The following is a 70,829-nucleotide window of genomic DNA, read 5'->3' as shown; positions in this document are numbered from 1 at the left end:
GCCGGTACCCAATCGGAAGATCAGGGTGAGAGACGCACCCAAGACGTCGAGAACCTTGTCCGGCCTCACGCCGAAGCGCTTCGGCTCGGGAGGCTTGAAATTGGGAGGAGGGGCGAAAGTCGCCGACGAACTCGGCGGCTTGGTGGCCGTGGAAGCTTCAGGGGAGTCGGTGCTCGACGCCCTGACGCTAACAGAAGTCGGGGGCTTGACCGCTCTGCGGTGGCGGGAGAGCGGCCTCAAGAGTGGTGGCTGAGGCATGTGCAGGACACCGGCCATCGTTGGGGGCGATGGCTCTTTCTGTGGAGTGCGTTGTTGTGGTGGTGGTGGTGGTGGAGGTGGGAATGGTTCAGAGGTGAAGAGACCCTGCACGGTGCACACTGCTCTTTTGAGGTGGGCAAATTATGTCGGGAATTGTTAGGTAATACAGTCATTCTTTTTACCCAATAAATAAACAAAAGGAAAACATTTATTTGAATTCTTTTTTTGTTTTTGTAGTCTTAATCTCATAATGAGGTGGAGATAGAGTCGGGGAGGAGCCGCCGGAGGCAAGGACGGGGACGAGACAGGCGAGGAGGCTCATAGATGCTAATAAGATGGGCGTACAACCGACCGGCGAGATATGCTCATGTTGTCTAATGAGGGACATTATTCGATGGTTTGTGGCGAGTGGCTGAGTTTTCTCTTCAGATTTGAGACGAAGTCTTTGTACGACAGAATGGTACATGTAAAAATTCATATCTTAGCTTAGGCACGTTAAAGTGACAAGCCCTATACTTTCATACATCTCTTCCTAATCTCCAACGCCTTTTTTTGCGTCTTTAATGACTTTCCTCGCTATACTTTGTATATCTATATGGCTAAGCTCTTGTTAAGCCTTAGAAAATGAAACCCACCAGTCCACCACCTCTCTATAAAGTGTGTAGTAAGGTGAAAGATCGTCTCGACGCAACCATTCATTGGCCATTTTCTGGCCCATCTTGAATGGAAGAGCTTTTCAGCACGTGCTAAGTTCGACCGGCCTCTTCAATGTTGGAGATTACTCAGCCCACACACTCTGTTTACTTTACCTTACCCACGTTGCGAAATGAACTTCTTCTGACAAAAAGTACTAAATTCAAAGGAATGGAGTTCACCAATCTTACTCCCCATTGTGTACACCCGAGATCCTGTGACACCGAAAAATTCTGAGATGTTCCGAGTGCATGTGAGCTCAATAAATTCAAACTTTTGATTTTGGTGAGTCCCACATTAGACCAACATAATTTAAGAATTGGGATGCTCTAGGCTCACATACATCGAGTAGATCCAGTCATAGTTTTCCACCTAGTTCTCTCTGGATTGGAAAAACCCTTCATTGTTGGGCCTTCAGCTCAAGTTTTTACTTGATAGCATTGAACTAGAAGAAGATTTCCCAGAACATATAATTTTTCATTTCCCTTGAAAATGGAGAAGACTTGACAAAAAGAAAGAACTGATGACCTTAAAAAAATGAAGAGTGATCTCTATAAATATGAACAGAAGGATTTATACAATATTATTTTTCTCCCAGAAAATAGAAAAAGAAGATATAGGAAAACTAAAGGAGGCTACAAGGTGCTAGTTAAGAAAGAAAGGTTCTCTCACCAAAAAGAAAAAGAAGAAGAAGAAGAGCTATCGGAGTTGGGTATTGAACAAAATGAAGAAGAGACTCTTTAGAGACAAATTCGAAAAACATGCATGATAATAAGAGCTGCATACAAAGCCAGTTTCCCTACAATGTGGCTGTTACATGGGTTTTTTCAAGGTTGTGGTCGCCAGAAGCTCCATAGTTTCAATTATTAAAGTATAATTGAGGATGATTGGTGGTCGGTTAAATTATCTTATTCAATTTCGAATCAAAAGTAAACGGATTCTAATATGCCTCGAAAGTTCAAGAACTCTGTAAAATTCAAATTACTAAAATTAGGCGCGGACAAATAAATTAACATGTACGACTTTGCTTTCTATCCCATGAATAAAATTAGGATTTTTGTACATTGGACTCTAAAGTCTGACGATCTGAACATGGAGACTCTACCTTGCTCGACCTTATTCTAACCTCTAACCTCTATTTGTTTTTTGTTAAGGACGGATCCATGGGGGCTAGCACGGGCCTTAGCCTCCCAACACATTGTGCAAAGCCTACTTAATAAGGAGTATGGGCTTAAAAAGTTTGACATCATATTTGTTAGCTCATTGGCAATTCCACATTTCTTTTCGGACGAGGCTTATCTTTGAAATCATTAAAGTTGGATACAAAGAGAGAATACCCTTCTGGGATCGCCAGGGGAGTTTCTACAAAAAGTTAATACCATAAAGAATTCTAAACTAATATACTTGTGTCACATTTATTTCAAATTAATTTTTATGTCATAAAGAATCTCACACCGGTGCACCCAAGATAGTATTACCAAAATTTGAGGGAAAAATATACCGACGTAACATATGTCATATTTTTTACATCTTCCAGACTGGTCGAGTTTGGAACGTCTTCTTCTTAAGAATCTCCATTTACGTTTTCTTCCTAAGCCAAGGGAGAATCGTTTAAAGTGCTTCTTCTTTTTACATCGATCTTCGCAAAAAGGGTCATCACAGGATTCTTTCTTCGGACGCTTGATTCTTAGCTCGAGCCTTCAATAAGCTCTATTAAGCTCTTTATTGCTCTTAAGATAACTTCCGAATGCTTTTAGGCGAATACAGAGGTCATCAAGAGCCAAATGTATCTCTTGCTGCAGCTCTCCAATCGGGACATCAGCAATCCTTCGTTGCTTATTCTGGAGAGATCTTTATACAACTTGACCAATTTCCTTTGGAATAGAGGACATAAATACTTGCTTCAGGTTTGGATTAGCTCAAGGGCATAAAATGATTTAAGCATCTCATGGAAATGCTTATTCAGATGTTTCGACGTAAGGAGTAGCATATTCTATAAAAAAAAACTCTCTCCTTTTTAGTTCAAGAAGGTTTTCTGGTTTGTCAATGAAGAACTGGTGAATAACGTAGATCACATAATGAAAATATGTTTGAAGTTCATCTGATCTTAATCAAAAACAGTTTTCCACCAATCTTTGAGGTTGCGAGTAAATTTGTTGACGAACTCAGTCAATATATCATACTGGTTTTTAACAGTAAGGGCTTTGGTGCTGAGCGAAGCATGGAATTCTTGCAATCTTTCTGGCCAATTAGTGTATGGAATAACATCATGTGTGAAATAGTATTTGGAGGTCGAAGATCCAGAACGGGAGTTTTGATCATGGATGTTTACTATTTCTGGTTAAGATGAATTTAATTCCTTATCCGCCTCAAGAGAATCGACCGTAAGAATAGTAAGTTTGGTGAAATTTGGTGTCTAAGGATTAGAAGGTAAGATTTCTTTTGAAGAGAAAGAGACTCAGTCTGAGGCTGTTTTAGAGCTGGAAGAATCATTTTGCTTGATAGAGTGAATTGCAGCAATTATTGGCAACCTTTGTTGATATTGGTCTCGTAGAAAAGCTTCCAATGAATTTAAGACCATGTGGGAAGAAAGAGATTCCTGGAAAGGATCGGGAATATCTGGTTTCTTTTCTTGTTTCACTTTTTTTTGTTTTGTTATCCCACAGATACAATTTCGAAGCGTAACGATATCACTTCGTTCTGCTTTTGGGGTTTCTGCAATGATTGAAGCAACCGAAGTGACTTTGGAGGAGAGATCTCCATCCGAGTTGGATGCTAAGATTGAAAAAATGGATCTGGCGTAGGAACAAATTTTCCTTCTTGAAGGAGTTTATTTGCCTACGTAACTTTTCTATCTTAGCAGTCTGGTCTTCTAAATAATTATGAAAAATATATTTACCTAATTCCATCTGCTGCATCTTATTTTGGAACATCTCGAGCAATTTATTTGTAACCAAAGCCGTTTGATCAACTTTTTGATCGACATGATCAAGAAATGCTTGGACAGTTGAAAGTTTTGTATCAATTATCTTGAGAACATTATTTTGTGCCAGACCATTTTTTGATTGCCAATTTAGAACAGCTTCGGCAGTAGTAACTTTCTTTTTGTCTCCCATGATCATCGACATCCGTGGGATTTGGGATTTTAGGCATGTGTCAGAACCAATGATGAGCGTCTGTAAATTCTTTTAATGCTGGAAAAAGAGCACTAAAGTTGGGGTTTTCCAAAGGTGAAAAGTCTGAGGGATGAAACAAACAGACAGATAGGAGTACTGGTGGTGGTTTCAGCTTTAAAACACATGAGAGCTGAGGTATTTTGGGTAATTACAAATGATATGAATTTTTCTTAACCCATTTATTGATGGGTTTATAAAATGGTGAAACAACTGACTTACGTGGTAGAGTTTTTCTGGATGATGACTGTGGTGGTGAAGGAGGTTCACAAGGTTCAAGAACTAGAGGAGGAGTTTGTGGCCGAAGTGGTCCATATGAAACCATAAATTGGTATCTTCCTCCATCCTCTCCAAGTGATCCTATGGTAGGATCTCCATCAAGATATCCCTCATAGAGGCTATCTTTGGACCGCTTCTTTTTCCTTTTGGATGGTCTATCGTCTTCATCATCGTCTGGAAGGCTAGTACACACGGAACATTGACAATCAAGATCCCAGAAGCAGTGTCCTGTTCGAGGATCCTTGTAAAAATAAATAGATCATCCATCTTGATCAAAAGACTCGATCATAGTTTTCAGACCCGAGTCGCCTTTTTCAATAGGAACATCAGCATGACAGAGTTTTATCATAAAAATAGTAGGGAAAATAAAAGAAGATGTTTCTTCCTTTTCCTTACTAAATTTAATAACAAATGTACCATCTTTCTTTTTTGTAAACTGGGATTCTATGGACCGGATAAGCTTGAAATTCTAATGAAACTTTTCATAATTAGTTACCCAAGTATCTGGGAGTAACTTAATTACTTGATCCCGAGGAATTTGTCTAGGTACATGGATACATAAAGTTTGATCATTATCCATTGAGATAAAGAGAGCATCCTCAGTGTCAAGGAAATTAAGATCAATAGCAAGATTCTAGACTCGATATACCATTTGGTAGTGTAAAGTAGAAGTTATAGAATCAGGAGTTTGAGGAGCTCTTGTGAGCTGTAGCTGAACTTTAAGAGCTAAAAGGAGTCTTGGGTCCCTAAGGGCCATGTTGAAATTTGGAAACAACGTAACAAACACTTTTTCGACATTAAGAGTGGTTTGGATTGTACCAATACAAGTATGTTGGTAATTCAAAAAACGAGCATCCAGAAGGGCCATGCGAGCAACAACAGGTAATCCTTTTCTACCATGGAAGGATAGAGCAAGACGGATGCACCGAAGTGAAGATGCGTATACCCTTGCTGTACCCATTGACGAGGAAAATCAAAAGGTATCTGGAGGGTAACAAAATGGTTTTGCTGAGTAGTAGGAATAGGATACTAGTCGAATCGGGATAATTGGACATATTCCTTAACTACTAAGGGTATATGTTTGATGAGTTGTTTGATGGAACGGAAAGGAGAGAAAAAGCGGGGTTTGGTGAAATCAGAATATGGATTAATTGGGGGAAGATGAGTTTCTAAAATTTTGCTATCTTCGTTAAGGTATGAAACCTCATAAAGATAGTCAATATTAAAAACATTTGAAGTACGAAGATCCAAAGGAGCATTAACTATAATTGGTGGATTGGAATCAATAGAATCGCTCATGATGGAATAAGTCTACCTTTTCTACATGGTATCAAAGTCGGCGCTCTATTAAGCATACTTGTTTGTTTTTATTTTTGAAGCTTGGGAGACCTCTTAGGGTAACGGTAGCAGATTTTTCAATCTCAGTTTATTTTTCTTAAATTCGGCTTCCCTAAACGATATTGTTTAGGATACCCATTTATATTGAATTTTCCTGTTGGATCCACGTCATTTGATGATGATCTGAATTGCTTACCACTTGTGTTTCCATGTCAACAAGTGAATATTAGTTCGAGGTAAATGAAGTAAGGGCGTACTAGTTGAAAATTTTAATGATATAATCTATTTATAAGTGGGGCATATATGAACAACGATATGGTAGATGGCCCATTGATTATTCCTTGTTGCTCTAATACCAGTAAAGGGGTACTAGATGCAGATCAGGGAAAACGAAGATAAGGCTTGTGGCAGGTATGCTATCCCACACACAAACGGCACAAACGGCTCTCTAGGCTTCTATAAAAGAGATTGCCTTTTAGCCACCAAGCTCTCCTTCGGATTTTGATTCGTACCTCATAATTGCTTTATAATAGCAGAATTCTAATGCACAAGTTCCATATCATGACAAATGCAATGCATACTACCGAGACTAATCATCACACATACATTTGTTTAAAGAATTATACCAGGCATAAAGGCAGAAGTGAAACTTTAGAGACTCATAATGCACACAAGTTTTATTTCCCAAGACTTTTCTGGGGAGCATATCTTGCCTTCAAATATTTTAAGCATGGCCTTATATAGGCACCAACGACTAATTATTGGTGAAGTTCTAGAAGTCATCAATAATTTTCCATGGAGTCCTTATACATAGACTTTGCGGACTCATTGTCGCTTGACAAACCACTGACAAACGAATGACATACTTATTGCGACCCTAACCGACAATTTTTTCAACTTGCTACAGTATTGCTACAGTGATGAACAGTACCTTGTTACAATGCTTTACAGTATATTGCTACAAGACTTTTGCTACAGTAATTTTCGACAACGAACCATTTTTTTCAAATACGCTTTCTATGACTTTAGATGTTGTACTTGTGAATGGGCTCTTTGGTATTGTCATCATCGGAGCTGTCCGAACTGTCTTCGTCCTTTTGTCTTCTATATTATCTAAGGAGTCGTTCAACTTCTGCAATTTCTATGGCCACCTCTTCTCGAAGTTCTAAGGATTTTTATCTTTTCTATGGAGACTTATAAATAGATGGAACATCTGCAAAACTCAAGGTAGCATCAGCGGAGCATGATGGAATATCTGGCTGGGGTAGATTCCCTAATTGCAGTGACTGATTGTTTTTGTCAAGACCTAGACTGAGTGCAAGGGGGTAGATTCCCTAATTGCAGTGATAGATTATTTTTGTCAAGACCTAGACTGAGTGCAAGTTGTAGCTCACTGTAATCATATGAATCTTGCGATAATAGTCCTCCTCATGGATCCTGTGGTTGAGGACCTTGGGATGAGAACGAGGCCACTTGAGATAAGGACGAGACCTCTTGATACTTGTGATCAGCGAGATGATACTTGTGATCCCCATGGATTCATGTCAGCTTGCATATCTATGCCATAATATTGCCCAAGTGCTGCATCAATCAATGTCTGATACTTGTGATTAGCGAGATGATCCCAAGACGCGCTGCTAGAACCTGTTGGCCATACCTTTGGTGGCATCACTCTGGAGCTCTCTATATTTCTGAGGGAGTGCCGAGATTTTGCAATGGAGAGTTTTGAAGAACTTTTCTGGAACTGGTTAAGGCTTGTATATTGTTACCTCTACCTCAGCTGGAGTTTTGCTAACATCTCCATTAGGCCCCAGAACGTCGAGTTTGAATCTTGATTGTGGCACCTCTTAGCTTTAGAAGTCTGTGAGCGACTGGTTCTAGGCTTCAAAATGGTTTAAGAATCGCTTTAGGCCGAGTTGGCATCTAAGTAGTCCTACCAGAAGATTCAACTGATTGTTTTTCTTTGGTCGAAATTAATTTGTTATTCACTTGCCAAATCTTGATGGCATATTCGAAAGCTTTTTCCATATTGGTAGAGGCTATTCGTTCAATCAAAATTATCGGACTATTCTCGAACACAGAGTTTGAATCTTGATCATGGCACCTCTTAGCTTTAGAAGTTTGTGAGCGGTTAGTTCTAGGCTCCAAAATGGTTTAAGAATTGCTTTAGATCGAGTTGGCATCTTAGGCTGCGTTTGGAAACACTTTTGGGGAAAGTCTTTAGGGAAATGTAAAGGACTTTAAGTTGAAGGAGTTTTTCAAAATGCAAATTGTGTTTGGTAAGTTGTAACTTAAAAGTCCCTTGCAAAGCAACTTTGGGTAAAATAGCGTTTGGAAAAATTATACTTGCAAAGCTCTTTTTTTATTTTTTATTAAAGAAAAGTTAAAACCCTTCGCCGGAGCCGGCGAAGGGCAGGCGGCCGCCGGCGACCCAGATCCGGTGTCGGGCGGCTGTCGTCTAAGGCCGAACGAGCTCGGGCAGCCCCGGTCCGGCGCCGGATCTGGGTCACCGACGGCCCTCAAAGGTCGTTTAGGTCGCGCGACCTCAAGCGGCCATCGCCTGGGTCGCACGGATCTGGGTCGTGCAGCCCCTTGCGGCGGTCGTGCGGCCCCTCGCGGCGGTCGTGCGAGCCCAGGCGACGGTCGTTGGGTTGCACGACCACACCGGCCCTCCTCCGGCGGTCGCTGTCCCCTCACAGCCACGCCGGCCAAGGTGCAATCGAAGAAGATGATGAACAGTAGCAGACGAGGCTAAATCCGGAAAATCAAAAATTAGACGAGGGTAGTTTTGGAAGAAAATTTTTGTCACTTACCGGCACTGTAGCATGCCGAAAATGCTGAAATGCCCAAGGCACCTCCTAGGGTGCCTTGGGCTTTTGGCCTTTTGAATGAAGGCCGACTTTGGCTCAATGGGTCTTCAAAAAACAATTACCAAACACCAAAATTTAGCCCCTTGGCAAAGTGGTTCCCAAACGAAGCCTTAGTAGTCCTCCCTCTCGCCACCAGAAGATTCAATTGATGGTTCACTTGCCAAATCTTGATGGAATATTCGAAAAGCTTATCCAGATTGTTAGGACATATCCGTTCAATCGAATTGATAAGGCAATTCTCGATCATTCCTCTCCTAATTCGAACATTCTTATGTCTAGGGTTTAAAGCAGTTTTGCCTCTTGATTCACGAGAAGTTGAGCTTTGTCTCTCCTTTTCTTTTTGCTTTTTAAGAGCGCGCGACGCCGTATTGCGCAAAACCGGTACGAGCTAGATTTGTTCTTATCGAATTTCCTCGCCACCAATTTTCTAGTCGACATGATTCGTTCCCGTCTTGTCTTTGTTTGGCAATCGATTTCAAATTTTTGGGAGAAACGGTTTGGCTGGCAGGTCAAAAGACATTGGACTTTAATCAGATCAACGGAATTTCTAAGACAAGTCAGTCGATCGAGAGCAACATGCTCCAAAAGAAGAGCAAATTCCACCCCGGCGGTGCCGCCCGACCACATAGATGGAAGTGTCGTCGTCTCCCTTTCCACGTCAGCGGACAAGGGTCCCGCCCTTTCTTAGAAGTGGTCCCCACTATCTAGAAGCAACGAAGCAACAGAAAACAACAATTTTTTTTTTTATGTGAACTCATTTGGAGCCTATAAATTTATGGTTAATACCACATAAAACTTCTAGTACACACGTGACAAATTTATCTCGAATTAATTTTTTAACCACCAAAAATCCCAATCTTTACACTTGTGAGAAATTTACCCTCCGTTAAATAAGATTAATACCATGAAAAATCATAAATTGGTAAATCTATGAAACCCAAACCGGTACACCCGTCCACTACCACGTGTCATTCAACTTAGTAATTTGACAATAAAATTTAACGGAAACTAACATAGAGTAAATTTGCCACGTGTGTAACAGTTTGGGGTCTTATGGTCAAAGTCTACCAGTTTGGGATTTTTTATGGAAAAAATTAGTTTAGGGTAAATTTGTTACATGTGTATCAGTTTGGGGTTTTTTCGTAATATTAACCATAAATTTAATCGCGATTTTTTTAAAATTATTGAAATTCAGAGTAGATTTTTTTTTGGTCCGAAAATTCAGAGTAGATTGAAATTACTATAAAAAAAAAAATCATCGCCAGTATACTTATCCTTACACTTTAAATTTTCTAATTTCAAGGGGCTGCGCTCGCATCTGGAAGTTTATACTTCATATTGCAGTCTCCGCCATTACGAAAAGAATTATGAAGTATAGAAATGGGATGGGAATGCTATAGTGTAGGTATCTCTTGTACCCAAGAGTACAAAATCTAAATTCTTAAATCACACGGCCCAAAGATATGAATAAAATGAAATTTAAGCTGAAGATGGTTCTTAGATTTTCTGTATTTAATTCCTTCTAGCTAAAGTTCAAAGTACTACAACTCTATATCTAGTTTCAGAAGTCCTAGCGATTATACTTTCATTTCGCTGGTAGAATAAAAGTTCAGAGTATGTACCATTAAAATTCCTAAACTAGTACCTTATGACGTATATACTTCACACTAATGTTGGTCTCATAAAAAAATCTCAAATAGGTTTCCAAGACATATTTATTCCAATTTTTTTTTCGTCTCACAAAAAATCTCATACCGGTACCCATTACCTGAATTTTTTCTACATTGAAATGCATACGTGTTAACACATGTACATTTTCCACGTCAGATCTGTCATCCTCTACGTCAAATCTGTCTACCAGTCGTCTTCCACATACAATGATAGCATGCATTTTAACGGGGACATTGGATAAAAAATGAAAGGAAGCTTCCAGCACTACAAAAAAACAAGGATTTAGCCACGGAAAATTAGCGACGAAAAATTATTCGTCGCTAATTTGGGACGGAATTTGCGACGAAAAAAAAAAATTTGTCTCTAATTTGCGACGGAATTTGCAACGAAAACTAAATTCGTCGCTAATTTGCGACGAAAAAAAAATTCGTAGCAAATTAGTGATGGAATTTGCAACGAAAAAAAAATTCGTCGCAAGTTAGCAACGGAATTTGCGACGAAAACTGAATTCGTCACTAATTTACGACGAAAAAAAAATTCGTCACTAATTTGAGACGAAAAAAAAATTCGTCGCAAATTAGCGACGGAATTTGCGATGAAAACTGAATTTGTCGCTAATTTGCGACGAAAAAAAAATTACTCAAATTCCCACGAAATCAAGAGCCGGGGAAAGGCCACACGCATCGTTCCGCAGAACCCAGAAAAGAAAAAACACCCCCCATTGCCTCAACACATAAAAAACAACACAATGCCCAAAACCATCACAAACGAAAACCCGAGCACGAGGGAACAACAAACGGCGATTCAAACCCAACGCCCCCGCGAGACCCGGAACGAAAACCCGAGCTCGCCGCGAAGAACACGACAGCGCCCAACGCCAAAAGGGGGAGGAACTGAGCAAGATTCTAGGGTTGGAGTCAAGCTACCAGTGCTGCGTACCTCGATGGATGATGGATCAGTGGGAGATTGCGAGGGCGAGCCACAGCACTTTCTCTCTCTTCTGCACCTCTGCTCTTCGCCACAGATTTGGGCGACGGCGAGGTCGAGTGGCGGCCATGGCGAGGCCGCTTGGCCTCCCCCAAATCTGGGCGAGGTCGAGCGGCCTCACTAGTGCCGGTGAGGTTGAGCGGCCTCGCCAGTGCCGGCGAGGTCGAACTCGCCGGCCTCAGCCGGTCGCCGGTCCGGCGACCGGCAAAGAATATAGGGAAAAAAGAAAAAGAAAAAGAAAAATATAAAATTAAAATTTAAAAAAATAAAAATTTGTTAAAAAATTAGCGACGAATTTTGTCGCGAATAATTAGCGATGAATTTTGCCACGAATATAGTTCGTGGCTAATTAGCGACGAATTTTGCCACGATTAATTAGCGACGAATTTTGCCACGAATACAGCTTATGGCAAATTAGCGACGAACTTTGCCACGAATATATTTCGTCGCAATTTAGCGACGAAAATTGAAATTTTTCGTCACTAAATTTTGCGACGCCGAATTGTGACGAATTTTGCCAAATTTTTCGTGACAAAATTCGTCGCTAAAACCTACCTTTTTTTGTAGTGCAGTCTGATGTACCAGTTTAGATTTTTTTTTATTTTAAATGTGTTAGAGCGTATCCATTGGGATTTTCGATGGTATTAAATCATAGGGTCGTCGGTCAAATATATACATAATTTTTTTTCTTACAAGTGAAAATGGAGGAGACTGTGATGGAATTATGGAGAGAATGAGAAAGGAGATGTCTCGTTGAAAAGAGCCCAACTTTTCCAAGAAAAACCGGACATCAACCCTGAAGTGAACAGCAGAACAAGAGGTCGAATCTGGCTTCGCCAACTCAACTCACATCTGACTCGCAAACCCCCAACCTTTTTGACTCAAACCCCATGTATTTAATTCAGGCAAAACCTTCCCGCACGTATCAAGAAAATGCTACTGCAGCTTCTTTACCAAGCAAAGGTTGCAAGCGAGATCTTGAAAGGAAACGCTGTAATGATGCATCGAATCTTGAAAAGGGATTGCTACTGAGATCCTGATCCGCTCATCTCTCTTTTCTCTGCCCTCAATACAACTATTTTTTATGACAGCAAACTGGGACATTGCGTTTCAAAGACGGCATGGTTGCTTTGCTTGCTTTTGAGCGAACGACAGAGACACGGGAGAGATTAAAATAGCACAGAGCAAGAAGCAAGAACGATTAGCCTTTGAATGGATTATTGCGCACTAAGCAAGAGTTTGGGTTGCATTCATCAGGCTGACGCGATGAGAGACCATTTCTGTCTCATCTACACTGAACTAATAAACCCTAGGACAGGATAAACTACGGACAAGGTCAGATTATCCCTTGTTATTCATGAGGAGATATATTGCAATCTATGAGTTTGCAGTTAACCAATCAAATGTTTAGCGATTCTTTTGCGATAGATTTATGTCTTTCTTTCGTCACGGTATTTCTGAACAAGTTTTTGAACAAGCTTTGAATGGAGCGATTAGGAAGGAACAGAATGGATTTAGATAACTAAGAGAGAAAAAAAGAGAAAAATTTGAAAGAATTGAGTTTTTATATTTGGATTCTGGTGAAGGAACAGGAAGGGAAAAAATGGATTGTGGCTTAGATATTCTTTTATGTATTTACAATTAGATGTAAAATAATTTTACAGTGAGAGAGAAGAATATTTTAGTTAAGTAATACACAAATCCTTCCAAATCCGTCCATATTCAAAGTGATTCGGAGGGTTTTATCGTGTACATAAAATTGACGTGAGCAATTCTTTCTCATCTCTCCTAATCCTATCGAATCCTATCTCTCAATCTCTTTCCTTTTGTCTAAATACGATTATGTAGTTTGAATAGTTTAAAGTTTTCTTATCAGTATATCCAATATTGATATTGAGGTCATTCAACGACGTATATAACACAGACATGGAGGTCACCCAGACACGAGCATTTCGATAAAATAAAAAATAATGCAGATGGTTTATGTTTATGCTAATAGTGATGGTGAAGAATGGCACGATCCTTACCAAAAAGAAAACAAGTATTACATGAAGTATACAAGTAATAATATAAGGTTTATTCATACTGGGGAGAACCTATGTGCTCATCAGTGACTTCACAACTCAAGTTGAAACTTCAAGACAGTGACTTGACAGCCCAAGTTGAATCTTCAAGACAATCACATCTCGTAAAAAAAGGGGCATTAGGGAAAGACAAATACGTTTAGTCAAGTTGCGACGGCGACGGAGACTCGGCGCCGGCGGCACGGCTGGATGGGTCAGCTGGGAGTGGGAGAGAGAGAGGAAGGAGGAGGGGAATATTAGGGATTTTTGTGTGCGTGGTTTGTCGCGTAAAGAAAAAGGATGATTTGGTCCGATATATATAACTTTATGAAGTAAATTTACCCCTTAAATTTAGAGTGCCCCGATATAATTCATACCACTTCCAGCTGGCTTAATCTATTAGGTGAGTTTATTTCGCGAAAAATTTACAAATTTTGAGAAATATTTTCCAGAGGGAAATGATTTTATTTCCGGTGTTTGGTTAAAACCAAAAAAAGACATGGAAAGTAGTTATAATCATTTGGAAAGGAAAATCCGATGGAGAAAATCATCAGAAAATTCGTATTTTTTAATTATATATACTTTTTCTTTTATTTTTCTTTTTGCTTCTTTCGGCGACTGGCCACAGACGAGCTCACACCTCGCCACCAAAGGCCGTGAGCTTGCCGGCCTCGGGCGAGCTCGAGCCTTGCCGTCGGAGGCCCGAGTTCACCGATCGTTGCCATGGTTGGCGACCAGCCGAGGAAGAAGCAAAAATTAAAAGGAAGAAAAGGAAAAGAAAAGGAACGAAATAAAATAAAATAATGAAAATATTAAATTCGACTTTTATAAATAAAAATAATTAAAAAATTTGAATTTTTATAAAAAAGTATTTTTATAATAACAAACGTTTCATTAACCAAGAACCTGGGCCTGAGTGCAGAGGACTCTCACACGGCTTTTGTGGACCCGAGCCTAAGGGTCAAGACCAGAACTCGAACGCTAGGAACCTGAACACGGCCTTTATGTACCCAAGTTCAGGTGCCAGAGTATCGGGTACGAGCACCAGGGGTTCGGGCTCGACTGCTAGAGACTTGGTCCTGAACACCGGGACTCGGGAACCAACGTTGGGTTTCCGTACTCCAGCGTAGAATTTCGGATCCAAGCGCCGATACCTAATCATATTTTGGAAAACGTTTTTCAGTTCTTTCAAAAATGATATCATTTTCCTGAATTTAAACTTTGGTAGGAAAAAGTTTTTCATTAACTCATTTTCCTAAGCAAACCAAATATTTTTCCGCGAACCCTTAAAACAAGTTTTGCCCCCTCCCCCGAAAAAAGGAGGAGGAGAGAGAGAGAGAGATAAGAACAACCGATCACTCTCACTTCTTCGCAAAGTGATGAGTGGGTCGGCCAAAGAAATTGATAGTCACTATCCAGGGCTTATACACTGTTTCTTCATTCTCCATTGAAGGGATTGAATTTTCCTTGCTCCACTAAAGCTTTTCTAGAGGAAAAAACCCCATATGAATTGCATGCGTGTTGACCATCGACCAGCACTATCGTGTAATCTTCCCCATTCATGACCCTTTCGGGAAAGTGTCTCCATGTATCCTTTTCTTGATCATGACCCCTTACAAACTATTTTCACAAAAAAAGTTCAACTAAAGTGAACAGACGGAAATCATTATACTTCAACCCCTTCGGCTATACTAGCTGCCAACAATAGAACAACATAGAGATAATTACCAAAAAAAGTCATAAATACTATTGTACGAATGCCAATTCAGTCCCAAATATTTCAATTTGACCAATTGAGTCATAAACCTTTTGACGGTTTGTCAATATAGTCATTCCCGATAACTTTTGGCCGATGATTGTTGATGTGAATGTTGGTCGTTTTAATTAGCACAGTTGGCGCTGATGTAAACGATTATTTGAATTTTTTTATAAATATTTTGAATTTCTTTCTTTTTTTTCTTTTTCTTTCCTTTTCTTTCTTTTTTTTCCTTCTTCCATGGGCTCGCCCGCACTAGATTCGGTGAGGTTGAGCCTCGCCTGAAGCTGGCAAGGCTCGATCTCACCTCAAAGCGGCTGGCCATGGAAGAAGGGAAAAAAGAAAAAAAAGAAAGAAAAGAGAAAGGAAAAAAAACAGACATTCAAAAAAATTCAGAAAAGTTTAAAAAATTCAAAAAATTATCCACGTAATTGTCGGACATGTCACGTAGGACGGCTAGTATCCATGTCAACAATCGCCAAATAAAATTAATTGGGAATGACTACAATGGTAAATCGTCAAAAGGTTTACGATTTAAATGGTCAAATGAAAAGGTTTAAGACTGAATTGACATCCGTACAATAGAATTATGACTTTTTTGAAAATTTTATCAGACAAAATATCTGCATCATCTAAGATTAGATACGGTAAAGACAAGGATTTTTTAAAGTTGTTAGACGGAGTACCTTTTGAAGTACTCTCAACTACTCAAGAGTGGGCTTCCACTTTCCTTTAATGTTTTCTTGCATTTTAATTTTCTCTATATCCTTTTTTTTTGTTGCATATTTTAATTTCTTTGAAATTTTAATGAAGATCAACTTCTTAGTCCTCTACTTAAATTATGTCCAATGAATCATTATGCTCATTAAGAATCAATTTGTTGATTTAGGTGCGTATTGATTTGTACCGTCTATTAATATTTTGTGGTCTATATATACAACAAAAGTCTGAATCGATTGTCGAAAAATGAAACTTCATCTAATCCAATCGCAAAGTCATACTTGAACGGGAAAAAAAGACCATCATATGGTCATACATTATCTACACAATCATACAAGAGAATACACATAAAATCAATGAGTTTGATAAAAAAGTTACAATACACTATAGTTTTAGTAACTTCGATTTTCAGTAGCATGATTTTTCTACATTTATGTATTCAACTATATATTATGATGTATTCGAATAACATATGGACCCCTCATCCGAGACTTACATGGAAAACTTGCTAATATGCGCAACAACAATTCTTGAAGCTACTACATTCTTATTTAGGCAGCTTACATTAGATAGTGCACCATGACTAGATGACTATTCAAAAGCTCAGTTTTCAGTCCACTTTGGGAATATTTTCTTATTATTATACATGGATAAATCGAACATAAACCAAATCGAAATTATCAGTTCTACATTCGAAACCGAATCAAATAAGTCTTTCGTCTATGCATGTATGGTCTCCCTCCATTTAACGATTTAAATTTACGTCGACTTTCCAACCCTTTCAATGCTACACGAGTGTGCTTTATCTTAAACAATAAGAGGTTTGGCAAGGAAGCACCACGAGAACAACAAGAGGACAAAAAAAGGCAATGGCGTGCCTCGCTGACCCACCTCTTTCCCCCCTTCGAGAGGGAATTGGGCGCACGGTGTCTGAGAATTCTGCCCGAAAGTAGAGGAGATAATGTCAATTTTGTGGGAAAGGAAATCGTGCATTTTCTCTTACGTTGTGGTACGAGATCGGTAACGACACCGGAAATTGCTCGCCGAATCTATTACTTATATTAAACCGAATCTCCACGGTCGGCTAGGTCAGGACTTTGTGAAACACACATGGGAACCCACCATTGCATTCGTATAGAAACTTCTCGTAAAAAAAAAATTATGCACTCACAGAGAGTTTTCGATAATATCGGGAAAATTGTCCAAAAAGTATTAGACCTATTGCACTTTTGCTAATTTAGTCATAAACCTTTCAATTTTACTAATTGAGTCATAAACCTTTTCACATTTTGCCAATTGAATCCATCCGACTAATTTGGCTGGGACTGCTGACGTGGACGCCGGTAGTGCCACGTAGAACGGTCAATGCTGACGTGGATATTTTAAAATAAATTTTTAATAATTATTTTTGAAAATTTTTATAATTTTTCTGATTTTTTTTTCCTTTTCTTTTTGCTGGTGGCTGAGGAACTGCCACCAGCCATGAGCGGTGGCCGATGAGGGCTAGCCTTGCTAGATCTGGCGAGGCCGACCCTCGCCCAGGCCACGGTGGCCTCGCCAGACGTCGCCTTGGCCTAGGCAACACTGGGCGAGGCTGGCAAGGGTCGCTCTCGCCTCAATTGCCTGGGGGAGGGCGAGGGCGAGGGCTAGCCTCGTCGAATCTAGCTGGCGAGGCCGTCATGGCCTAGGCAAGGGTCGACTTTGCCAGCCATATCTAGCGAGGCTAGCCCTCGCCGGCCACCACCAATGACCAGTGTCGGTGGCCATTCCTCAGCCACTGAAAAAAAGAATAGGGAAAAAAAGAAAAGAAAAAAAAATTATTTAAAAATGTCCATGTCAGTATCGGCCGTCCTACGTAGTACTATCGGCGTGCATGTCAGCGATTTCCAATCAAAATTGATTGAATGAATTTAATTGGCAAAATGTGAAAATGTTTAGGACTCCATTGACAAAAGTGCAATAGATTTATAACTTTTTAGACAACTTTCCCCGTTAATATCCGGCTCATACTGGGTGAATGATAAGATGATTGACTATGGCGAAGGACACATGAGGCAGATCCTAATATCGTAAAGCCAAAGGAAAGTGCCAAATCCTTATATAGTGGGTGTGGTCGGTAATTGTTAATTTGAAAAGAAGCCAACCATCGGCCTTCCTCGTCTGGTGCACAACGACGTGAACCCACCATATTAGTCAAAGGTCAACCTCTAAAGTTTGGAGCTAGTTGAGCGGGTCCCCCCCACCGGATCTTAGCCAGTTCTCGCTGTTCGCAAGTGGGGTCTGCTCGGATTCCGTTTGCTTTGGGTGCGATCCTGGGACGTATGTGCATCGAGCTTGGCTTATTACATCAATAAGGAATGCGCATATCGCATACGCAATTGTTGCGCTAAAACTCGCCTGCCATTACTTCGCTCCCGAGCATAGCTATAGCATAGACAAGTGATGTAGGATAGCTTTAACACCGTGGGTGAATAACGGGTCATGCATATCGAACTTTATGCTGATACATATGTGACAAGAATCCTAATCGAGATTCTGACGGGAACGGGAGGATTCAATTCCTACATGGAGAGTGAAGAATAAAGCTCAAAGTTTGCATCTCGTATTATGTTAAAGATTGTCAACTTGGGTTGAGAAGATTCGTGTAGATAAGTTCAAGATGAAATTTTTAACAAATAAAACGATGTAACTCCAATATCTTCTTCTTTCTTAATAAGGTTGGGACCTTTAAATTTAGAGATGCATAGATTTACTTCTTCCCTCTCAATGGTTTGATTCTCATATCATGTTAAAGATTTTTAAATTGTGTTGAGAAAAATTATATAGACAAGTTCAAGATGAAACTTTTAATGGTCAGGAAGATCTATCTCCAGCATCTTTTTCTTTCATAATAAGATTCAGACCTTTACATTTAGAGATACATAAATTTAGTTTTCCCTTCTCAATAGTCGACAACGTCAAATATTAAATATATAGTAAAGGGTCCAAATTTAATCATCCTATCGCCAAAATATCATAACTTTAGTAAAATGCCTTCAAACTTTGCAAATCACACCCCAACACGAAATTAGTTTCTCTCTCTTCTCTCAGCTCCCCATCCGGCCTACCCAACACGACACCATCGCCGCCTTCGACGAACTCGACACTGGCCTCGATAACGTCCATCACTGGCCTCCTCTCTCTCTCTCTCTCTCTCTTTCTCTCTCCCTCTTTCTCTCTGCGTGCGTGTGTACATTAATTATCCTATTGACTCATGTAAATTGTCTTGATATCAAAGCTACTATTACGGTTCAAGGTTTGAACTTATAAGCTTTCATGATATTTCATGAGTCTCTAGATAGCCGGATTTCTAGATCTGTGATTATCAAAATTGGCCATCTACATGTGCATCTGTTTTTTGTTTACATCCAAGCAAGAGTTCACCCTTACTCACTTGCGAGGAATCAACAGTCCAGCTTACGCACCACCAAGAATCACAAAGGTGGGGTCCAAGATTAAACATTTTGAGCATTGCCCTTTTCAGTAATATTGTGATCCCTACAAGGGCAATCTTGCACTCATCCCCCTTTATAAAGCAACACTAACCCTTTAAAGTTCAACCCTTCACTTACAAAACTGTACCTTCGCGACTCCACAGTTTTGTGTTTCTTAAACCAACCAAGAACAAAAAAAAACCATGGGGAACTGCTTAGTTCTTGAAGAAAAGGTGATCAAGATCGTCAAAACCGACGGCAAAATCCTCGAGTACAAGTCGCCGTTGAGGGCTCGCCAAGTCCTCTCAGAGTTCGCCGCAGGCCACGCGATCTCGCAGACGTTTCCGGCCACGGCAGTCCTCGAGCCGGACTCAAGGCTGCTCCGTGGCCACGTGTACTACATCTTTCCTCTTGATCCGTCCACGACGTCAAAATTCGCCAAAACCAAGAACAAGAAGGTCAGGTTTGCTGATGATGATCACAAGGCGGTGGAAGAAGGCGGAGAGATAATTAAGGGTGGTGGATCATCGTCAGTTGTGAGGATAAAGGTGGTGATCAGCAAGAGAGAGCTGGCGGAGATGATTGCGAGGGGCGGAGTTTCGGTCGAGGATGAGATGATCAGTTCTCGGTTGATGCAGAGGGAAGAAAGAAGCACCAGCTTGGGAGGTGACGATGAAGATGACGATCTTTCAAGAAGTTGGAAGCCTGCATTAGAGAGTATACGTGAAGTCAACTAGCAAAACATAGCATGCTCTCTCTCTCTCTCTCTCTCTCTCTCTCTCTCTCTCTCACAAAGACACAAACACATGACACATGCCAGTGATTTTTGTTAGATGGAGAAATTATTGCATAGACTTGTTATGATTCTGAATCATCTCTCAAGTAGCTTGTTGAGGCCCCAAAAAAGAAGAGAAAAAAGAAGATTCAGCTGCTTAAAAGTGAGAAACAAGTCTATGTAATAAATTTTCTTCTGTGATTCAGAAAGAAACGAGAAACACTATCAATGAAAGACAAACAGCAAATACATGTACATTTATGAAACCCTCTTTCATGTGATTTACTTTAATTACCGTCGACAGATCATGATACATCATCGTGAATTCGAGTCAATTTGACTAATACTTTCGACTCCTAGATTTGAAAATATCCACGTTCGAAACATTCAACGCGAGTATCGCCGGCTCAAATTGGGTTTGGCGCTTGTCTTAAGAATCGATTTCTATAGGAACTCTCCCTTTGTAGATGTTATTTTCCTCATGTGATCCCTTTTTGCTGTTAAAAGGAAGAATTGGGAAGTCTATTCTTGTAACTGCATATGTCAGATCTTAGCAAAAATGTGGGGACGTGCAAGAAAAGGCTACGCTTGACAGTTTTGAGATGAAGTTATAGGAGAGCGCTTGAATCATGCACAACTCCAAGATCTTGAGTCATGACAACATAATAAAATAGTTAGGTTCCCTTTCCATGACGAATTTCATGAGGAGGATATGATCTCACGAAGCCACCAGGAAATTAACTCGGTGACAACAGGGTTCTCGTATCTAACAAAAAAATAAAAATAATAACAACAGGATTCTCGTACTTTTAGCTCAGGAAATCGATGGTTATGAATTTGATTCACAAGTGCTTTCCTCTTTCTTTATAGGATACATTCCCTCAAGTTCTTAGACTCATCTCGATCAGGCCCGTTCTGGCCATTCTCGCCCATATGGATCTAGAACTCTACCAAATGTTCAAACTTCATTTCTTAATGAGGATCTTGATGAAGAGATCTATATGGACCAACACCCATTGGCTTTGTGGCTTCGATGGACAAATCGAAAAGTATGCAAGCTAAAAGGAGAAATCTATGGCTTTGGGTAACTCAAATGTAAATGAGGAGCCATGACGGGTGATTTGCTGCGATAATCCCTCTTCATGTAGCTGGCCAATTACGGTCGTGACCTGAATCATAACATATAATGATCTAAAAAATAGAAAAGATAGAACAAACGTTCCTCCAATTTTGAATTTTCTACTGAATATATGAGTCACTTTCCACGGGCACTTGCGACGCAGGACCATTATCATTGCCTTCACCATACACACTAGCCTTATCACCAATGCAATGTAGTCATGCGACCATTATCATTGCCTTAATGGTGCGGCTAATCATGATCACTAGAAATCTCAACTAGTAATGCTGGCCTATCGAAGTGGATCGTATTAGGGGTGTGCAAAAAAATCGGGAACCGCCCGGAACCGGACCAGACCGGCCCGGAACCGGTGGTTCCTAAGGGAACTGGTCCGGTTCCCGGTTCCAATTTATTGGAACTGATGGGTACCGGTCCGGTTCCCGGTTCCAGGTGCAGACCCACCCACCCGCCCACCCGAATCGGACCGGACCGGTAATATTATAATATATTATCTATTTATTTAAATTTTAATTACAAAAAAATAGAAACCCTAAATCACTAAATGCTCAATACCCTCCCCTCACTCTCGCACAGTCGCACTTCTGGAATCTTCGTCAACAGAGAAACACTCTCTCACTCTCATTGTCTCCACTCCGACGCTCTATCTCGGCCTCGACTCACGGCCTCACTCTCTCACTCTTCTCGATCAATACTCTCTTGTCTCAAGCTCTCACCATCTCGTTCGCATCGTCTCCGTCTCCGACGCTCCGTTCACAACGCTCTGTCTCGGACGCTCCGTCTCCGACGCTCTGTTCACGGCGCTCCATCTCGGCCTCAACTCACGGCCTCGACTGTGGACTCCCACACGGCCGCGCCCTCTCAGTCGCCTCAATTGGCTAATTGCTGTAAGTTTGAATCCCTAATTTTTAATCTACTCGCTAAATCCCTTTGTCTCTTAAGTTGTTTGCATGATGCTGTGACGACAACATGAGATGCCTTTTTAATATTGACCGTTCTTACTCTTCTCCTTTGGCATTGACGGAGCATGTTTTTTAGCTACTATAACTTAACATGTTGTCATTCTGTTTCTGTTAATCTCAACATTTTACCTGATTAGACACATTCATCCGACACAACTTTGCTAGCTCAATGCCTACATTAATAGCAGAGCAGATGCTGATTTTTCTGTTGAACGGAGCCTTTCTTTTACTGCCGGAGTTTTATGTGCGGAGGCTGTGTCGCTTAATGCATATCTAATAGGAGATCGACATCCTCCAAATGCTTTTTTGGGGACTGCCGAGGAGCTCCGATTCTTAGAGGTTCAACCTAAGCATATTTAAGTATATGCGCTGACTGTGTTTCTTTGTAGCTGCACATCCTTTGCCGTAGGCCTCAGCTCGAAGTGTCAATCTATTATTACCTTATTTGAATCTTGGAGGTTTCTGTTGATTCTTCATGTGTCTTGGGTTCCAACTGCTGTTCCTAATGTAATCTCTATTAGCATGGTTGATTGACTGTGAAGAGCGCTTATTATGCTTCGGCAGAATGTTGCATTCTGCCATGAGAGATGGGATGAATATGATCCCTTACAAGTACATAGTCTGTAGACTCTGTAGGCATGGGTCTCAAATAATTTGATCTCTATTTGTTATTCTTTGTCTAAAACTTTTATCTGTTGATGACGCGTTACTTGATTCGAGCAGATGATCTACTAATATGTCGATGGAACTGGAGAACTCTTATGATGCGATAACGCCGATAATGGAATCAAAATCACCAGAACATGGAGACGGTGAAGATGATTTGGAAGAGGCATCTAACACAAATAAGGTATCTGGTTCTTTTCCTCCTCCTAGTAAGCGAAAATCAGCGGCCTGGCTTCATTTTCGTACAGGCACGACTGACGCGAATGGGAAACTTCAAGTTTTTTGCAATTATTGTGGGGCAAAGTATTCATACAGTGTTGAGAATGGTACTTCAAATATGTTGAAGCACTTGAGAAAGTGCGGTAAATATCCTCGCAATATTGATAAGAAGCAAAAATTGTTTGCTTCACATAGAGTAGATGGGACTCAAATGACAGGGGGAAATACTAGTACTGGGAGTGCTAGTGTTTTAACGACATGGAAGTTTGATCAAGAGAAATGTAGGCAAATGCTTGTTCGAATGATTGTAATTGATGAACAACCATTTTCATTGATTGAGCGTGTCGGATTTCGTGATTATATCAATCAATTACAACCTCTCTTCAAGCATATGTCGCGATTTACGGTGGCTAGGGATTGCATGAAGTTGTATTTTTGTGAAAAAAAAGTTTGAAGGCTTTCTTTCGTAAGCTTAATTCTAGGATCGTACTCACGACTGATACATGGAGTTCCATTCAGAATTTGAACTACTTGTGTCTCACTGCACACTTTATTGATGAAAACTGGAAATTGCACAAGAATTATCAATTTTGTAGTGATGCCTAGTCATAAGGGCAGAGATATTGGGAAAATGATTGAGAAATGCCTCTATGAGTGGGGAATAGAGAAAAAAGTGTCCACAATCACTGTGGATAATGCTAGTTCGTATGATGTTGCTATTAGTTATTTGAAAGAAAAATTTTCAAGAGATAGGCTATTGATCTTACATGGCGAAGTTCTACACATGAGGTGCATGGCTCATGTACTAAACTTGATTGTGAGGGATGGCTTGGCTGAGGTACATGACTCTATTGCACGTATCCGAAACGTGGTTAGGTATGTGAGAAGTTCCCCCATGAGAGCTAAAACATTTAAAGATTGCATTGAGAGTTCAAGGATTACTTATAAGGGTTCAGTTTGTCTTGATGTCTACACTAGGTGGAACTCCACTTATCTAATGCTAGACACTGCTATAAAGCTTAGAAAAGCTTTTGAAAGGATGGATGAAGAGGATATTTCTTTCTCAACTGAGCTTAACTCCGACACTCCAAATAGTGTTGATTGGGAAAATGCCATTATTCTTTCCCAATTTTTGAAGAGGTTTTATGATGCCACCAACAAGATGTCCGGGACTTTGTATGTCACTTCAAGTGACTATTTTGAGGGGATAGCTTCTTTGTATAATTATCTGAAAGAAGCGGCGAAGGCGATTCTAGGGTGAGAGTTATGGGTGCGAAAATGAAAGACAAGTTTGATAAATATTATGGGAGTTTTGAAAGAGTAAATTTGATGGTGTTGATTGCGGTGACATTGGATCCTAGAAAAAAGATGAATTATGTGAGATATTGTTGTAGACTCATTTATGATAATAGTGCGAAAGTTGATGAGATGTTTGATACAGTGAAGTTTTCCCTAGAACGTTTGTTTGAATTTTACAAGAAAGCTTCTCTTGGTTCTTGTGACAAAAATTGGGGAAATGAACTTGTGAGTTCTACTAGTACCGGTAGTAGTTGTGATCCTCATTACGACGAGGGAAATCAAGGGGTAGATTGCGGTTTGCATTTCTATGTGCAAGAGCCGTCCTATGAAGCCTTTCTTATCGAGGAGAAAAAAAAGTCCGAGGGCTCTTTATCTGAGCTCGATCGGTATCTTAAAGCTGAACTTGAAGAGGCTCGTGATCTTGACATTTTGATGTGGTGGAGCAATGTCGGCCGAAAGTTTAAAATCCTATCTTTGATGGCTCGAGATATTTTATCTATTCCTGTAACTACCGTTGCTTCAGAGTCGACTTTCAGTACTTCTGGTTGTGTTCTTGATGGCTTTCGAAGTTCTTTAACACCTAAAGTCGTAGAAGCTTTGATTTGCACTCAAGATTGGTTGAGAGCGGTTCTTGAGCCGATTAATATTGAAGAGTGCATCGAGAATGCAGAAAAGTTTGAGTTGGGTAAGTCCATATCTTTTCATCTTGTAATTCTTTCGTATATATAATGAGTGAATGATTTATTTACTATCTTTCTTTTTTGTTAGATATGGATCATGTTAATGCGGAGATTAACTCTACATAGAGTGTAAATTTGAAAGCATAATCCAAGGAAAATGGTAAAAACATGGGCTGAAAAGGAAATGAGAAATATGATGAGGTGAGTGCTGTTCTTTTACAGTTGAACAATTTCAACTTCTGTTATTTTTTTAGCAAAAATTGATGAACAATGTGGTGCCATCATTTGAATAATGCAGTACTTGTAATTCTTTTGCCTTGCATAATCTCCTTGTTTTACAAATATGGTTCTTCCAAGAGGTATTTCCATAACTGATGATTTTATTGTTGATGCATCCATAACTGATGATTCAGTGGATAGTTATTTGGGAGAGGTTTTTCCTTTATGACATTAATTTCACAATCTTATGCCAGCATTATCTTTAAAACTCTAGTCTGATCTTTCATTTAACACTTTGATTCCATTGCAGATTCAGCAAAGAATTTCGGCGAGAGGAAATGTTTTATCACCGGAAGATGAAATTGCGGACTCCGTTTTTATAGAAGTTATTAGACATCGGCATTTTCTCAACTATTGCATTATGCTTAACTCCTAAATTGTCAATTACATAACGGGATAGTTGTCAATATACACATGTGGGCTCGTCAATTCGATCTTTGGTGTGCTTGTCGAAAGCATGTAAAGTTCATGTTCTGGGCTATTTATCTGTGATTTTACTTTTGGATATGGTCATTTAAGGGATGAAAAAAGAAGGAAATTCCTACATTTACATACCTGGTGCAAAGTAGAAAAAGGGTGGTTTGTCACCGATGTGCACGTGCAGTGCTACTAGCACATGGTAGTTTAACTGGTAGTTCAACTTGAGACCGGTTCCATGGACCCGCCCAAGAACCGGACCGGACCGGCGGTCCGGTTCTCAGGCGGGTCCATGGAACCGACGGGCGGTTCTCGGTTCCAATTTTTGGAACCGGTCCTGTAGCGGGCGGTCCATGGTTCCGGGGTGGGAACCGCCCACCCGGACCATGCACACCCCTAGATCGCATGCATTTACTGAGGGCATGCTTGTTTTTTACTTATAATAAAAATGTACAAATGAGAAAGAATTATTTTCGAATAAAAACGTTCTGTCAATAGGAGAAAGAATTATTTTCGAATTTCCGATATTTCAAATATTATGATTCTGCATAACTTCGAATGTTAGTATTTACACCTTGCAAATCCTCGAGCCCTTCTATGGGTGACCATTCTTCAATCGGATCGGGAAGGTGGAGTTAGTCTAGTGTGAAAAGGACTCATTTAGGATAGGGCTAACCATTATAACAAAAAAAAAATCAGAACATCGATATGATATTAGATATTTCAGCTTTTAAGTGTTAAAAGCGATCTCTTCGTTCGTCTAATGCAAGAGAGGAGACGAATGAGGGAAGAAAGTGCAAAAAGGAATACTATCTACTGCTCTCTGTGCTTTTCGACACGTAAAGGAGGACAAAAAGGATGCTACTAAACCACCCGCCTTGGTGGCGCTGCTGGAGCGCGCACTCTTCCTCTCGCAAAAGGTTGAGTGTTCAAATCCCGGGTGCCGCAGGGTGACTTAACCGGTGCACGTGTGTGGTGGCTAGCACGTGCCGCCCCCAGGGTTTACCTCCTGGTTGTCGGCCGTGCGGGGATTCCCTGGGTCACCAAAAAAAAAAAAAGGATGCTACTAACGTTCACGCAATACAAGTTGGAAAGCAAAGGGTGTTATTTTTATTCTTTTTATAAATTCTACTTTTCAAGTCCTTTTGCATTCTCAAAATTTCTAATCAAGTCGTTTTAATACCAAATCCGATCAAATCTAGCTGACATGGCGTTTGAAGTGTGAAATGGGTAAAAATTTTCCAACATTGATGTTTACGTGGGCGTCCAGATCGGCTAAATTTTATCCAACATCATACTCCGATGTTGTCCACATTGGCTAAATTTTTCCATGGTAGCATACATGTAAGAGTCCAAATTGGCTAGATTTTATCCATATCATAGTCTGGCGTGGATAATTGACTGGTTTGGTGAGGGGAGTGACTTGATTAGAAAATCTGTGAAAATAGATGTACTTGATCAAGCAAATTAAAAGTACAGAAACTTGATTAGAAAATGGCATGAAAGTGAATATAAAAAGTAGAATTTGTTCTTTTATTTATTTTGGGAACAATCAGGAAAGAATATTTTGCCCTTGTCCAGGCAAGAGTTAGGTATGAGAACCTGTGATTGATGATAAAAAGAGATTATTTGTGTAAATTTTAAGAGAAATGACACTGCAAATATCTGAAGTTTTACTCGTTTTACAATTGAGCACCTAAGTTCTTTTAATTCAACTAAGTAGCTCAACTTTTCAAATTTGGCTCAACGGGTGGTCTCCGTTAAAATTGGGGACAGAAAACATCTAGCCGTTACCTATCCATATTGGCGTCCGATGTAACCTTTAAGATAATGAACGCCGACAAAAACATATTGGACGGCTAAGATCGTCCAAGTTAACATTTTATCTCCTTCCTGATCACTCACTTAAATGGAGATGGTATAGTTTTTTTTTAGGGTTAATACCACAAAAAATCTTAATTTGGTACACATGTGACAAATTTACTCTAAACTAATTTTTTACCATAAAAAACTCTAAATTTGTATATTTGTGATAAATTTACCCTCCGTTAAATTGAATTAATACCACGAAAAATCTCAAACTGATACACATTTGACAAACAGAGGGTAAAACCTTCAAACATGTGTCATCCAACTAAAAAATTTGACGGTAAAATTTAACGGAAACTAATGGAGGGCAAATTTGTCACAAGTGTACCGGTTTGGGGTTTTTGGCAGTTAAAAAATTAATTTATGGTAAATTTGTCACAGGTGTACCAGTTTGGAATTTTTCGTAGTATTAACCCCTTTTTTTTTTTTAAGTAAGCGAGCCATGTCAGCAATTATATTTAATCTTTGCCGAGCATGCGAGCTGCATCAACAAAATCACATGACATGCCAATTTATTTGAGGGAGGTCTCACATCGAGCCAAATTTAAATAGGTGAGGTACTTGATTAAAAAAGAAATTGCCCAGCAAAATCGCATGGCATACCAATTTATTTAAGGGAGGTCTCACATCAAGATAAATTTGAATAGCTGAGGTACCTGACTAAAAAAGAAAAAATGTCCAGTAATTAAGAGCTAGCTCGTTCTTGCCCGGTTCGTAGAGGACGAATTTGCTTTTCATGAACTGACGATCTGTTTTAGATTTGTGATTATTTTCCATCTTTAGACAAGATTACTAGATAGGATTATGAAGTATAGGTGCATCCTTCAGATCAACATGGACTTGTGATCTCTCTCTTCCTCTCTCTTCTCTGGTTTTTCTTCTGCTGAATCTTTCGCTTATTCCTCGTTCTTCATAAGTTCTTCAACCTCCATTCGCCATCAAATGATCACGCCATGTGCCATAAACCATGTCTACTAGATTCGATTGGGCACCATCCATGCATTCTGAGAGTTGAAACCTTATGAGATGCCTTTCTATTCCGCATGATGTATGTTGATGGTTGACTGTTATGATTGATGACTAGCTTTGTATACTTGTAGCATCAGTAATATACTCTAAATTAGAGAAATTGTAAACTAATCCATCTCGCTCTCCCTCGCTCTCCCTCGGTCATGTACCGTATAATTAAACTGGTCTTATTCAATAATTTACCAAACAATGTATAGGATATAAGAAAAATTATGTTATATTGCAATTCTTTCAGTGAGCAACTTCAACACTAAGCTGGCCAAGTATTCTTTCCGATTGGTCATGCTGTACTCATCGTTTCGCTCCCTAATCTCATTTTCTCAACTGAGTGCATGTAGAACAATCCTATCGGGCAACACTTTGTGATATTGACCGAATCAACTATTTCTCCGCTATGAATTGAGCGAAAGGAATTGCACTCGGTCAATTAGGAATAGATGGAGATACGGTTCACGATGGCTTAGGTCGCGAGACCGCGAAACTGTAAATTGAACTGTTGGCTTTAAACGGAATGAATCCTTGCGTGCCGCTGTCTACATAAGCTTCCTATCCAATTCCTTTCCATGCATGAGCTCGACACAACTTAGAAGCAGGGGCACAGATGCTTATCCTCGCTGTATGTAAGAGAAAGGGAGAGAGCTAGAGCTTCTCCATGTTATACAGGAAAGAAGTGGAAGAAGTACCATTTGTTAAAAAGGGTCAGAATCATCCTATGTAAGAGAGAGATTTTGGGTAATTGCATCTGATTGTAACAGCAGAACTCATGAAATTAGTCAGAATAACTCCCTTATATTCTCTCCTCCCTCCTCCTTTTACGTCCCTTCTTCTTCCACCTCTCGAATCAGTCCTATGCCCTTTGAATTTGATTCCTTCTATTGTGATTCTCTCTGTTTACACAAGGAACAACACACAACTCCCTCGATAGGAGGGCAAGTACAGGAAAGGTAGCAGGATATGCTGCTCAGAAATTCTCAGGGCTGTCATCCAACTGCTTCTCATCTTCTATGTCTACCTCCAAGATTTCCTAGCAACAGAACAACAACTGAACATCACCGAATGTTTACGCAAACAATTCTCTATCTTCGAGCGATTGTTTCTGGAGATAAATCTGACCATTGCATATGTCAGTCAGTTTTGAGAAGTAAAACCTTAGCGAAGTGACTTACTGGGATCCTCTGCTTCAGATAGTTCCCTACTCTGGCGAGGACCATGGACCGTTCATGCCAAAACCGGCCTTTGAGACTTATCTTCACAAAGGGTCCATCCAGGTCGGCGAGCTCGACTTGTCCTGCAGCACGATTGCTTCTAAAACTTCATGAAGAGGTGAAAGAGAAAAGAGACTCTTAACTGCAGGGTCGAAATTACCTGTCATGCCTACCGAAGTGTCGAAAATTTGAGCCAACTGCAAACAAACAGAGAGAGGGGGAGAAACCCCACGATCATCAGATTTCATTTTCTAGTCAATTCTGTTCAAACAATCTAATCAAGACTCCAAAATCAGCAATGCCAAGGATGCAAAGGAATACGGAATTTGATTGACTTCGCAGTCCGAACGAACTGGACTTTCTTTTCCATCCATCGAAATGCACGTCGCGTACCCGCATTGCTGATGCAAAAGACAATGAGCAGCAATGCCAGAGATACTAAACTAAGGTCGAACCAGCAAGATCACATCGAGGGTTTTAACAAGCTACACCATAGAAAGCATGGGCTTCGCTCATTAGTTCAGTATAGTATCATAGCACTACTTGGCGGAGCCCCGAAACTAAGTTTCAGAGCACACTGTCAAGCTAAAGGGTATTAATTTAAACTGATCCTAATTCCACCAAGAACGACGACCTGGATTACTTGCCTCGACCCGAGCGTCGGCCAAAACCAGCCGGATGTTTTCTTCGGTCAGATCAAGCGGCGGCGACGGAACTCCCGCTGCCGCCGCCGCCTGAACTGGCCGGGGACGGGGCGGCAACGACCTCGCGCTGCTTCGTAGTCTCAGTTTCGGAGGCCATATCGACGAACGGCAGTAGTTCCGAACAGTTCGCGGAGCGAGCGAGTCGCCGGAGGAGGATGCACGCCGACGAGCAGGGGAAAAAGAAAGTGGCGTCGATAAGCTACACCGACGAGGGTGAGCGACTTCCACCATCATCATCATCTTCTTCTTCTTCAGCGGTCACGCTCTAAAGTCTCTGCTTTCGCTTTGCCCGACCGAACCAACGAGGAAGGCGATAAGGCTAGACTCCTGTCCGACCAGTGTGTGTCGTGCTCGTGACCAATCATGAACCAAATTCTCCCTTTTATTTATATATAAAATACGGTGGCAATACTATCAAACGATATAAATATTTATTTTAAAATAAATAATTTTCAAACCATTTATTTTTCACGTAATAAATATAATTTTAATCGTTTTGAGCAAATTTGGAAGAGTTTCTTGTAAAGACAATTTGTATCCAACAATTTGACCTAACAATTAGGTAATTAGAGATCGGCGCCAATGTCGATGCAATCTTTCCATCTCTTCCTTTCTTATCTTCGTAAATGAAACATCCTCGAAGTCCGTTCGGTGACTCGCCCACGACTTCATCATTTGAGATTTCGAAGTATGAATCCTCCAGCATTGCTTTGGGTCGAGTTTGTGAAGCGCTCCATTCAAAAGGAATTCCTGATAAAAGGATCTTTAAATGAAATCCACGGTCGATACTTGAGAATGCTCGATACCTTACTAATGATGAGCATAATCCCTTTCATTCCGATCATTTTTAAGGGAGGAAAAGCAAGAAGAGTAGGTTCGGGACTCATGAGGCTTGGGTTGAAATAGGAGATAATTTTGGGGTGCGTTTGTTTCACAGACAACCCATTGGTCAAGGAAAAAAAACATTTTTCAGAAATATGATTAGTTTTTTTTTATTTTGTGATATATGATCGAAAAAGTTTTTTGATGCTTGGATTTCATCGGAAATAATTTCAATCTCATGACTTCATCTCAGGTAAAAAAAATCGAATTTTTAATTAAAAAAATTAAAAATTTTTTAATTTAAAAAAAATTAAATTTTTAATTATTTTAAATTTCTCAAACTTGAATTTATAATTATTTTTTTCTTTTTTCTCTTTTCTTTTTCTTTTTTTTTTCTTTTCTTTCCTTTTCTTTTTCCTTCTTCCTCCACCACGACCGCCTAACGACTGCCATAGGCGAGCTCGAGGCTCGCCTAGTGACGGCCACAAGTGAGCTCGAGCTCGCTCGGATCTGGTGAGCCTCGAGCAAGCTTCAACCTTGTTGGTCTAGGGTGAGGTCGAGGCGCGAGCTTAGCTTTGCCTGAGGTTGGCCGTTGCAGGTCCGCGCTTGTGGCTAGTTGCCGACCGTCGCAAAGACTAGCAACTAGTGGAGGGAATAAGAAGAAAAAATAAAAAGAAAAAGAAAGAAGAGAAAAGAAAAGAAAAGAAAATATAAAATATTAACAAATTCAAAATGAGCAATTCCGAAAAGTGTTTTCACCTTTTTAGATGAGGAATTTACTTTCCTACTTTTCTTAAAAGCAAATATTGAATGAACATTTGGCTATTCTTCAATAATGAAAAATAATTTTTTTTTCAAAATTTAGAAAAAGAAAATGTTGTTGTCAGGGGCGAGCAGTTTCAAGTTCCATACAGGTTTTACCTGAAATCTGGAACCTACCAATTGAAATAGATTTTTCATGTTTTGAAACGTGAAACCTACCATGCATACCTTGGAATCTGAAACCTACCATGTCACACGTTCTAGGGTCAGTTCCAGGGTCTACCCATGTTCTACTTGTATTATTAATTGAACACATTTAATGATCACCACTTACTACAACAATCCACTGACTACAACTTATATTTAGACACACGAAAAATATGAATCATTAACAAAGTAAAAGTCTCAGTTATATAATGAAAACTCAGATTAGTGATTCCAGATTATACACTCATCATCAAACGCCATGGAGCACCGCATGATTACACGAAGACATGAATTAAGAAAAACACAAAAACTTATTTTATGTTCCTAGTTCCACCTACCTAGAATATGGAACCTACTCTTCGAAACAAGTTTCCTAATTTTTGGAACTTTAAACCTATCCTGCATACCTTGGAACCTGGAACCAACAGGTTCCCACCAGTTCGGTTCTCAAGTTCCAAATTCTATCATAGTTCCTGAAGCCATACTCACCCCTAGTTGTTGCACTAGATGAATTTTCCCCGAGTGTATTTTCCGGTGATAAGTGGGTAGTTAATTTTTTCTTTTACCATTTTATCCTTTTCTTTGACCAATTTTATTTCTTCTTTTAAAGCGAAACTGCATTGCAGAAGAAGGTAATATCTAGATCTGGGCTAAATGGGAATTCAAAAGTGAGACACACTTTTGATGAATTATAAATATAGTTAGATAGATATTGCACTTCATATAGTCTCAACACATTTTTACGCAATTCACTATATATTTTAGTGTAAAGCACCATTTATCTTTATTACCTTATAGTTTTGTGAAATAATTTTATGTCATTTTTTTAGAAGAAATTCATGTTCTATGTATGGTGAGTTCCAGCTAGTTACACACGATTTGCTTTACATCATGGAAACAATATGTATAGTACATGGTGATTGGTGACCACTGAAGCCAATCCACGGAACAAATAATATTTCTCAAATGAGAGAATTATTTCATTTGAGTAAATTTAGAATATGTTTATGGTAGTTCTATTGTATACTATTTCATATGAATTTTTTTCTTTTGAACAAAATAAAGGTCGAATACTAATTAGTTTATGCTATCTATCAATTAAAATGTAGGGACTCGACATAAGTTAGAAAGTTCATAATGGTCGTTGTTATGTGACAGGGGGATATTTTACATGTAATTAACAACTCAATAGCAATATTGAGAAAAATATAATACAAATCTTTAAGGAAATACTTTTTTTTTTTAACCCAGGGAACCCCCGCACGGCCGACAGCCGGGGAGTAAACCCTGGGGGCGACACGTGCTAGCCACCACACACGTACCACCGGTTAAGTCACCCTGCGGCGCCCAGGATTCGAACACTCAACCTTTTGCGAGAGGAAGAGTGCGCGCTCCAGCAGCGCCACCCAGGCGTGTGGTTAATAAGAAGAATCACAAAAAAAGATGTTAGACGTCACAAAAATTATTACTTTGTAACTTCAGACGTCACGAAAATTATTTGCCTGTTTTGGTCGAACTCAAATCATGGTACTTAAAGAGGTAAGCACAAATTCTAGATGGAAGCAAAAAGCGGTGACCGCAAGAAAGGTACTCAATGCAAGGAGAATGATCAATCCCTTACAAATTATGCCAACAATATTTGAATAAACAAAACATATCATATTTCGAAATATTCGACTTGACTTACTACATATTTTCATTCGAGATGCGATGATTTAAGTCTGTTATTCGTACATCCACCCATAAAAGTTAATAGCGTTCACGACGTTCTCATTGGTTACGGTAAACAACGTGATAATATCATAAATAAATGAAAATAGTTAAATAGTTACTGTATGTATTTGGTAGTGATATGATTTGTGGAAGGGAGTCTTTTTACATGATTTGATACTTAAGAAAAAAATGGATGGTAATTGCTATAGAGTTGACGGGTTCTTAAATGGTAACTTCTAAAACTCATTTAATTTGATATGATTTCAAATGGATTGAGAATTGAGGGAAATAACGGATAACAATTGTTAATGATAAAATGAATTCTAATTTCCGTGATTTATTTTATAAGTAAATTACGAAAAATTATTGCGTGCATATTAATTTTTCTTCATGCAATACATAGTTCACCGGGGGCATTGTTTCGCTTATAGTAGTGTAGATATAGATAAATTAAAGGAGTGATATATCATTTTAGCCCTTGGTTAGTTTATCTTGGGGAGGCCCCATTTGGTTCAGCTTTGGAAATAGGCTTTCAGCCTCGAAAGCCCCTTCCCAAAATGCTGAACCAACGGTTCAGCATTCGGCCTAGCATTGGCCAAATGCTAGCATTTGGAATGATGAACCAAAATTTTTTGTCCCCAAACTACCCTCACTGATTTTGGCTTATTTCGATTTTGCCCCTCTTGGTACGGTTCATCTTCTTCGTGAGGTGGCCGGTGAGGGAGGCTGGCCAGGGCGGCCGACACCGGATCGGGCCGACGAGGTCACGCGACTTCAGGCAGCCGTCGCCTGGGTCGCACGACCCAGGCAACGGCCGCCTGAGGTCGCGCAACCCTCGCCGAGGGTCGCCCAACCTCGGTGACGACCGCCGGCGGCAGATCTAGCTCGCCGGGGGTCGCTCGACCTCGGGCGACGGCCACCGGTGCCAGATCTAGCTCGCCGGTGGCCGTAGGCCTTTGCCGACTCCGGCGAAGGGTAGGATAGGTTTTTTTTTTAATAAAAAAGATAATTCCCAAAGCCCTTTGGCAAAAAAAAATTTACCAAATACTACTTGGGACAAAGTAGCTTTACAAATGATTTTTTATCAAACGCCACTTGCATTTCCCCAAGGGACTTTAACCTAAAAGTATTTGCATTCCTCCAAGTAGCATTTTAAAAGTTGAACCAAACGGGCCCGGAGAAAGATAGTAGAAGTGCTAAAAGTTGTGTACGATGCTCACTTTAGTATCAAAATTATTTTTTTGGATCACTTAAGTGCCACTTTTTATAAAATGATCACTTAAGTGCCAACTTCAATCTGGTCGCCGGAAATCCGACTTGGCTATATTTTATTAATTTCTCAATCTTGCGTGGCTCGTCGGCATACCCAGTCAGTATATAACCCCTAAACGATGTCGTCTAAAAGTTGTAAATAGTAATCGTTTGAGTGCCAATTTTTTTTAAAGTGATCACTTCAGTGCCAGTCGTTGTTAAAAAGTGACCATTCAGTGCCAAGCATGAACCGGCACAAACAAGTGTTGGACTAGTTTTATGCTTGCATTAGTGCACAAACACGTGCTGGTGAGAGCACAAACCAACAGCATCAACCAACTGCACCTCCTCGTGTAGCTCTACCAATAAGCGCAACCGAGAACCCTTCTTGACAAGGTAATTTCATTCTTCTTTTTCCCGCCTTGTTCTGCATAAGCGTGAGATCAATTTCCGTCCATGATCCCCATGCGTCAATCAATGAAAATCTGAGTTGTTAGTTGATGATCGGTGGCGACATTGTTATTTTAAATACTGATTTTAGATATAAAACAATTTCAATTTCATGACTAAATCTAGTAATCTCTTTGCACACAGGTTGATTGTTGAAATGTTTCCACGAAATTGTGAAGCATACTCTAAGAGTCTTGCTTAAATCTGTTGGCTGAAGTGTTCATCGTATGTTCAAATCACAATAGAAACCTTAGATTCATTTACATCGCTTTTGTTTCGTGAGACTTGAATATGAAATCGAGAATAACACAAAGGAATAGGTTTGAGGGAAGACGGCCATGGATCGCGAGCTCAAACAGCAAAAGAAAAGATAGAAGAAAACAGGGGAATTGATTTTAGGGAAGAGCTTGAACAAGGCCATGGACGAGTGGGGGAGAGAGATTGAGCGAGGAGCAAAGTCAACACGGAGAAAGTCGTTCTGAGCTCGTTTGCCATTTTTTTTCCCCAAATTGACAAATTGGGGCTAAATTAGGGCATAAAAGCCAATCAAGCACCGGAATCATGTTGTCTTCACATTGCAATCCAAAATGGAGGATAGTTATTGATGTCCTTGATTGTTAACCCAATTTGTGAAGAAAATCAATTGGCTCCTTCATGACCTTGACCGGGACCCGAAAGCTCTAGCCCTTTGAGAACAATCCCAATCCCGTGAAGGAACTTGTAAACCCTAGCACAATTCTCCATCCTCTCGCTCTTCATCTTCGCCAAGCTGGGACGATAGTACAGGGACGAGGAGGAGTCCCTATCCATCCGGCCCCATCGAACCCTATTCGGCCTCATCGCGGTCGCATCGTCCAGCCTAGAGGACGAATTTTGCTCCGAGATGAAGGTCTTGAACTGCAAGATTTAGCAGTCGTAGCATCACCGCAAAGGGTGGTTCGATTGGCATGAGAACTTGAATAAGAGAGCGAAAGAGAAGGAGAGAGCGATAGAGAACGACGGAGAAAGAGAGAGTGCAGCGTCATTTTATGATTAAAGCCATCTCATCGTCCACGTGAACTTTCCTTTTTTTAATGGAAAAGTCACATAGGCATTAGCATTTAATTAAAAAAGCCACGTATTAATTTTGGCTGGAATATCTTGCCTTTGGCACTTTAGTAATCGTTTTTTTCTCTCTTTTGGCACTTGAGTGATTCGGCGAAAACTTTTGGCACTTCTAGTGCCATTCTCCCGTTTGTCTTATTTTAATGTAAGAATTAACATACGGGTTAAATGAAAATTTATTCACGTAATATATTTATAAATACTTTAAATTATGAAAAAAAATTATAATTGTAAGTTTAAGTGGATAATCTACAATTTAATATACTATTTATAATTATCATCTATGGAGTTTGGTGCTTGCCTATGGCCTAAAAAAAAGTTTGACGCTTGCTAGGGCCTCACTTTTTTAAAAAAAATCTCCAACCTTATGTTCAATCACAATTCTGTCATGAATTTTTTTTAATTGCTCTAGTCTCAAATCTGCCCACAGGTTCAAAAGTCGGCACCGGTTTATTCAGAATTAAGTTAGAGGTTTATTATCAGGATCGACATCTTTTATCACCACTTTCACCTTCATATGAATCAACGACCATCTCCTGATGTTATTTGAAGAAATCTATAGTGATTTGTGGAAGCATGGGCAGATTTGAGACTAGAGCGAAAGTTAAGAGAAATTTTCGATATAAAAAATAAAGTTGGGGACACAATTGAGATTAGACCTAAAATTGAGGGTTAATTAGGGAATTAGCCCTTGCCGGGGTTTTACTACAAGAGCGGCTACCATGGTCTAGGGTTCGAAACTCCTCAAGGAAATACAAGCCTCTGCTTTTTCCATCGCGGACGGAAGTTCGAAACTCCCCAATCTCACTTTCGCGCACCGATCACCATGGAAGCCGCTCGTAAACGGCGAGGAAGGAGAGAGCCACCGGCGCCGGCGGCCGATCCGAACGAGGACGGGAGCTCGATGCGAGCCGTCGAGCAAGACGCGACGCCGTTGCTGAAGTATCGCCGGAGCAATCCCGGGGTCCGCGTCTGGCCGTTCGATCGCTCCGTCGAGAATCACTTCAGGGCGGTGGACTTGGCCGCGGAGCTCTGCGGCGAAGCACGCGTCGGCGCTCTCGACGATGGCGAGGTCGCGAGGTTGGCCTCTTCGATCGCTTTCTCAAGGTGAGCAATTTGAAGTGATAGTGAGCTCTGATATCTTCGTGCTCATTTGCTGAATGTAAGAAGACGCTGTTACGGTCATGCGTTAGTAGAATCTCCCAATATTTCAGAGTGCTGTTGTTGCTGTAATTCGTAAGTTCTTTGCTTGTTAAGCAAGAGTCAGTTTCTCATTTTACGTGAGGAACTCTCTTACGCTTCAGAGCGGTGGACTTGATCGCGGAGCCTTGTGGCGAAGCGGACGTTGGCACTGTTGACGATGGTGAGGGTATTGTGAGGTTGTCTTCTTCAGTCACTATCTCGATCGATTTGAAGTGATAGTGAGCTGAATTTGAGCTTATTTGGCTCGTTCTTTGGTCGTTCGCTTGCTTGAGCTTTTTCCTTCATCCTCATTTGCTAAATTCTAAGCGCACATTGGTATGCTCATGCGTTTATGAAGTCAATTTTCAAGCTCTATTGGTGCTGTGATTTGTAAGTTAAAGCAAAAGTCAGTTTCTCAATTTACCTGAAGACCTTTCTTCCTCTGTTCGTGATATGTGAGTGTAGTGCTGCCAACGTGGAATGGAGATTCTTGAACTATGAACCAGGGGTTATCAAATTTGCTAAGGAAACACGGAGTTTGCAGGAACAGGATGCTGGCATTGAGGTAACCTTGCCACCTTTCTCGTCTGCAGCTGTTCCTCAGGTATTACACTGTTTAAAGCTTGATTATGCACCCTTTTTTTTTTTTTTTTTTTTTTTTGCATTTTCCCACTTCTATGGGTTTTCATTTTCATCTCGCGTTCCCCCTGAATGCATCCATATTGGAATAGATCATATCATTATCTTGGGATGAGGACACTAGAAGTGTCAAAATTATTGTACAATGTATAGTTTGATATCACAACCTTACGGATGATTTTGTTTTTCAAAAAAAAGGGGAACTTCACCAATGATCATTTTGGTTTCACAAATTTTTTCAAAAAGGTTGTTTCAGTGTCTCCAAAGACTTAGCTTCACCGGAGAATCCTAAGTGGTAATATTTTAGAATTAAATAAGGCCTTATGGCTTTTAAATGATTAAAACATCATATGAACTACTCAAATGATCTATTTTAAAATGATTTGAATTTTAATTGATCCCTCGAAAAGTTTTGGAATTGATAGTATCCAATGGATGCTATCCATTAACTATAGAGCAACACATTTTAATGGCGATTTCAAGCTATCTGGTGACCTGTTATTGTAGCACAAAGGTTTCCTCTACGATCAACCAACACAATATAATATTTCAACCGAAGATCATTATTTCTAAGATAAAAAGGAACTCTAGCTCTTAACAACGTCGTCGAGGGCATAAACTTACTCCATATTAAGGAATTTGGGCTAAATTGATTACCATATGCAACCCTAGCACTGGCATTAATTTCAGTTAAATCCTATTTTGTTGTTACATCTCAATTTCCTGCTAAAATCGTGATGTCAATCAGGAGCAAGAGGAGACAGAGTTGGGTTCCCATTCAAAAGAGAAAAATTACTTTCGTTATGGATTGGTCTCCGATAAGAGTAAAAGTTAGGATAAGTTGTTGATTATGATGGATGATTGAGTGAGAGGGGCTATTATTATTGGTTATAGGGACTCGGACCATGGCCGAACACTAGATTCGTCTACAAAATGAGAGGGGCAAAGTTGGCAGTTGGGGTTGTTTGAAACAATTTTGTTCGCCAGAATTGAAGTCCCTTTCTGTGGTTTTACAAAGCCTCTTAGTTTTTGAATTTCAATAGGGAGAGAAAACCAATCAAATTGTAGAATATTGTTTAGAGAGCTTCTCTAATATTTTCATATATCATGATTTTGATAGAAGTGGAATTCTCATCTTTGGCCCACGGACATACAGTAGTTGCTGAACAGCTTTAGTGCCTCTCTTTGCTCTATTTCTTGATCTTATGCGTCCAACTGTTGTATTATTTCCTGTTAAAACTTTTCAACCAATTTAGTCTCAATTCTTGAATTTGGGACAATTTTATGCCCTTGACGACTTTGCCCGTACATATTTGTTGGGCTCGGTTTCTTTTGTGCTAGAAATGCTATTTTTTGTTAGTATGTAATGTGACGAAGCTTTTGTGCAGTTGTTGGTCAATTGATAGTTTGAAGCTGCTAGTGTTCGTGGTGTTGTGTGTTTCTAGTAAATGGACACTAGAAGTTTCAAAACTTCTCAAACATTTGCTTAAGTTCCATAACTTTTTGAAGTAGATCATTTGAGTGTCTCTTTTGATGTTAAATTATTAGAAAAGTCGCATTCGACAATCCTATTCTTTAAATATTGTCACGTAGGATTCTCTGGAAGCTAAGTCGCTAGACACTCAAGCAACCAAAATGGTCGTTCCTAAGGTTTTGTTACCAAACTGTATAAAACTAAAATATTTTTGGCACTTCTAGTGGCTTATCCTCATTATCTGATTACAATCATTTCATTCTGATGGTGTGAACTGCAAACCTGATGCAGGATAATGGACCCCACGCAGGATGGAACAGGTGTTTCTATTGCATTTAAGCTTAAAAATATGGTATTCACACTGTATATGGAAGTTTACAAATATTCACTGTTGTAATCATGTTCTGTGTTGATCGGAATTTACATCTTTGTTGTTCTCTTATTTATACTTAATATATTGAGCATGCTTTGCACCAAACATTTTGTGCTTAAAGTAGGAGAAATATTCTGACCCCAAAAAGAGTAGGAGGAATATGTTCTGATGGTTGGTTTGGAAGCTTCACAATGTATAATAGATGTTACCAACCTCAAAGACCTCACAATATAATCTGCTTATACTTCACTGTATTATTTCGCAGCAAAGATTTTGTCGTTTATGTTGGAGGTTCAGTTTGGGCTCTGGATTGGTGTCCCAGAGTTTGCCACAGATCTGAATATCAGGCTAAAAATGAGGTACTTTCTCCCTCCGGTGAAGCATTAGTTGCAGGAGAGGGGGGGCGCATTGAGTGTGCATGCAGACATACGTATGAATCATATTATTGCGGGCAATTTATTTTCTCCACTTGCAGTAGAATTACTTTGAGATGTTTGTGGTCGATCAGAAAAATTTGGCAACAAGCTTGATGCTATTATGAGCGTGCAGGATCTCCTATAATGTCTTTCTTTAATTTTGATGTTGGCTCCTTTTTTCCTTCGAGTTTGGGATATAGAACATTCTATTCTAGGTGGTAAATGAAATTCCTTCTTCTCTGGATGATGGACCATTCAGCCTTCTTATTTCTTAGATTTGGTCGAGTGATTTCCTTTCCTCTTTTCCTCTCCCTTTTGGTGAAATAGCTGGATTGAGCCCTTTAATAATGCAAATATTACCCCTAACGAAGTAGCTTATTTCTCTGTCCGTTCTGCATTAAATTACGCACTTCATAGATTGAATGGAGGTTGAAGTAGATGCCCTGCCATTGATGTTAGTAATACCTAATTTCATGGTGTCATTTTTTGGCCTTATTACGATGAAAGCATTCTGCGCGCTATACCTACTTACAATGTCAAGATAAGATGTTTGAGCTTTTGAGGAATGAATAGAATTAGCTTTTATTCAACTTGTTTTGGTATGACTAACATGGATTAATCTAGTTGCCATGGCCCTCTTTTGTGTCCACTCTCTGCAATCTCCGATGCTTGTGCTGATTTCCCTATGCATAGGAAAACGTGACTCTAATTTTACATGTCGCCAGCATGATTGATTTTTAAAGGTCATCTTGCTTTCTCAGTTCATAGCTGTCGCTGCTCATCCTTGGGGATCTTCTCAGCACAAATTAGGTGCCCCACTTACTGGCAGAGGTGACATTCAAATATGGTCTCTTCTTAACGTATGTGGAGATGAGGAAGAGGCGTCTTTAGCGGAAAAGCCTAGACAAAGGCGTGTAAATTCACAATCCCTAAAAGAGAAATCATCTCAGCCCCCAAGACCTAAGGGAAGACCTAGAAAGAAGCCCTTAGAAAGACCTTCTGATGACTTGAATTGCAACAGTCAATTTGGTCAGGCTCTTGCAGGTGACTTTCTGGAGAAGACACCAGTATCATATACTTTAGATGGGGTTTCTGGGGTTCTCAGTGCCCAAGTTACAGGGAAAGATTCTGGCCAAAAACAAAGAAGTAGAGAAGCAGCAGGATCCCCAAATACTAGTAGAAGGTTAAATAATGTCGGTGGTGTGGAAAGCTGTCATGTCGATGAACCTGTGTCAATAATGACGGAAAATGAGGAAAGATTCTTGCCCTGTATAAATCAGCAAGGTCAATCTGACTTCAGAGAGTGTTCTGCAGCGAGTAATGCTGTTGGATGTAATAGCAGATCGAGCTCGGGTACTTTAATATCGGAGGATGTCGCCGCACCAAGGTTGGTGTTTTGCCTTGCTCACAGTGGTAAAGTTGCGTGGGACGTGAAATGGCGGCCATCTGATATGCATGAAACCAAATGCACACATCTGATGGGCTATCTGGCCGTTCTGCTGGGGAATGGGTCTCTAGAAGTGTAAGAGCTGTACATCTAAATTTATCCTTCTTCCATATACATATGTATGTCCTTTATCTATAGTGTTTTACTTTATGTGAATAACCATGTACCCGCCCCATTAAGGAGAAATCTAAGCTAATATCAGCGGAAAAATCACAAATGATCTAATTACTGTGATCGTAACACCTAAAAAACTGCTGGAGAATGTTCTTTGGTATCTTTACTTTCTTGTATAAGTCTGCAGTGTTATTGAAAGTGGTTTGTGAGAGTATGACACTATGATTTTGTCAACATGTGATTTAGATTCTGTTGACCAGTTGAACTCCAGCTGCAAGAGACTTGTTCAACATTTTCCATGCTGACATTGGGACACTATAGTTTTTCTGTCTTTCCTAAATAATAAATGTCTTGGGATAATCCTTCTTACAAGTTTTTCTAGGATACTATTTGGCCTATTTAATTCGAACCGGCTCTTTTTCGATTGAACTTTGTTTGAAATGGAAAAATATAGGTGGTATGGTATAGGCTATATTCCCTCACAGAAAAATAGTTCAGTGACAGAAGAACTGCACCTTTGTGGATGTTCAACGAGTGAGAGGAAATTATAGTTGTACCTTCGATTAATCTCACAATCTTGTTGTTTAAATAGATTGTTATATCTCACTATGTACAGCTTCTGTATTGTGTCTTAGATAATCTATGTTAATAAGTGGGAGAAAAGAAGTTTCTACATATTGAACCAGGAAGTTTTCTGCATCTAGTTATAATGATTCTCTGTTTCAAGTGCAGGTGGGAGGTTCCACTGCCTCAAACAGTGAAAGTTATTTATTCTCTTACTCAAAGGGAGGATACTGATCCTCGCTTTGTAAAACTGGAGCCAGTATTTAGATGCTCAACACTTAAATCTGGTGGCATACAGAGGTAATATATATGTTGATTGTAAAGCATTAGTGGAGTAATTACTCAATTGCTAAATGACAATATCTATTGAAGTGAAGATTTTGATTATTGTTGAATAATCTGGTTGGATTGCTACAAGAGTGAGGGACCAGATGATACCTTTTATCTGCCCCATTATAGTTTATTATGGTAGTTCTCATGATTTGATTCTTTTGGTTTGTGCTTTACCCTGTTTCTTGATGCCGTTGGTGTGTAGTCGGTTGATACATGGACTGAAGTGTCGTGTATAAATTATTGTTGTTACCCTACGATTTACGTAAACTTCTGATTTTCTTTTGTTTTAGAACTTCCATTCAGCCTGCAGCCTATATATAGTTAAGTTTGCATTCGTGGCATAATATAGTGTTGTTATGTGATACAGTGACTCAAGCCTTGTGCGGATTGGTGCTTTAATTAGATGAGGCAGAAAGTATCATATTGTAGCTTTGTCTTTTTAGAAGAATTATCTTAAGAGAGCTTATATATTATTCACACTAGAGTTAGATGTCCAAGGATTAGATAGGTTCAGGCATGGTGCTCATGTTTCCATCATTTATGTGCTGACTGTAACCTTTTCTATGCGCTGTTTTCTGTTTCAAGATCTTGCTAGTGGGGTGAGATGGGGACAGTTACGTCACAAATCCTAAACTCCATAATCTCAAATCTTTATTAGGGAAAAAGAGAACTTAAAGACAAAATCTGGCTAGGATATGATGTCTTGGTTCTTTTGTCATTTTTTGTCATTTGCATTAGTCTAAATTGCTTTGGCAGCCTCTTTGGGCCAAATCTACCTATACAATCCTGTAGTTCGCCTAGATTCTTTTCAACTATCTGGATTAGTCTTGATTCATCCATCACTTAATCATGTTACTTGGTTCTAGAGGCAGCTGCTAGCTTGAAGTCATGGACTTTTGCAGAACCCTACACTTACTAGAACACTCTGCACCGGTTTTATGTGTTTTTTCTAAAAAATGGTTGGTTCAATAAGTGGTAGCTCTAACAGTGAATTCTTTTTTATTCTTTGCACAGCATCCCGCTGTCTGTGGAATGGTCGACTGCTCACCCGCATGAATACTTGCTTGTCGGGTGCCATGATGGAACGGTATGCCTACTTATGTCATTATATAATGAATCTGTTTCCTTTCAGGTTATAGTTTGAATTCCTGTTTGAAAGTCTAATTTAATGTCTTCCCAGTGAAGTAAATACTTGAATTCATTTGACTCAATGTTTATTCCTTTTTTTCTTGTAATTAAATGAATGTTACTTTTCACCATTAGGCAAAATCTTCCACTTTCTTTCCTATTCAAATTTAATCACATAATTATAAGAATAATGCCAGTCTTTTTTATTTGGTATGACAAAATTTTTTATGTACTTTGGAGTTCCCTATGTCAATATAGATAATGAACACACTTTTTAAATTTTAAGAACATAGAATCATAGAATAATGATATTTTGTGTATTCGCTTCCTAATTCAAGTATGTTCGTTCCTTTTCAAAAGTGTCCAGAAACCTAGGAATGTTATGGCTTTTAGAGTTCCTAGTTTTTGAGCATTTGTAGAGAGTACGGACATATTCATGTATAATTTTCATTATCAAAGAGGAGATTACTTATGTAACTACAGTAATGCTATTGCTTTATCTTCTTTCCCAACGAAGAGCTTCAGCTCTCTCTTTCGTCATCTTTACTGTGAGTTAGCAATTTGTTGCACCACCTCATTGGTTCATTTTTCTCCTTCTGCAAAATTATTCTGGGAGGCTAGTATGAAATGACTGGACAAATATGAATCTTGATTTGATCCCTTGGTTTGTTAAAGATCTTTCAATTATTTTATGGTTTAGTAGAAAGTGTTTGCTACTTGAATTGCTTGGCCTACCATTGGGCCTCGCAGACCAAGCCTCGGCATAGAGACTTTCCATGCTTGAGGATATATTTTTCTCAAGGGGGCCCGCAGGGTTTTCTTTTGTTTTCTCTCATCTGGCTGGCCTGTGGTTCTGTCCCATTGGACCGATTCTCTGGCAAAGGTGCCGCCATTTATCCATCATTTAGAACTCTCATTATGGAACTTGAAGTAGCACATGGCTTGCAACAAGGAGGTTTACATCCTTCTAAGCAAGCCATTTCTAACTTATGTTTTTGGTTATTTGGATTTAATCACCTCTTTTTTCTTTGATTGAGCTGCTCATATTTATCTCAGTGCCGTTCTAGTTTATATTGTTTATTGAACTAAAAACTTGTGACATTCAGGTAGCTTTGTGGAAATTCTTTGCAAGTAATTCATCCAAAGGTAGTTGGCAATACGTCCGTCAGTTCCTTTCTGATTGTCAAACTTTTTGGTTCATTGGCAATTACATTTATTTTTTTAGAGTATTAATCAAATTTATGCTCTTGAATTGCAGATACAAGGCCTTTGCTTCGTTTCACTGCAGATACAGTTCCTGTCAGAGCAGTTGGTTGGGCCCCTTTTGGAAGGTGACTTTTACTTCCGTTGTATGTTTTTTGTTCCTTTCAGATTGTCATTAGGTAAATGTTAGGATGTCTTTTATTTGCTGCATAAAATTGTTGAACTTAAATAACTAAAACTCTAGTACTTTCTGTATGCAATGAAAAAAAAGGCTTTTAAGAGTGAACTTTGAATAATGCTAGACGTCTCATATTATTAGAGTTTTCCCCCAAACAAAAAGGCAAAAACAAAAGCAACAACAAGCCAGAAAGTTTAAGCTTGCTTTATTTGGGATGATATGGTGAAAACCATCTTTCTGCTGATGCAATTCCCTAGCTGGAAATGTGAAAAGGCAGACCATCTTTCCGCTGATGTAATTCCCTTGTTGGAAGGGTAACAAGGCAGAAATTTTTAGGTTTAGTTTTGATTATTATTGATCCTGAGAGGGTCAATCAGGCAGTGCATGGAAGATGCTACCTAGGAACATAAAGAATGACAGAATGTTCAAGATCGTCTGTTGACTCATACGGATGTTGTGTTCTCCACCTTGCCCAGGCTGCCAGTTAATTATGGACAAACCAAAACATAGTCAGAAGGATAAGAAGGCACAGCGATTGCCTTGCTTTTATAGAACCAGTAATCATGCTTCCAGCTCTCTGGAGACAGCATACCAAGGCCACAGTTATCCCTATTGTTGCAGCTGCCAAGTCCTTTGTTGTGCAATTTTGGGGCAACATAGATGATTCATTGAGAAAAGAGAAAGCCATTCTAATTGGAGATTATCTCCTACACTGATCCCTATTGTTACAACTTGAAAGTGACTATTTTGGGGTGTGTTGATGACTATTTGAGAAAAGAGAGCCATTCTACTTGGAGCTTATAGGTCCTCCAAAATGTTTATCCTAGTTGGGCTTGCCTCCCCTCATTTCTACTTCTAAATATTTTGTAGAATGACGAAACTGAGATGTATCCTGTATTTCCATTTCATTAGCCATTCTAGCTGGAGCTTAGGTCCTGCTTATGTCTAGTTGGTTTCACCTCTCCCTTTTTCTACTTTTAAACATTTGTAGAATGACGATATTTTGATGTGTTCATTTGTCTGCCAAGTCCATTTGGGGTGATCTGATATGGGAAATAGAGCTTTAGATCTGTCTTAACTGAAGCACCTCATAGTGTCAGGTCTATTGTTAATGATAAATGAGCCAATACTGGTATATAGATGGACTGGTTTGAGTACAACCTTTGCTTTCGAGCTTTACGATATCATATACTATGGGGGAATAAAGATATTGCAATTCCATTTTAATGTACAATTTCTTCATTTTATGAATGTGGATGAATTTTAACGGTGGATTCTCCTATTAGAATAGGTATGAATTACTGCATGTTATTTTTTTTGTCATTACGTTTGTGAATTCTAAATATATAATTTACTTAGTTTGACCTGGCTTTGTTGTATTTTAAATTTTAAATAAACAGATGTACTTGAAGTGAATTTTTTATTGGAATTTAAACATTCTGCAGTGATCTTGAGAGTGTAAATGTCATAGTCACTGCTGGACATGGAGGCATCAAGTTCTGGGACATGCGGTATGTTTGGTAACTTATTGTTGACTTCTATATAATCCATGTTAAAAGATTCCCCGTGTCCTAGAACAATTTCTAGAATGGTCGCTCTTCTGATGAATATGTACTTGCACGAGAACATTATAATTTATGTTGAGCTCTGATGAAGCTTAGAGAGGTAGTCGTGTCTACGCTAGAACTGTTTGTGTCTGTAGGGTAGGCTAAAGGCTTAACAACAATTAATCCAACTTATAAACTCTTCTGGTATTTAAGCATATTGAACTAATGAATACATTTCTAAATATTCTCTCATCGCAGAGATTGGCCATTATTGTTCAGACCTATCTAATAACTAAGCTTGTTAGTTTTTAGAAATAAAACTTCATCCTTATTTGATTGATCAGAAATACTACTTCTGTCTAAGGATGCAATATACACTACGACTGACGGACAAAATCCATTTGCTCATGGCTTTCATTAGACCCGTCAAAATGGGTAATAAACCCATATTTGATGGATTGGTTTGTTATATGGGTTAGTTATATTCAATAGATGGGTCATAAATAGGTTTTGAATGGTAAAGCCCAAAATAATATGGGTGTTAATAGGTCCACAACTTACTTAGACCCAACCACTTAATCTTGCACTCGCTTGCTCGCTCAGTGCTCTCACCTCAGTTTGGATATGAGTTTTACTAAATTGCTTTAAATATAGAAGTGATTTAGTAATATGGGTTGGGTCAGATTATGGGTCACTAGATTGGTATTACATGGAAATGGTCAATTTGGGTTGGACCATTTCTGACCCAACCCAACCCAAACCCGAACCGGCACGATCCACCTGCTTGATGGGTCTAGTTTTCGAAGACTTGCAGAAAGTATATGATAGGCTATTAGAAAGTCCGTTGGATGGTTTTGAATTGGAGAATGTGGTACATGTTTATTGTATATATAAAGCTGGTAGCGATCTGCGTACGCAGTTGAGAAAATTAACCAACGATGATAGATTACATCGAGGTTCAATAATAAGTCATTGTGTTTTTGTACTGGTCAGGAGTAAGGTCCTTGAAAAGTAATCGGGTGACATTTCATAGGGTATCCTTTTCCAATTGTACATTGCCAGTAGATGAAGATGGGGCGTGGATAAACACGATGCTTGAATTGTTGAGAGAAGTTTCAGATGCTAGGATTAATACAAGAAAAAAGCATTTTATATGATGGATACACCTCGTGGTAGTGATGACTTGGTATAACCGACCAATCACTATTGCCCGCGTGCTATGAATATTAGTCTACTTGGCATCATATGTGTGCATGTCATTTTTGATTGGTCGGTTACAACACGTCTTTGCAATGTGTGTCCTCATACAAAAATACCAAATAGAGTATTTTGATTATTTGTAAGGGAAGGAAGAGGTTCATATGAAACTGGGGTTGAGATTTGGAGTGAAAAATGTAATTATCTTGGATCAATTATCTTGATGGAACTACCATTAAAAAAAGGGAAAATCTCAATGGAAGTAACATAGACATAATCCAAGGGAAATGGACGAAGTTGAGAAGCATATCTAGTACTTTGCGCAATCGAGGGATGCCACTTGAGGGATAGCTAAGACCTAAAAAGACATTAATTAGAAGATTAAGGAAATAAATAGAGTACTTAGATCCTTCAGAAGTCTTGCTACAAAAACAGAATGAAATAACTTAAGGATTGAATTAGCTGATCTCACACACTGGGAAAAGGTTTGTTGTTGTTGTTGTAGTAGTATTATCGTTAGGCTTGTTCTTGTTGTTCTTGTTGTATTATTATTAAGGTTGTTGTTGTTGTAGTTATTGGATTAGAGAGGCTTTTGTAGTTTCCTTTTTTCATTTTTAAGAAATTATAATATGCATTCATGTCTGAAGCTTTGTGTGTGGTGAGGGAAAACATTCACACCTTACATTTCCTGATCAGTCAAACTGAACTGGCAAAATAGGAAAAAGCTTCAGGGGCAGGTATACTGGAGGGATGACAACAGTCAATTGAATGCGTGGATGTTCAATCAAGTTCTCACTCTAATGCCTAATATGCTAATTCAAGCATACTGTTTTTACCAGATTTTAATGTTGAGGCCAAGGTTCAGATTTTGATTGTAGTAAAAATGAGGAAACCGGGCTTGCAATGATAAATACAGAGTGGAGCCTGTTTGGAGATCCTTAGGATTTTGGTTGTGAGTTTCATACGAGCAGTGACTTTTAACTTGCCTTAGCTATGGTTCTTAAATTACAAGTTGGAAGGAGCAATGTGAAATTGTCATACTTCTGATTTTTCTACATATATGCAAAATTGTGTTGTAAGCCTACTCTTTGCACTTTAAAGGGCAACTTTGGCATCACTTGCAAATTTATTTTCAATTGCACCAAAATTCCATGACAATACAAGGGAGGTAGCTTTTTCATACTTGTAGTCTTGCCTTCTACCAGTGGGCTTTTGACTATTTATAATTAAAATAAATCACGAGGCCTACAAACCAGCAGCAGAACTGTGGGCCAAAAAGCACCCCGGCATTTAGTCTGATTGCAAGTGTTCTTGTGGTTCTGCTATGGTTATTGGTTATAGTATATCTGTTCATTCATATTTGTTAGTGACAGTAGATTATGTTACATGGTATACTTGATCAGTTACTCCTGGTTGTTGGCAGTGATCCATTTCATCCCTTGTGGCACATTCATTCGGCGCCGAGGAATATCCTTAGCCTTGATTGGCTGCCAGATCCTAGGTATCCTTGTTATCACACATGCTAAAGCATGTCTCGTAGCCTTGACAGTTTCGGTTGCAAGTGCTGAAGTATCAACCTTCGTTCTGTTTCAGATGTGTTCTTTTATCATTTGATGATGGAACAGTGAGATTTCTTAGCTTGTCAAGGTCTGCATATGATGGTCCTCTCACTGGAAAACCTCTCTGTGGCACGAAACAAGGGTTGCATACATTGTACTGTTCATCCTTTGCCATCTGGAGTGTTCACGTCTCAAGACATACTGGTATCTATCTTATAGTTGTTCAGATGTTTGAAGCTTATTCTTTATTGGGCATTTTCTTAAAAGGCATATAGCTGTTAATATAGTTTGTGCCTTTCCATTATATTATAGGGGGATTGATTAAATTTATTGTCCCAGCTCTATCATTTCACCCGAAACAAGAACAGTTCGCTGCAGCCTTGAATTTTATGTTACTACTATCTTCTTCTAGGGTTCGTACAAACTTAGATTGGCACTAAACTTACAACTAATCATTCCTGGATTTTAATTTGAATAATCAGGGATGGTTGCCTATAGTAGTGCTGATGGGAACGTTTGCCAATTCCAGGTCAGTTTGAATCTCCTCTGCAAAGTCTTGTTTAATTTTCCTTTAGCGAATGTTCTATTTAGATTGATGTTCCTGAAATCTTCTGTCATTTTTCTCTCATCATGTCTGATAATGGGATTCGAGGTGTCACGTTCAAGGCTTGTAGTGCACATTTGAACCACATGGGCATCCTGTGTCACAATCAAGGCTTGTGGGTCAACTGACCATTTACTGTGTGACCCGAACTACGATTAAAGGAGAGTATAGGCAAGATCCAAAACCAACAAAAGTAACCAGAATAACAAGCGATTCACACGGCATAGATGTATGATCCAAATAATTCTACTTGTATCGAATTCTTTCTCCTGCCTTTACAACATCGTATGGGAATTAGTTATCACAAATTAAGGTTGCAAGTGCTGCAAGGTTGAGCACGTTTTTACTAGCCTCGACCGTGACTCAGGATGCCCATATCACATGTTTTAACATTTTGTAGTGTAAAATGTTTATATGTGACAGTTCAGCAAAATCGTACACTGATTGTATTCTCTGTGATCAGCTCACCTCCAAGGCAGTGGACAAGGATCCATCACGACATCGGGCCCCACATTTCCTCTGTGCATCTGTCGCAGAGGGGGGTTCAGCCATTGTACTTAACATGTCGCCATCAGATACACCCATCACACTTGGAAAATCACTTAAGGGGACCCCAAGTTCTACACGCGAAATGTTATCTGCATCTCCCGAGGTGGAAGAAGCCATGGAAAATGAGGAGGAAGGACCAGCTCCAGATGAGCAAACACTAGGTATAAGGCTGACACTAGTAACATCTCATGAATCTTGATTGGAGAGCTTGCCTTTAAATACTAAAATGTTTCTTTTTCGGCAGCACTGTGCTATGGCGATGATCCAAGCGTGGAATCGGGATGGGAGGAGACATTGGCATCTTTCAAGAGCAAGAAGAACAAAAAGTCTGGAAAACTCAATAAGATTAAGCCTCGAGTCGAGATGCAGAAATACAAAGAGCCAGAGACGGCTCATGAGGGAGCACCAAAGGCGGTTACTTGGAGTGAGTTTGAGACTTTCCCTCCTAAGATTGTGGCGATGCACAGAGTGAGATGGAACATGAATAAAGGCAGCGAGAGATGGTTATGCTCCGGTGGTGCTGCCGGAATAGTAAGGTGTCAAGAGATAGATATGTCGAGTACAGATCGAAAGTCAAAACGGAAATGAGGAAACAGAGATTTTCACCAGCGTGGTAAATTTGAGGCTATATATTTAGTTTTCGGTCCTCATGCAAATATTTATATTGGGAATCAACCAGTAAGTTTCTGATGAGAACAATTCATGATGCAAAGGCGACGTGGGATATACCATGAACTAGGTCACCTCACGCTAGATGGAGATGCTTCTATATGGCCAGAAATTTTACTGTGACTAAACTACACCAATTCGAAAGACAACCAAATGTAGCACAGCGCCTTGTAACGCAATCTCGATCTACTTCTGGAGTACACAAAATCGTCGAATAAATGGAATATCCCTGCAGGCACGCCATGATTCAACCATGATACAAAATGCCCAATCCCTTCTGAAACAGGAAATGATACGAGAAGGTAGGCAGCATTCCTCCACGACGTCTGCCAAGCACAATTCATTATAAAGCCCGAGAGCTCCAAATGGTCAAAGACGAGGCAAGGGCGATCATTCTGGTAAAGCAATAAGCGCCCAAAGATTTGGGAATAAGGGCTAATAACTTCATATGCATGAAGAAAGTTACGCATCCGAGAGAACAAGCAGGCACTCGTGTTGACCCTCGCGAGCGCTCTATCCCTCTGGATATCGACGATTTGAAGATATTTTACGGGGGCGACAAAAGGTGGTGAATCCACCCCGCACGCTACATTGCCCCTTTTTTTATTTTCGAAATTTTTTTGGCTAAAATTGTCCCTGCACCTCGTATTTTTTCTTTTTCCTTTATTTAAAAAATGCGCCCGATATTAGGGGGGCCCACCGCGAACGGTGCGAGGACAAGAGGGTAATTGCGCGAGGCGCCATCGTCTTCCTCCGTAAATGCCCACCCACGGGCTCGAAGATAATAATTCCAAGACGCGAACGAAAACCTCCATTTTCCGAGCCACTCGAACCAGCAGAGCCACCAGCATCCACAGAGACCCGCCCGAAACTCGATGAACGAGGAAGACTCCCGTCGCCACCAAATCGAACCCTATCATCATCCGCAGCAATGAAATCGATGGGCTCCATCTCCACCTGCTTCGCCCTTGTGCCCCCCACCAGCTCTCGCTTCCACTCCGCCTCCCTCTCCCTCTCCCTCTCCCTCTCCCTCCGGCCGCCCCCCGCTTCTCGCTGCTTCTTCCCCCGGCGGAGGGCGGCGCCGGTGCCGGCCTCGGGTTTCGCCGGGGTCTCGCTCGGGGCCCGGGAATCCAGGGCCCCGCCGGCCCCCCCCGTGGTGCGGGCCGCCCTCGACGCGGCCGCCGCGAGCGTCCGGCCCGGGGGCGCCGTCGAGAGCGACCGGCTGCCGTCCGACGTGAGGAAGGGGGCGATGGAGGCGGTGGACCGGTGCGGCGGGAGGGTCACGATCGGGGACGTCGCGAGCCGGGCCGGGCTCAAGGTGGACGAGGCTCAGCGAGCGTTGCAGGCGCTGGCCGCCGACACCGATGGCTTCTTGGAGGTAGTTTCGGTCGTGCTCTAATTGCCAAGCCGCCTTTTCTTGAATGGCATTTGGTGGGCTGAGCGCCGTGCCATCTGTAAAGGCCTTACGAAACATGATGTGCAGTGTGCGTGTGGAAAGGTAACATTTTTAAGATAATGAATACGAGTGGAAGGCGAATCACGAGATGTTGGGTTTTAGCTGTCCGTGATGGCCGACCTGATCCAACCCCTTAGACTAATCTAAACGAGAAATGGTGGCAGCTTGAGTTTCCAAAAATTGCAGAAAGCTTTCCCATTATTGTGGTAATATAAAGAGAGATTTGGCTGTTAGAAAAAGGATGGGAAGGGCCACTTTTGAATTCATCTTTTGATGCTCTCCAGTATATCGGAGATGGTTGGCGAGTAGTACTGAATATGAGACATCAAAATGCGTGTGTGTTAGAGTGAGTAGCCATTTTGAATCATCCAAAATTCGCTCTAGAGCCTTGAGACCATGTAGGCGGTGCATAGTGGGTAACAACAACTTAGTTGCTGACTTTCTACTGTTAATTCACTGGCATATCCATGTCACAAGCATGTGGTTGGGAGTGTGATCAAGAAAAGTGAAACATTCACAGTGCCATCGAACGAATTTTCACATTCCAATTTCTTTGGCTTTTCTCAATATTAGTTTTTCCTGCGTGTATTCATGAGTTCCATCTACAACTTGATACTACTCCATTACGCTCCCTGGTCTTTTGCTACATGTTCTGTGGCTTTTGAGTTTGAAATTCACGAATGCATGTGGTGAGGAAACCATTCCGAAATCTTGCACAACACTAGTATTAGTAGAGTTAGTTGATGCTTTCTTTGGCTTACGACACTTGCAAGTAATGTGACCTAACTCGCCAAAGATACGACATTCATCTTTGCATGTCCTTTTTTTCCCCTTAATATTCTTGGTCATCCTACAATGAACGAACTTGATCTTCCTTTCTTGTGTATTGTCTTGGGCAATAGTTATGTGCTTAACAACTCTTTGTAGTATCCAAGAATGTCATTTATGACCCTTACAAGGGTGAAAAGCTAAAAGGTGATAACCGCAAAATTTGGCACTTCAAGGTTCATTACATCTTTAAGGAGCATGATTCGTTGGAAACACCAAATTATACCATGGTTGGTTTTGAAGAAAGGAATTTGCTCAAAACCACAGACGTAGGCTTATTGGACATGGAAAAAGAAGGATGCTGCAGCCGGAGCATTTTGATAGTTCTTTCGACGATCATCTTAGTTATGAATTTGATCAGTACTTTATAGCTTGTCAACTTTCAATTGTTCCTGAAGAGAAGTTTTGCGGACGTTAGAGACAAAACTTTGGGTAGCTGAAGAATTAACTATCAGGTTTAACACTCAGTAAAACCTCTCCAGCCATACTATAAAGGAGCATCAAAAGATGAAACAAGTTAACGTGAACTGATTATATTCTCGCTAATCCATAGTAGATCCGGGATGGTATCTGTTCTCTTCCCTTTGGATGGGAGCACATAAAGTTCATATGCAACACCAACCGATAGAATTATTGCCTCCGGTGATGTTGCTCTCTTTTTGATCTGGAGGAAGAGAGACCTGGCTTTGAAAAACCTTGATGATAAGCATTTGTTGTTGAAACTAGTTCACAAAGAATTTTGATCCTCTAAAGAAATATTCTAATCGTGATGGATTGTCGACCGCCATAGCCTATACAAAAGATTTCAAGTATCATTAAAAAAAAATAAGCTCATTCACTACGCATTCCATTTTCCAAGAGAAGTTATCGTAAGAAGGAGGTGATTCTGTTGTATATTTCTGTAGAAGATGGTTGTTGATCCCTGACTAAACCTATCTCTAGGTTTTCGTAGACTGTGATAAGTTTATAATTGGAAAGTGTTACCTAGCATCCTGGCACATGACTTTTGTATTGTTTCACGTGAAATTACAATTTATGATGCTGATGTTATACTATGCTTAGGAAATGCAAACATCTGTTATGTGTAGAGCACAAGAGATATATGATTGGCTCTCCCAGAGGAATAAGCACCTTTTGTGTTTAGACGTGCAAAGATGAGATAATTTAAGTATGACGTTGAATGAAGGGGTGATTTTCAACTTAATGCGGAAGCTTAAACATGTTATCTTGGTTAAAGCCGAGATGAGGCCAGTGAGTCGAACTTATTTAGTCCTGGTCAAGCCATTTAATTTCTTTGGCTTTCATGCTTTAACTTAGATCGACCAGACATACCTACAGTATAATGGAACACAGTAGATTAGCGAGATTAAAGTCCTTTTTATGTACTGGAGGAAATTGAAGTTGCTATCAGTGCAAATGTAAGACTCATTTTTCTGAAAAAGCATTGAGTTGAGAAAAATCATTGGAAATTGCTATTATTGACATTTTTATTGATTCTAGAGGTTCTTGCTTGAATAAACAGCGTAGATGAGTGTTTTTGAGGAGATACGTGGACGCTTATTATCTTTAAACAGTGATGTTACAATTTGGCATTTTGAAGTTCTTTCTCGAGTAAAATTGTTTCTTCAAGGTTGCTTCAACAGGTTTCAGATGAAGGCGACGTCTTGTATGTATTTTCGAAGGATTATCGCACAAAACTCACAACCAAATCATTTAGGATAAAAATTGAACCTTGGCTTGATAAAGCAAAGGTGCTGATTTCTTTTTGTCCTTTTCTTGTCCAAGCTTTCTCTCGGAAAACTCTGTCGATGTTTGCTCAACTTGAAATTCTTCTTGTAACAGGCTGCTGCTGAGTATATAGTGAGAGTTTCCTTTGGGACAGCCCTAATTGCTTCAATAGTTATTGTTTATACTACCATTATTGCTCTTATCTCAAGCAGAAGGTACCTTTTCGCAGTGATGTTTGACTTGGTATTCATTTTTATGTGTTTCTATAATTGGAAGTGCAAATAAACTCATAAAATTGTGCGTTTGAATTTTTACCTGACAGTGAGGAAGATAACAGAGGAAGACGTGGAGGCAGATCATATGACTCTGGGTTTACATTCTACTTGAGTCCAACTGATTTATTTTGGTATGTTGGTAGCTTTCCCTTACTGGTAGACAGTGTCACTTTTCTAGGTCGTCGATGGAGCTTGGATTGTGATTTTTTATTAATAAGATTGAATGGCACCTTTTGGTTTTGTTTAATTTAAAAACGTTGAGTCAGATTTTGCAATATGTTAAAGGCTTTGTGATTGACCTTTTTTGTTTTATTTAAGTAATCCATCGATAAGGAACCGAGTGGGCAAGTTCTCCTTTCTGCTGTCCAGATTATATGGTTGCATACATAGAAAATAAATTTGCTGATGTTCATTTTTCCAACCGACAATCTCCATCATTCAATTTGTAGATCTATGTTCTCTTTCCTCTATGAGATGCAATCCCATGTATATCTGAAGGAAAATAGTCTTCCATGTATGCACAATTACTTTGTCAATAGTTAGATTCATTTTAATGATTAGTTACTGTTGTTGTATAATGCATCAGATGCATAGTCAAATGTGTTTGATAAATAAGTTATAATTCTTGCACTATGCATTAGCTTCTCCTGGAGAAAGGTCTGATATCTTTCTAGATAATATGTTTTCTGCAGCTTAAATTTTGTGCTGCAAGATTACCGCTTAGATGTTTGGATGATGCAGGCACTTCATGTTTCTTAGTTAAAAATTTGGTATAAAAAATTGCACAAGTTTATACTCCAATCAAGTCAGCATAATCTTTGAATGTGCATAAGAGGACATACTCTTGAGTTCAACATAACTATTACAGCTATGTGAACTTTCAAATGACGTGTCCCATATTTGGCTTTTGGAAGGTATTGGGATCCATATTACTATAGGAGACGGCGGATAAAAGCAGATGATGGCAGAATGAACTTCATTGAATCTGTATGTCATTATCAGTCATCTTACTTTTTGCTTGCTCGTCCCTACTTTCGGGAGGAAAAGTGAGAGATAACTTTATAAATTGATCTGCTGCAGGTTTTCTCTTTTGTATTTGGCGATGGTGATCCAAATCAAGGAATTGAAGAAGAAAGGTGGAAGTTGGTAATATTTGAGCACTGAGTTCAGTGGTCCGTCGCTGTTATCATTTATTTAATATAATATCGTTCTCTTCTTCTTGACTTGTTCAGCTTGCATAAGAAATAACTAATATCAGGAAGTAAAGTAGTAAGCCTCTTGAATTGCCAAGGATGTTGTTGGAGTGCAACTTGCTAACTCATAGTGGAATTCAATGACTGGAGGATCCAAATGACCTAGCGTCCTTACCATGTTTACCTTTGGAGACTATTAATGCCTTGTGTATTATCTATGCTTTGAATTTTGTAAACTATTTGTATGTACAAAGTGCTTTCCATGATTTTGTAAGAAAAGGAAAATCTTAAGCAATGTATCAATGCTAAATAATGTGGACTATCAATATTCTAGAAATGAAACCTTGAAACTTGATGGGTTGCTTGATTTTCAGGATAGGAATTACTCTCTAGATTGTGTATCAAATAGCTGGAAGGTTAAGCCTTTTAGCCATTTTTCTGTGGACGCTGTATATTTGACTACTTTTGAATGTTTCTGCAGATTGGTCAATATATTTCATCTAACGGTGGTGTTGTTGCGGCTGAAGAACTTGCTCCTTATCTTGATGTAGAAAAGACAACAGATATGGTATGCCTAATAATATAGTAGCTGGGTCATGGTGCCTCTTTGTATGTTTTGATTCTTAAGTCCTGATAGAAGTTCTCTTCTGTTGTTGTCATTGCTTGGTTATCGTTCGATAGGATTTTTAGGGGTACCTTTTCTATACTTCATCATTTTGACCTTAGATGAAAAGAAATAAAAGATAAAAGAAGTTCCATCCACAAATTTGAGCTTAGATAATAGACGATGCATAGGATATTGAACGATGCATAGAAGTTCCATTTTCTGTTGGTGAAGTGCATATCTTGATCAATTGCTTGGTTCTCCTTTTTTTAAGGAACATATTATTTTTCCGTTTTAAATGTTGTGCAGATCCTAAATCAGTTTTTTTGTATATTACTATGAGTGGCTTTTATGTGTTTTATGGGTCTATATGTGTTATATGTCCAAGTGTCATTAAAAGCTTATGCGCTGATTTAGCCCTCTCCAATCTGTTTCCAGAGTGATGAATCATACATCCTACCTGTGCTTTTGCGTTTTGATGGACAGCCAGAAATAGATGAAGAGGTATAGTTAAATGTAATTGAACACTTTATATCTGGGATATTTCCTTCTAATAGTACATGTTCTTTCGGGTATCATCATCATCATGTTTTCTGTGTTCTACATCTCCATAAATTTGTAAATGAAGGTGTTAATTTTGGCAATTGCAAACATTGATATCTGAATACATGGGACTCTTTTCCAAGCTGAATTTCTTGCATCGTACATTGAAAGCTTCTGGCTGCTTGTGATGTAGGGAAACATTCTGTATAGATTTCCATCTCTGCAGCGCACAGCATCTTCCCAGCGAACTGGAAGGAAAGAATATGTGGGTAGAAAATGGACTGATTGGGTTGGTGGAGTAGAAAAGTTCTTCAAAGAAAGGAAATGGCAGTTTAGGTAGCATTTTCTGTATAATCATTAATTTGTGAAGAAGTTTACAGCTAGCCCTAATATTTGCTCTCTCTGCAGTAAAACTAGTGCATCGGAGAGGGCAATGGTTGTTGGATTGGGCGGGCTTAATCTTTTTGGTGTTATCATTCTTGGAACGATGTTAAAGTATGCTGCTATCACAATTGATATATCAGCTCTCTCTCTCTCTCTCTCTCTCTCTCTCTCTCTCTCTCTCTCTCTGACTTAGTTTTTTGGTTATGAAAGGGATTACAATGCTCTGCCAAGTGGATTCATTAAGTTTGTTGCTGACATATTTCCCTTGCTTCAGGTACAATTTAACTGTTTGATTCTCCTTAGTTGCTTTTCTTTTTCTTTTACCTTTTATTTTTGCCGAAAATTAGTAAATTTTCATCTCGATGTAAAAATAGATTGATATAGACTTGATTGTGGTTGTTTCCCTGGATATGTTCTATTCGCGTTATTCTGAATAGCAAAGTTCTGTCTTGAATATATGGCATGAAGGTGGTGGTTCCTGTTGCATGTGGTTTATTTTTAAAGAAAAGCTCTTCTCTGGGTTTTCTAAAATCTTGCCCTTTGTACCTACCATAAGTAGTCATACTTTTTGGACCAAATTAATTATAGATTTTGATAGACAGTTTCTTGTATGCTCTCTCTATCTCTCTCATATTTTGTTTTCATGTTTTCTTGTACTGCCTTAAACCACAGCAACAAGCTCATTCTCTTTGTAACCATCCTTATCTGCACTATATTGGTTTGTGCTAGTTTGTAGCTCTTTATGTTTCTCTCACGGGATGTTTTAGAACTGGTGTCCATATAATTTTCTTTATGCGAAATCTTAGTTGAGTCCGAGAACTTACTGCGTATGTTGCTGATTGGGGCTTTGAATCATTTCACAAACACATCTCATCAACTTCTTGATACCTGTTCACTGTGTATTGGTTCTTTCCAGTTTGCACAGAGATATTAGAGAGCAGTTCTCTGCGGTTTGTACTCTCTCCCTATATATTCATTGCGTTATGACTTCAAATATCTGCAGATCTATGCTGGTTCTTTTTTTGCAATTCCCACGATCCGTTGGTTGCTCCTGCGCAAGAGGAATGCTGAAATTGAGAGAAGAAACCAAACCAGGCTAAAGTGTGCTCAAGCACTTGAATTGCCGGATATTTCATTGAGACGGAAGGTAAATAACATTGTCATTGTGCTCTGTCCAGCAGTTATTATCCTTTATCTGGCAAAAAGTTACTATTCCTTTAGCAATGATCCCCCATTGTCCTAACATAGTTTCTGTTTTTGAGTACATTCTTGGTATGGTATTTTAGGTTGGAATTTGTAAGTTTTGTGTACTTAACCTTCTCTGATCCTTCATGCGCAGTACCTTTTCCATTTGCTTTTCTTTTGTCTGCTAAACATGTGATGAACACTTTAAGTAATGTTACTATATGAGTGATTCCTAGTCAAGAGTGATGGCTCGAAAACTCAGAAAAACTAATCCTTACAAAATTCAAGATTCAAATGTCAAGATGAAAATGGGAAACAATTCTCACATGTACAGAGGTTACCTCAAAATGAGACGAAAGTCAATTCTTTTGATGTTTCCAAGCAGCTGGATTGGTTGCCTTTACTACGCCAATGTTTGTGAGTCCCGGCTCATTATCAACAGAGGCATATTCTATCATGACCTCCTAGAAAGCGAGACCTTCATCCCTAACTGCAGCAATATGCTGTGGCTTTGGGCTGTAGTGCTTGATTTACACAGGAATTGGCAGTCTTAAAAGTCAGTTTTGGCTAACGGTTTAGCTTCTGTACTTTTGTAGCTTTTAAGTGCTCGGGACATGGCGCAAAGAACATTCATCGGACAGGATCGGATTGTCTATAGCACTGACAAGGACTTTATCGAGCAAGACTATGAGGCCCGTGACTGGGAAAGGAGGTTCCGAGAGATTGAGAAGTCGGAGTAAAAACAGATTCTGAAGTTCGTTCATCATGCACGGAAGGTCCATGCTTGATTGATACAGGAGGAGAGCCGATGAATGCGCGTTGTGGTTGTTGACGGGTTTTGAGTAATGGCTTGCATTCTCCGTATAGGAAACGCCCACCCACACGATTTATCTGTTGTACTTACGATATATCACTTAGCAATCTTGGGCCAATGTTGGCTCCTGGATGGCTGCTTACACAGTGACCTGCCAATTGCCGGTGTGGTTGGTCTGTATCTTGATGATAAAATTAAATGTTAGTTTTAGGCCTTTTGTAAGTTAGCACTAAAAGTCTTGGAATTTCTAATAGAAGTGCGATGAAATTCTAAAACTTTCAAAACGATCAATCAAGCACTTTTGTTAGTTTCATCTAAGCAGAGTAACTGAAAAATCTTATGGGGGGGTTTCTATTTTGTGGGGTTTTTTTTATGCAGAGGGGACAGAATTTTTCTCAATTATTTTTTCTATTGCATTCTATTCAAGCTTATGCTATTTTTGGATAGAACTATTCAATCTTATTCAATTTCTCAAGTGCTCGCACCTTTAGACTCAATCACTTGAATTCCCGACCGTTTCATGTTTGCACGCAATTTCTTCTTTTTTCCACCTAAAATCCCACTTTTCAGATTAAGGGGGATAATTATGAAATCAGTCCAATATCAGTTATACGGATGCCAATTTAATATTAAACATTTCAATATTGTCAATGTAGTCTTAAAAAAATTGCATGAAATTTCAATATAATCATTTACCAATTGTTGTTGAAATTTGCCGACATGTTGTCTAGCTATAGTCGGGCGATTTATGTGGCACATTGATGTTGATAACTTTACTTGAAATGACATCTATTGTGCATTGTTCCGTCAACAATTTATAGTAATTTCGCCCAAATGTTAAACATTGACAAAATTGAAAAGTTCAAGACTGAATTGGTATCCGTATATAATGGATTTTAGACGAATTTGGTAATTTTTGCCATATTTGGAATTCATTCCCGTGTCTTTTGTCCTAACGTTGCCCCTATGTCCGCCATTCCTTCTTTCCTTTTTCCCCCGAAATCCGAAGTTGGTGAAATCTGGAATATAACCCAAATTATCTGGATTCCATCTTTCCATATTCAACTGGAAGGTAGCCAAATAAACCGGATTCGGTGAAATGGTTGAAGTCGTGGGCATGTATGGAGCTGCTTCAGAAATCGCGTTTACTTGTGAATCCAGATTCCGGTGAAAATGCAGTGGATATTGACGGTGGGAATGAAGAAGGGGTGCTGTGGCGCATGGTAGCGATGGCGAGTGGCCGCGCTATCGTGCGCTGCGGTTTGGAGAAGGAGGGAAAATGAAAAATGGAATAGATAATGAAAATGGTTAATACCACGAAAAATCTCAAATTGATACACATGTGACAAATTTACTCCAAATTAATTTTTTGACCACAAAAAACTCCAAACTTATACATTTGTGACAAATTTACCCTTTGTTAAATTGAATTAATACTACAAAACTGCAAACTGGTACACCTAAATTGGTACAACCATTAATTGCTACGTGCCATCCAACTCAAAAATTTCATGGTGAAATTTAACGGAAACTTAATGGAGGATAAAATTATCACAGGTGTATCAGTTTGGGATTTTTGGTGGTTAAAAAATTAGTTTTGGATAAATTTGTCACAAGTATACCGGTTTGGGATTCCTGACATGGAGGTTGACGGGGAATCCATCCTTGCGCATGCGAAGCTTTTTATGTGGAGAAACGTGCTGAACAAATTCGTGAAAAAAAGAGACTGGTTATCAACTATCAACCTTTAAATTTGTTCCTTCTAATGACAAGTTTCCTTTTCTTAATAGGATAACCCTATTATCCAGTCTGTCCAATGCAAATGTTTATTCCAAGCTCGACTTGAAGGATGGATTCTGGCAACTAGGGATTCATCTAGAAGACAAACACAAAACAACCTTAGACAACACTTCTAGTGGAAAGTCCTTTTTGGACTAAAAATAGCTCATTCGATTTTCCAAAAGACCTTGCGAAGAATTTTCCACCATATCAATTCAAATTCTCTAATTTACACTCATAATATCTTACTTTATAGTGAGAATGAGACATCTCATTGCAACCTTCTCTCCCCGTTTGCTGACATAGTTAGCAACATGGCCTCGTGCTCTCTCAGAAGAAGATGAAGATTGCCCAAACAGAGATAGAATATTTTTAGGTATGCAGCTCAAAGATGGTACTTTTAAGCTATTGCTAAGGAACTGCTCAAGTTTCCAGATGAGAATCTTTCTCACAAGCAAGTACAGTAATTTCTTGTAATTATCAATTACCTGAGAGATTTTGTTTCAAAGATCACCAGGTATATGCATCCTTTGAAGAAAATGTTAAAGAAAGATCCACCTCCTTGAGGATCCTCACAAATCAAGGCAGCCCAATTACTCAAACAGAAGTTACAATCTCTACCCCTGCTACAAATTCCCTCTGACGGCAAGAGAATTCTTCAAACTGATGCCGATGACAAATACTGGGCAGTAGTTAGCCTTGAAGAGCAGGCGGATGGCAAGAGAAGAATCAGTGGACATAAAAGTGGAAGATTTTCTTAAGTAGAGATTCATTATCACTCCACCTTCAAAGAAATTTTGGCTGATAAGTATGGAATTAAAAAATTCGAATTCCATCTTATTGGTCATTATTTCCTTGTAGAAATGGACATGTCCTCCTTTCCTCAAATGTTGAAGTTCAAGCAGAGATTCATTATCACTCAACCTTCAAAAAAATTTTGGCTGTTAAGTACGAAATTAAAAAATTCAAATTCCATCTTCTTGTTCATTATTTCCTTGTAGAAATGGACATGTCCTCCTTTCCTCAAATGTTGAAGTTCAAGGAGAAGACAATCCTACAACCTCAACTCCTCAGGTGGACAAAATGGTTTTCTAAGTATTCGTTTGAAACCAAACATATTGAGAGGAAACATAACTATCGCGTTGCGCTTTTTTTTTTTTTTTTGGGTTTCGGGATTTGCGCGCTAAGGAGGTATTTCTGTGTAAGGGTCTTTCCTAGACCATACCTCACGTGACAGTGGAAGGTGATTTCTTATTTAGTCTAGGTTTGTGATTTTGGAGTCGCCACTAATCATTATTGGTAGGTAGACTAGAAACCTAATCGAGGTAGGGGAAAAATACCACGATTCTACGAACCAGAGATTCTGAGTACGGGGACTTGGTTACGTTATTGATCCCAAATCGAGATCCCTAACGCCCTTTCGGTACCTAAAAACGATACGATGTCTAACGTGTCATGCGAATTTCTAAGGCTTACCCACTAATTCTATCCGTTTTAATTACAGGAAAGACCAAACAAGTATTAAACATACAATCGAAGTCAATCAAATCAATCAATCCTAAGTGGTCTCTAAAAATAAAAATCAATCAAAACATCCAAATCCTAATGAAGCTCTAGAAGCTTATTCATTTCATGATTTACATTTTTTTAGGGTTTTAGGGTTTTTTAAGGTTTGTAACCCCTGAATTTGGAATTTTCTAAAAAATGCCACTTGGGCACTTTCAAAAATTCAAATTTCACTTTTTATGGTTAGCCACGATATTTTTGGACCATTCTGTGAATTTTCAAAATTTTTGATTTTTTTTTTCGAAATTTTTTTTAACCGAGAATTGATTTTTATGATTTTCCAAGAATTTTTATAAATTTTCCAATTTTTTATTGATTTTTCTGAATTTTTCGAATTTTTATGAATTTTCTGAAAATTTTTAAATTTTTATGAATTTTCTAATTTTTTTTGTGAATTTTCTGTTTTTCTGGATTTTTTTAAAATTTTTTAATTTTTATGAATTTTCTAACAATTTATTGAATTTTTATGAATTTTCTATTTTTTTTAATTTTCTATTATTTATTTTTTTTTTGAATTTTCCCGCCGGTTAGTAACCTGGGCCGGTCCTGGCTCAACCCGGCTCGCCTTGACCGAACCGGGCCTCGCTGCGCCGGCGCCGATCGTCCTTCCGGCGAGCACGGTGCCTGCCCAAACGGCACCGTTTCGGCTCAAATTCTTTGGGGCATTTCCTCAAACACTTGGTATGCATAATCCATGCGTTAGAGTCTTCGAGGCCGTGACTTTGAGCCTTCCTCCGACGACCCTCAGGCGATATTCCAGTGTCAATTTTGGGTTCTTTGTCGTCCTCATATCACCATCTATTATTCCAGCCTCGATCCATTTTAGTACGTCGCCGGACCTCCGATGGCCGACGTAAAACCGATCCAAAAACCTAATTTGCTAACTATTCTTATCATAGAAATTTCAGAACACGCTAATCCTAATTCTAACCGCCTTAGCCGTCTAGATCGCTCAAACAGCATCAAAACATCAAGCAAGGTAGGAGATTACTAACTTGAGCGGCCATTTGCCGCGCGTGGCGCTCCGCGAAGCTTCGGGTTTCGGCGAGGGTCATTAATAGTCGGTCGACTCAATTTTATGCATTTTTTATGCCCACAATGCAATCAAGTAACACAAAATATGATCGAACATGCTTCAAGCAACTAGTATGACAAATCGCAAAAAATGCACAAACAAATCAAAAGCATGTTTCTAAATCGGTGAAAACCGAGGTGATGAACGATCTTTACCTCGTTTGTTTGATGATCAAATGACTTCTCCAAACTAATTTGATGCTATAGAATCTTTCTCTCGACACCCGTGCTTCAAGTAGACGGTCTCGTAACTTCCTGAGATGCTCTAGATATGCCGACCGAGGATCGTTTTTAGGCTATGACGATCAAACCTTCACTGGTCACTCAGGTGTGGAAGATCACGCTTTGAACCAATTTGCCGGCATTTCCTCGCCGGAGGAAGCGTAGAACGCTCGGTTCGGGGATCCTCTACACACCTCTCACGCCTTTCTCTCTTTCACTCCTATTCTCTTTCTCTCTCTCTCTTGGTAATTTCGTCGAACAGGTTCTCCCCCGCAATGTTCAGTTTTTTCCGTTTTTGTTGATCCATTTTTCCCGCCCAAATTCGGTTAGAACCGATTACCGATCGGTTAGATTGGTTCACTGGTGCCAGCCGGAGATTTTCCAGCTGGCTGAGTCGATTTTCACGTGCCAAAATAGCTGGAAATGATCGGTGAAGCCGCGGGCTTGAAATGGTTTTTTTTCTGGGTTTAGTGTGTTTTGGGCAAGCCGGGTGAAGAAGATAACCAACCCGGGTCAGGTCGGGTGGACCCGGTCGACCCGACAGGAGACCGGGTTGGATCTAAATTCGCCAATTGAGCTCAATTTTGACCCAATTTCTAGAATTAAACCCCAAAATTGAATTCCCCATCACATTCCGAACCCAAATATATAATTTTCCCCAATTTTTATTATAATTGTGTCCAAGATTTTCTCATTTTTGTATTCGGGTTAATAGGGTTTTGTTCAATTTGATGTCCTAATGACCTGATTAGGGAAAATTGATGCCAAAATTGGATTACCCACATCTGATTAACCCTAGAAATGATAGCCTCATGGTTCGACAATTTCATATTGGGCACGATTCCCAATTTGGGTTCAAAATTCTTAATTTTCAATTGAATTTTGGGGATTTTTTATTTTTATGCCAAATTGTGCAATTGGACCGACCATTATGAAATTCAAGGTCCCAGATTCATTTGTTGTGAAGACACTATGACTTAAAAATGACTAGAAAAAATTTAATTGCATTTTTGGTTCAATTCGGGTTTAATTTTGCCCAATTTTGGGAAAAACATATACCCGATTGAGATTTTTCAAAATTGATGATGTATTCATGAAATTGGATTTAAAATAAGACTAATGACTATTTTTATGGAATTTTCTGATTCCATTTGCTATTTTTCTTGATTTTCTCACTTATTTTGACTAAAAGAAATTAAGGAAAAATGCAGAAAAATGCTAAAAAATTATTTTTTGGTTTAGAAATAGGTTTCTAGGCTTGGCCAAGATTCCTAGTCCTAATTTTGAAATTTTTGAAAATATGAAAAAAATGAGCTAAAAATTAGGTGTCAACAGCTGCCCCTATTTGAGATTGAGCTCGTTAGAGGTTGATCTCAAAGATAAGGTGAAAACCGAATTTTGAGTCGACTCACTGAACAAAATAAGATGAAAATTTCACAACAATTGATTATGAATCTTACTTTTTGAAATTCATGATCTAATCCAAAGGTTCTCTTTTTAGAACATAATTCGAAAGATTCTTAATGATTGAGGGAGATAAACTTACTTGTTTGTGAGAGTTTCTTTGTTGCTTATCCAAGGGCATGAATTGATGGTGGTGATGATTATGATGGTTATTCTAATTTCGTGGTTTAAGGATGAACTCACGAACCATGAACACCTAAGGCTCTTCGCCTGAGGATTTTGGAGACTTGCCAAGTGGTTCCTCACCCGTAGGATTTTGAAAATTGCCTAGGGGCTCCTCGCCTGTAGGACTTTGGATTTGCCTAGTAGCTCCTCACCGTAGAGACTTGAATTTTGCTAGGGGTTCCTCGCCATAGGACTTTGAATTTGCCTAGTGATTCTCACGCTTGTTGCTAGGGCCTCTGGAATTTTGAATTTGCCTAGAGTGCTTCCTCACCCGTAGGACTTTGGATTTGCCTAAGGGCTCCTCGCCCGTAGGACTTTGGATTTGCCTAGTGGTTCCTCACTATAGGACTTGAATTTGCCTAGGCTCTGCCAGTGGAATTTGCCTAGGGCTCTTCGCCTATAGGACTTGAATTTGCCTAGTGGTTCCTCACTAGTAGGACTTAAATTTTGGAGACTTGCCATGTGGTTCCTCACCCGTAGGATTTTGGAAAGTGCCTAGAGGCTCTCGCCAATAGTACTTGACTTTTGGAGACTTGCCATGTGGTTCCTCACCCGTAGGGTTTGGAATTTGCCTAGAGACTCCTCGCCCGTAGGACTTGAATTTGCCTAGTGGCTCTTCACCAGGACTTTGGGAAGACTTCAAACAATGAACGCCTTAATCGTGAGTTTTGTGATTTTGAGGTTTTACTAACCTTTATATGGTTTTTAGTTGACCAAAAACTATTTTGAAAAGTAGTTTTGAAATTAATTAAAACTGTTTGAAACGTGGTTTTTTCTTAGCTTACCACAAACTGTTTGAAAACTTGGTTTTAAGTTGACCAAAAACTTTTGAAACCTGATTTTGAAATATGCATTCTTTGTATTAAATGCATTTCAGACAATCAAATTTCCTTTTCAAGGAATTATTTGAACAAAATGCTTGCAATCTTTCAAGAAATGCTTGAAATGATCGTTTGGAAGACCTTCATTAGAAAGGATTTGTTTCAATCTATGAACTTGGTCTTTTCTTCATTTGATTGAAAGGGGACTGATCTGATATCCCTCAATTTTATCTCTCTTAACCAATCCTTAGGTGTTCGGAGATGTTCGCAATGTATACAATCCAATTGATCCGATAAGGTCTTTCAAAAGGTTGTAATGTTGGCTTGGTCAATGACTATTCAAAGGATAGGCATTCTGAGGCCAATAAAAAGGATTTTATTACAACTGACTTCAGGTTTACAAGTTAAGAACCTCGAGGACGAGACAAGATATTATTGCATACACTTCTTTGAGTGATGACTTCTTGTCATAAAGTCATGTTTCTACTCTCAACATCCCAATCTGAAGAGTCTTTGGGGAGAGGTTGTATTGTTGGTATTGGGTAGGCTCAAAAGGCTCATTTGTTTGAATTCAGGGTTTTCATGAAATTGATGATCTTCTTGGCATCACCACTTTTCTTTTCTTCTTTTTTCACTAGAGATCTTTTCTTCTATGAACATCAGAGTCCTCTAAACATTCATCACAATCTCTTTTCTTTTGCTCATTCTCACTTGTTGTGATCTATGATCTCTCATGATCTTGACTTTGCTTTGTCACGACTTTTTTTGTCGTTTTGAGCTTTCTTTTGCACTCTCTTTTCTTTCTCATTTTTCTTGGGCATTTGGCCTTGCTTTTACCAGGCACACTGCTTTTTCATGCCCCAGACTCTTTTGTCTTTGATCTTTTTGAATTCTAAGGACTCTGTGTTCTACCCTTTTATTTCTTATCTGTTAAAGTGGATCATATGCTCATGCTCCAGTGCGAAGAGATAATCACTAATTTGGGATTCTAAACTGAATATTCAGGCTCAATTGGGCTTTGCCAAAGGTAATGTGTTTGGGTATAAGAAATGAAGTGCTCTTCTTCCTCTTGGGATGTCTTGAGCTTCCATATGACTTCATATGAAGTTATCACAGAAAGATTGATGCAAGAGTATGCAATAAAATCTTTCTTGGTCCTATTCTCCATAGCTATCAATCCACAAACCTCCTGATTTGCCCCAATGTGGGGTGGCTCTTAACAGGGTTGTTTTGGGAAAACTTCTCTACTGTTTTGGCTCAAATTTGGGTTTGCAAGGGATAAGCATGTGTTTGGGATAGTGAAATGATTGCCTTTCATCATTTCAATCCATGTAATCATTGCGAATATCCCCTATTTCCTTCGGATGAGTTTTTCTCACTCACTTCTCTATTTTGACTTTGAGTGTATAAGGGACGTGTTTAGATATGGCTTACCTTTCATCATTTGAAGGTCTTTCCATTGGATTTGATCTAAACTTTTTTTCCACGAAATTTTTCAAAGCCTTTTGTCAAATTATCCCTTTTTAGGGACGATCTTAGTGCATTTTCAAAAAAACTTTGATTGAAACATTTCTGAGGTATTTTCCTTTTCAAAACAATTTGTTTTGTTTTGCTCAATTTAGTGTCATTCCGCTTGGGGAAGAAAAAGTTTGATTTTTCTCTTAGCAAAGCAACCTCTTTAGCACATGCCCTCACAATTTAGGGATACTTGTCTGATCAATTTATCAAGATCCCCCTTGTTTGCATGTTTTTGCTTTGGTTACACTGTGGATTTTTCTGTTGTTGCACCATTTTCTCTGTCTTTGTGGGATGATAAAAAGGAAAACACATTAGAAGACATCAATGGAAAATAGAATTGGAAGTGATACTTTCCTCTATTATTTAATAACTCCATTGGGAATTCTGAAATCATCAATTGGTTCTAATTATTTTTGCTTTCTTCTGCAAAACAAATAAACATGTTCATGAAATGCATGGCGTGCATGATATGCATGATATGCACATGTTCTAAAGTGACCCGAATTTTTTCTTAAATGTTTGTCTTTATTTCATGGGTAGAAAATCTTGACAACATATGCATTTACAGGATATGCTTGTTCTATTCCTGCCATATCTACAAGAATCAATGCTCATCCAGGAAGAACCTTCTTGACAATATATGGACCCTTATAATTCGAAGTGAATTTGCCACAAGGATCTGAATTGTTGAAGATGACTTTCTTCACTACTAAATCCTCTGTTTTGAAATTCCTCGGTTTCACCTTTCGATTAAAGGATTTAGCCACTCGTCTTTGATAGGCTTGTCCATGGCATATAGCTCTTAATCTCTTTTCATCGATCATGTTGAGTTGTTCATATCTTTGTTGGATCCACTCAGCTTCTGAAAGCTTTAACTGAGATAGTATCCTTAATGAAGGAATTTCTACTTCAACAGGTAGCACTGCTTCCATTCCGTAAACCAAGGAAAATGGGGTTGCTCCAGTTGATGTTCGAATTGAAGTTCGGTATGCCATCAGAGCATACGGCAACCTTTCGTGCCAATCACGATAATTTTCGGCTGTCTTGGCCAGTATCTTCTTGATATTCTTATTTGCTGCTTCAACTGCTCCATTCATTTGTGGACGATATGGAGATGAGTTCAGATGTCGGACACGGAAGTGTTCGAGTAAATCATCTACGATCCTGTTGTTTAGATTTGAGCCATTGTCCGTAATTATTGC

The 70,829-nt window shown here is 39.4% G+C and overlaps 5 protein-coding genes across 10 annotated transcripts in view; 3 read left to right on the top strand and 2 right to left on the bottom strand.

Moving 5' to 3' along the window:
* LOC115692421 (uncharacterized) overlaps positions 1-498 on the bottom strand; it is a 7,427-nt gene extending 6,929 nt beyond the window's left edge. The window contains exon 1 of one of the 2 annotated variants that reach the window (XM_056315515.1): positions 1-498. This exon is cut by the window's left edge and continues 14 nt beyond it. In XM_056315515.1, the coding sequence (XP_056171490.1) occupies positions 1-276 (276 nt within the window). In that variant the 5' untranslated portion in view covers positions 277-498. The other variant, XM_030619263.2, reaches the window with a different exon arrangement.
* An 18,922-nt stretch (positions 499-19,420) lies between these two features.
* LOC115692422 (uncharacterized) lies at positions 19,421-20,322 on the top strand. The gene has a single exon (XM_030619265.2). It carries the CDS (start codon positions 19,485-19,487, stop codon positions 20,016-20,018), a length of 534 nt encoding a protein of 177 aa, XP_030475125.2. The 5' UTR covers positions 19,421-19,484; the 3' UTR covers positions 20,019-20,322.
* An 8,911-nt stretch (positions 20,323-29,233) lies between these two features.
* On the bottom strand, positions 29,234-30,873 carry LOC115664045 (uncharacterized). 2 transcript variants are annotated; one of them, XM_030585990.2, is made up of 4 exons: positions 30,467-30,873; positions 29,980-30,016; positions 29,781-29,902; positions 29,234-29,638 (listed from the first exon to the last, which is right to left on the bottom strand). In XM_030585990.2, the coding sequence occupies exons 1-4, from the start codon at positions 30,761-30,763 to the stop codon at positions 29,576-29,578; spliced, it is 519 nt and encodes a 172-aa protein (XP_030441850.2). In that variant the 5' UTR covers positions 30,764-30,873; the 3' UTR covers positions 29,234-29,575. The 2 variants fall into 2 exon arrangements, with proteins under 2 accessions (XP_030441850.2, XP_056171057.1); XM_056315082.1 differs by lacking the exon at positions 29,234-29,638 and having other exon boundaries at positions 29,803-29,902; positions 30,454-30,873.
* Positions 30,874-37,563: 6,690 nt separating this feature from the next.
* On the top strand, positions 37,564-52,074 carry LOC115664632 (uncharacterized). 3 transcript variants are annotated; one of them, XM_056315391.1, is made up of 16 exons: positions 37,564-37,939; positions 38,480-38,618; positions 40,247-40,303; positions 40,419-40,447; positions 40,766-40,859; positions 41,678-42,438; positions 43,210-43,341; positions 44,389-44,461; positions 45,609-45,648; positions 45,761-45,833; positions 47,329-47,394; positions 50,051-50,128; positions 50,221-50,390; positions 50,669-50,715; positions 51,254-51,500; positions 51,584-52,074. In XM_056315391.1, the coding sequence occupies exons 1-16, from the start codon at positions 37,659-37,661 to the stop codon at positions 51,925-51,927; spliced, it is 2,631 nt and encodes an 876-aa protein (XP_056171366.1). In that variant the 5' UTR covers positions 37,564-37,658; the 3' UTR covers positions 51,928-52,074. The 3 variants fall into 3 exon arrangements, with proteins under 3 accessions (XP_056171366.1, XP_056171367.1, XP_056171368.1); XM_056315392.1 differs by lacking the exon at positions 40,247-40,303 and having other exon boundaries at positions 37,565-37,939; XM_056315393.1 differs by lacking the exons at positions 37,564-37,939; positions 40,247-40,303 and having other exon boundaries at positions 38,602-38,618; positions 40,419-40,479.
* A 776-nt stretch (positions 52,075-52,850) lies between these two features.
* Positions 52,851-61,235, top strand: LOC115692420 (uncharacterized protein At5g03900, chloroplastic). Of its 2 annotated transcripts, none has more exons than XM_030619261.2 (13): positions 52,851-53,386; positions 55,936-56,043; positions 56,135-56,235; positions 56,343-56,426; positions 57,210-57,282; positions 57,376-57,441; positions 57,970-58,056; positions 58,531-58,596; positions 58,829-58,971; positions 59,044-59,130; positions 59,230-59,293; positions 60,023-60,166; positions 60,801-61,235. In XM_030619261.2, the coding sequence occupies exons 1-13, from the start codon at positions 52,940-52,942 to the stop codon at positions 60,942-60,944; spliced, it is 1,614 nt and encodes a 537-aa protein (XP_030475121.2). In that variant the 5' UTR covers positions 52,851-52,939; the 3' UTR covers positions 60,945-61,235. The 2 variants fall into 2 exon arrangements, with proteins under 2 accessions (XP_030475121.2, XP_030475122.2); XM_030619262.2 differs by having other exon boundaries at positions 53,222-53,386; positions 55,923-56,043.
* The last annotated feature ends 9,594 nt before the right edge of the window (positions 61,236-70,829 follow it).

The sequence above is a fragment of the Syzygium oleosum genome, unplaced genomic scaffold, assembly GCF_021117445.2.
Source record: "Syzygium oleosum isolate NSW1041296 unplaced genomic scaffold, Sole_v2.1 Sole_v2.10, whole genome shotgun sequence".
Taxonomy (NCBI): Eukaryota; Viridiplantae; Streptophyta; class Magnoliopsida; order Myrtales; family Myrtaceae; genus Syzygium; species Syzygium oleosum.
Note: the sequence above shows the minus strand (reverse complement) of the source record. Positions and strands in the feature narration are given on the sequence as shown.

Coding starts and splice junctions, on each gene's coding strand:
- LOC115692420 (XM_030619261.2), top strand. CDS start 52,940: ATGAAATCGATGGGCTCCATCTCCACCTGCTTCGCCCTTGTGCCCCCC. Junction 56,427..57,209: donor AGTCCAACTGATTTATTTTG/GTATGTTGGTAG, acceptor GGCTTTTGGAAG/GTATTGGGATCCATATTACT. Junction 57,283..57,375: donor GAATGAACTTCATTGAATCT/GTATGTCATTAT, acceptor GATCTGCTGCAG/GTTTTCTCTTTTGTATTTGG.
- LOC115664045 (XM_030585990.2), bottom strand. CDS start 30,763: ATGATGATGATGGTGGAAGTCGCTCACCCTCGTCGGTGTAGCTTATCG. Junction 29,903..29,979: donor CACTTCGGTAGGCATGACAG/GTAATTTCGACC, acceptor ATCGTGCTGCAG/GACAAGTCGAGCTCGCCGAC. Junction 29,639..29,780: donor ATCTGAAGCAGAGGATCCCA/GTAAGTCACTTC, acceptor TTCTGTTGCTAG/GAAATCTTGGAGGTAGACAT.
- LOC115664632 (XM_056315391.1), top strand. CDS start 37,659: ATGGAAGCCGCTCGTAAACGGCGAGGAAGGAGAGAGCCACCGGCGCCG. Junction 37,940..38,479: donor TCTTCGATCGCTTTCTCAAG/GTGAGCAATTTG, acceptor ATGTGAGTGTAG/TGCTGCCAACGTGGAATGGA. Junction 40,304..40,418: donor CCAAAATGGTCGTTCCTAAG/GTTTTGTTACCA, acceptor AACCTGATGCAG/GATAATGGACCCCACGCAGG.
- LOC115692422 (XM_030619265.2), top strand. CDS start 19,485: ATGGGGAACTGCTTAGTTCTTGAAGAAAAGGTGATCAAGATCGTCAAA.